The following is a 72,089-nucleotide window of genomic DNA, read 5'->3' on the forward strand; positions in this document are numbered from 1 at the left end:
ATGATGTGAACTAATGTTACCTCTATGAAACATTTGTTAAAAATTAAGTGATGTGGGGCCTCCCCGGTGGCGCAGCGGTTGAGCGCTGGGTTGCGAAGCTGCCTGCAGCCTCTGCAGTGCCAGTTAGATCCCCAGCGGCTGGGTGAGGGTCCCACTTGGTGCGCAGACCTCTCCTGCCACGCCTGCTGCTCGCCTCAGCAGGGTACTTTGTTACTCTGCCTGTTCTACTCTCCGCTTTGGCTCTGGTGAATTCTCTCACCCTCCCGCGCCTCTGACTATACCCAGTGCTTGTATAAATAAATAGATAGATAGACAGATAGATAGATAGATAGATAGATAGATAGATAGATAGATAGATAGATAGATAAATAAATCTTTAAAAAAAAACGTAAAAATTAAGTGATGTGATTTTTTTTGTTTCATAATAAAAATATTTGCAAAGAAGAAATAAAATATAATGTATGTCAATGCAATTTATTTAATGTATTTCAATTAGACTATACAGTTGCTGCAACTGATTCCTCTACAATACAATTTTGAAACAACACGTATATTCAAAGAAATAAAGTGTGGATAGAAGAATCGTTTTTAAAAACTATTTTTTGACTATGAGGATAATACTTCTGACTTGACCTGGTTTCCTAGTGTGCCATAGGAAAGTGTGCATGAACCAAAAGTATCAGACAACTTCCTTTCTGTCTCGGTCTGCCCAAGTAAGCTCCCAGGCTTCAGGATTCCCATTTGTTAAGATAATCAAAATATCATTAGGTGCTGTCAATGGTACCTCCACATCTCAAATTAAACTTTGTGGGAGGGATCAGACCAAGGGATGGAAGAGCACAGGGGGCTGTGGTGATGGTGCATGGGTGCATTGGTGAAGGAAATTCTGTGGGGACTATACCTGGGGGTGGGGGGAGCAAACGTTGTTTAAAAATGAACAATCAGGCCTCCCTGGTGGCGCAGGTTGTTGAGCGCCATGCTGTGAATCTGTCCGCAGCCTTTGCAGCTCCGGTTCGATCCTGGCCAGGTGGGTGAGGGTCCCACATAGCGCAGCAGACCTCTCCTGTCGCTCCTGCTGCTCCCCTCAGCAGTGTATTTCATCATCTGCCTGTTCTGTTCCCAGCTCTGCCTCTGGTGAATCCTTTCACCCTCTCGCACATCTAGTCTGTACCCCAGTTCTTGTATAAATAAATAAATCTTTTTTTAAAAAAAAGAACAATGATGTAAAAAAATATAAATAAAAAGAAAATTTAAAATAAATAAAATTTGTGTATTTTCTGTGGGTGATTTTTTTTGAGAAGGGTGGCTAGCTGTGGATGTTTATTTCCAGATAAAAAGTCAGATGATAGAAAGCTAGAACCAGAGTAGTCCTGAAAGGAATAATAAAAATAAAATGCCACCCAAGGCCCATAGGGCCAATGTCTGCAGCCTAGCTTTGTAATTTTTGAATTTCAGAAACTAAATATATTAAAGGAAACAAAAAAACCCACTTAATCACTGTTGTATATGAGAGACGTCTTCTCCCAGGCTGCATGAACTCTGCCTGTCCTGCCCCTACTGAGGGATTCACATGCTTGGAATGATCTTTAGGGTGAATGTGTCTTGACACGTTTTCTGACACAGAATGGAATCCAAAAGAAGGGAAGCAGATCTAAGAGAAAAAAAGACAATATTAAAGGACATTGTCTAGTTACTTTATAGATGAAAGGGAAGAAGAAAACATTTATCACAATAAAATGAGCACAATTCAACTGTTTTCCTCTCAGAGTTGTTGCATGGATAAATAAGATGTTTGAAAGACACTTAGAAGCAACTTGGCATATTCTGAGTGCCCCCCTATTGCCCATTCTTCTGGCCCTTCTCCTCCCATCCTTGTCTAGGGCTAATCCTCAAAGTTAATTCATTCATTACTTCCAAATCCTTCAATGCCCTCCCTCTCAATAGGACCCCAGACCTTGTCTGATGCAAATAAATTAAATATGCAATATTAAGATGAGAAACCACAATTTATGCTAATTCATACTCTGAAAATTTGGACCAATTTTAAAAAGAAAAGAATCTTTTTAAGTGTTGTATTGTCCAATAAATAAAATACTTTCATTTTCTCATATTACCTGTGTCTTTGATATTCTTTTTTTCAAAATTAGTCTCAATAAGATGCAGTGGACTAATCAAACTCCATTTCCATTACATTTCAAAGTACATTTTGAATATTTTTGAATAAATAAGGGCTAGCATGTGAAATAAACTCTAAGTATAGTACTACTATTTCACTTAATACACGCTCAATAAAAACAAGCCAATGCATGGATTTCAAGGCAATAGTGATGAACATGACCAGAGATGGTCCACCACGTTCATCCTGCCTTTAATAGAGTCCAGTGGCATGTGCTCCCCCAGGCATGCTAGGGATGAATATATCCTTAAAATTACAAAATTTTCATTTGTTTGCTTTATCGATTAATTCATATCACAAGTATTTCTTAAGTACTTACATGTCTCAGACATTGTTCTTGGCATGGGAAACTAAGGTGTACGAAAAAATGAAGGACACATGCTTAAGGGAAATGTCTAAAGAAATATAAAACAGGGCCTCCCTGGTGGCGCAAGCATTTAAGCACCGCACTATGAAGCAATCCACAGCCTCTGCAGCACAAGTTTGATCCCCGGCCAGCCAGGGAGAATCCCACATGGCACAGCAGACCTCTCCTGTCTCGCCAGCTGCTCCCCTCAGCAGTGTATTTCAGTCAGTCTGCCAGTTTTGCTTCCTACTCTGTCTCTGATGAATCTTCTCACCCCCTGCATCTCTGGCCTGTGCCCCAGCTCTTGTATACATAAATAAATAAATCTTAAAGAAAATATATAAAACAACTGGGAAGAACAATAAACACTCTCCACTTGAGACTTAACATCATGCCAACTCTTTTGCCTTTATCTTTTTTTTTAAGTTTTTTTTTTCATTTATTTATTTATTTATACAATCACTGGGTACAGTCAGAAGTGCGGGAGGGTGAGAGAGTTCACCAGAGCCAGACAGGGGAACAGAACAGGTAGAGTGATGAAATACACTGCTGAGGGGAGCAGTGGGCGCGGCAGGAGAGGTCTGTGCGCCATGTGGGACCCTTATCTGGCAGCCCGGGATCGAACCGGTGCTGCAGGGGCTGCGGGCAGCTTCGCACCCCGGCGCTCAACCGCTGCGCCACCGGGGAGGCCCTCTTTTGCCTTTATCTTAATGGAAGTACATGAAATATAAACACCATTCTATATGGATGAAAATTACGATATAAAAGTTATTTGTTAAAAATGTTTGTGGGTATGATATTGTAAGATATTGAAGAATTAGGCATAGCAAGACAGCAGTCATTTTAAGAAAAACAGACATTTTAATGGGCACAGCTATGCCCTAGTCTCGTTTCAAGGCAAAAACCACCAGACTGGGATAAAAACCACAAGACAAGGGTAAACGAAACTTAACTAGTGCCAGGAGAGATACCCAATCAGGCCGAACTTGGTCCCTGGTGTGAAAAGTCCCCACATCCTGTCAGCAAAGTACAAAAACAGTTGGTTGCTCTGGGAGGGGGTTCCTCTCTTAACCTGATGAGACTGCTGTGTCAGTACTCCAGGCAGAGTTGGGCTCTAGCTTAAGCTAGCAATAAAGCCTTTTTGCTTTTGCATCTCTGGCTCCGTGTAGTCTTTGGGAACCCTGGACGGAGTTGAGGCACCAACTCCTAACAATATTACTCTCTTCTTAAATGGACCTAGAGATAATAAATGCAAGGTTTTGTGAGAAAACCCAGTCTAAGGCACACCTGCTCTTGGCTTTTTGACAACCACGGCTGCCACTTTCTATGTCCTTGCCAGCTGTGCGTGCATTCTCACTGGCTGGCTTCTCCTTGCCAGCTGTGCGTGCATTCTCACTGGCTGGCTTCTCCTGCTCACAAACACAGATGTGCTTTGCAGACCTTTGCACTGGGAAGGCTCCTCCTCCCACAGTGCTTTGTACATGTTTTCTCTGCTGCCTGGAACTGTTTGCAGTCCTTCTGGCCTGATTAACTTCCTCTGTTCCTATAAATGTCAGCTTTCATTTTCTTTCCTACCAAGTCAAATCCTTTCTGGTCAGGTCAGATCTTCCTCATTAAACTCTTGCCTGTTAGAAACCTTGTCACGGCAACAGTGCTAAATTTGTTGAGAAATCATTTGATTAGTATTAGTTTCTTACCAAAGACTACATTTTCATGACTGCTGTCACCTGTCTCTTTTGACTCACCCTCTCATCTGCCACACTGTCCACTGCAATTTCTGGCATGTAGCAGATACCTAATATACATTAGTAGCATGAATGAGCAAGTGAATAAAAGAATTATTAACTTCTGAGCATGTTTTGGTGAGGAATTTCTTTGCTTTTCTGTTTTCAGTATTTATTAACCTATTAAAGTAATGTCTTCAGTTAAATTTGGCAGAGTGGGAGTTCCTAATCTTATCTCAAACATGGTTAGTGTATTTGTTAATATGTGAGTTGAGAAGTATTGTGTGTGTGGTGTGGGGGGTGGGGTGCATAAGAACACACAAACAAGATAGTGGGTTATAAATCAGAACTCAGAGAGAGACCAGTGCATAAAAAGAAACTTAATAGCTGATAAAAATGGTGACAACACACACTACTAAGAAAAGGGGAAATAATTTAGTGGTGGCCTTAGGAAAGCAAGCTCATTATTAGAGAACAAAACTGACCCCTACTTAATACCATATAAAAAGTGGTTTCCAGATGGGTTAAACTTTCACATGGTGATAAAGTTATAAAGTTAATGGAAGATAATATAGAAAAAATATCTATATGAACCAGTGGTAAAGAAAGATTTTTTAAATAACACTCAAAAACCATATGCCATGCATGAATAAAGAAAAGATGTATTTGATAACATTAAAATTTAGAACTCTGTATTATACAAAGTGTTTTATGAATAAAGTTAATAAACACATTATAGTTTAGGAGAAGACACTATTTATGACAAAAACAGAAAAGGGAATAATATCTAGAACATCCCAGACATCAATAAGAATACAACAGGAACCTGAATAAATAAAAAATATGGGCTATGGGCTACAGTATAATTAGGATTTTACAATAGCGGTATCTCAAAGTCTACAAAGTATGTGTGTATATATATATATATATATATATATATTTAAGATTTACTTATTTATAGAACAACTGGGGTAAAGGCCAGAGGTGCGAGAGGATGAGATTATTCACCAGAGACAGAGTGGGGAACAGAACAGGCAGAAGGACTGAAGTACACTGTTGAGGGGAGCAGCAAGCGAGGCAGGAGAGGTCTGCTGCTCCATGTGGGTTTCTCCCTGAGTGGCCGGGAATGGAACCCGCAATGCAGAGTCTGCAGACAGCTTCACAGCACGGCACTCAACACACTGTGCCACTGGGGAGGCCCTACAAAATATACTTTAAGAAACCATAGAAGTTTATATTAAAACCAGAAAATATCTTTTTACATTTGTGGGACTTATAAAAAATAGGAACCTGATTATCTCTTGTCAAAGTTATTTCATGACTAAATCTAATTCTTCACCTTCCCAGACGCTACACACTTAAAGTTGAATATGGCTAGAGATAAGTTGTTCCAAGTTCAGGAGTTTCACTTGAAGGTCATGATCAGTATCTCAAGTAGACTTTAATAATGCCTAGCAGTCTTACCCTATTGTCTAGTCCTTTCATGTCCCCATTTTCCTAGGCAGTATTTTCATAGCTTGTTATTTCTACCCAAATCTCCTAGATGTTCTCCTCTAGCCTCACTTTCCATTATAATTTAACTTTCTATTTCACAGAGAATATAGAAATGACCAAGGAAAACTTCTAGAAGCTTCTCCACACCTTCCTGCCTGCATGTAGCTTTACCACATAAATGGCCTTTTCTCCTATGCTATGAAAGTAGTGTCTCTCTTCATGGCTAAAGTCAACCTCTTTACTTAGGCATTCATTCCCATTGCCTCAAGGAAATTGTTCTAGAATTTTTGCATCTACATCATCAATTTAATGCATATATGAGTCTATATACTAAGCTAAATTAGATTCACCAGAAATCACTGCTTCTCTATATCCTATTTCACCCTCTAGCTATCACATTCTAGTTCTCTTTTCACCTTTACAGGAAAAAAAAATATATGTATATATATATATATGGGAATAGCTTATCTATATTTACTGTTTTCAACTTCATTATTCATTATTTCTCAAACCTGTTCTGATCAGGTCTCCCTCTTACCACCTCTCCACAAAGTGTTCTTACAAAGGTTATAGAGAGGTTCATATTGTTAAGTCTAACGGCCGTTTTTCATTTCCATCCTGTGTTAATTACAGAGTCGGCATACCTAGCCTTGAAACACCACCTTTTCTTGCTCCCTGTTTTTCAGTCTCAACTTCATTGTTTGCTTCCTCTTCTACTCCACCACCTCTTACTCCTGGGGTGCCCCCGGACTCGGGTGCTGGACATTTATTCTGGCTCCTTTTACCCTCATTCCTGTCTATATATCACTGAAGCCTCTGACTTTGTATTCTCTTCCTCCAGATCACAGCCTTCTTCAGGTTTTGATAATATGTCTCTTCAGTAAGGTTTTCCTAGAGCAGGTTGGGAAAAGGTTAAAATTTCAACCCTCTGACCACTTTCTCAGGATTTTAACTAAAAGCCTTATGCATTTTCTCTAACTCCCCTTATGAGTCTTTGTTTCCTGCACCATGGAACTGTGGAAGCCCCTTCTTTTTGCTAGAGGGTTGTGCATAGTTTACTAGTCTAAGGATTCAACAAATGTCTTGAAGGGAAAATGTGAAATTCCTCCAGTCTCTACTTTTGTAGAGACTTTAGCCCTTCACAACCTCTAAAAGCGTGGCTAATTTCTTTCTCCCCAAGCAGTGGCTACTTGCTTTGGCTAAACCTAGCTGGTGTCCTGGATCTTCAAATGTTTCCTGGGGAAAATGCAAAGCTATCTTACAGAAGATGAACTCAACTTTCTCTGGTGTTTCCTCATTTGAATATTAGCCTCTCTAGTTCTTGTTGATTCTGAAAGTTTCTGATCTCGATAAACAGATCGATTTCATTCAGATATTCTGGTTGGTGTTAGTGGGATTTAATGGACAAAATCAACATACCTAGAGATTAACCCAATCTGATTGTTCCATTAATCATGAGAAAGAAGAATATCCTGTCATTTACAACAGCATGGGTGAAACTAGAGGACACTGTGCTAAATGCAATTAACCAAATAGGGAAAAACAAATACTATATGATTTCACTTACACGTGAAATCTTAAAAAAAAATAAAAGTAAGTTAATTTCATAAAAACTTACTAACATAGTAGAACAGCAGTTACCAGGAGCTGAGATTGGGGGTAATATGTGAGTGCTATTATACTTTGAACCAATTCTGAGGGCTGAATGTAGAGCACGGTAGCTATATTTAATAATAATGTGTTATGTACTTGAAATTTGCTAAGAGAGTACACCTTAGACATTCGTACCACATGTACATACAAAAGGTAACTAGGTGAGTTGATAGATAGGTTAATTAACTGGATTGTGGTAATTGTTAAAAAATTACACAAATACCAAATCATGTTGTACACTTTGTGTGTGTGTGTGTGTGTGTGTATTTTGTGTTAGTTATAATTCAATAAAACTGAAAAAGAAATCCAATTAGTTCTCAGATATTTACTAGGCCAGAGACTGGCTTATTGTTCCTTGTACATGCCCATCCCAGGGTCAGTCTAATCAGAGTTGAAATAGTCAGTAAAACAAAAACCTGTTCAAATATTTCAAGTCTTTTCTAACCTCTTTGGGATATATTCTTAATACACAGCAACCATCTTTAAAATCTTTTCTTCCCATGTCTAACCATCTCAATATTACCTACATTATTTGCTGCTGCTTCCTGAAAATTTAAATGTACCTTGGTTCAGGTGGAACATAATGGAAGATTATTGGGTCATTGTTGGTGAGCATGGTGTAAAGCATACCTTTGTGGAGGTTTAAACCTGTAATCCTGAAAGCAGATACAACAATGTAAACCAACTTTACCTCAATAAACAAAACTTTTAAAGAAATGATTATACCTCTTTGCTACTTCTCAGTTTATTTCTCAACAATAATCACATAAAATAAAACAAACCACTTCTTCTGAGGTATGGAGAAGAAAGGAAAGAGTTGTAAAAGATGCTTTGAATAATCATACAGGAAAAAAAAAGAAGTATTCATATCACCAGACAAACTAAACACAAAGTGTTCCTTGCCCTAAATGAACCTCAGTATGTGGGGATGATTACATGGAAGTTAAGTGATAAAGAGTATGCCCTTTCTTTCCAACCGTGAGACAAGAAGTGTCACCTGGAACTCCCACAAATACTTCAACTTCAAAATGTCCCAAACTGAAGCCATTAACTTTCCATGACAAAACTGCTTTGCATTTCTTCTCATTGTAATTAATGATTTCATGATCCTCCCACTTAATCAAGAAAGAAGCCAGGGAGTCATCCTAGACACCCTCTCTTTGCATTACTCTTGTATCCCATCTGTCTTGGGGTTCACTGCTATTCTGATCCCTCTTGTCTCATCTGAGCCACCTGCTTTTGTCCTACAGCTGTGTGTCTCCAACCCATCCTCCACAATGGTGGTTTTCAAACTGTTTTTTGAACTCTAGTATTTCTTGTTTTCTGGATTTTTTGGTTTGTTTGATTTGTTGGCTATTTTGCTTTTTGGCTTGGGAGTCCTAACTTCTACATCATCTAGAATGCCTCCTTCCATCTGGTTCAGGGAGCCTTCTCTAACTGCCCCAGGTACAGGACGGCTCTTCAAGTCTCCTGTGTACATGCGGTATCTATATTTGCTTCTGTTATTACAAGTGACAGTGTTGTATGTAGCTATTTACTTTATAAGTCTGTCTCCTCTGGAGTCGATTAATATTCTATTTTTTAGTATGTTCAGATAATTGTAGAATTTCATATTTGATATATGCTTGATCTAGGAGTGGATTATGTTGCTAATAACATAGATAGGGACAACAGGAAAGTGGTAATTTTTGAAGGTGTTAAATAATTTGCTTTCGAAGATACTGCCTTTGAGCTTTTTGTGAGTTGTAAGGCTAGAAATAATTAGTAACCAATATGGATGTGGAATTCAAAAGAGACTCCAATTATAAGATACAATCTTGATATTACATATTATATTACATATTACAATCTTGATATTACATATTATCTGTATAGAGATAGTTAGGATAATTCAAAGAGATTGGATAACTAGGATAACTCCAACCTATTTAACCCATTGATTCTGGTGTGGACAGGATTGTTCTGGTATGAGGAAGACCAAGTTGTGTCTCTCTTCTTTTTTTTTTAAAGATTTATTTATTATGCACACAAGAACTGGGGTACAGGGCAGAGGTGCAGGGGGTTGAGAGGATTTAGCAGAGACAGAGTGGGAAACAGAACAGGCAGATTAACTGAAACACACTGCTGAGGGGAGCATCAGGCAAGTCAGGATAGGTCTGCTGTGCCATGTGGCAGCTCCCTTGGCTGGGGATTGAACTCATGCTGCAGTGACTGCAGATAGCATCATAGGTTGTCTCCAACCCTTTGTGCCACCAGGGAGGCCCGAGTCTCTCTTCTTCCAACAGAAATTTATATTATAGAAGGATGTGAGTATGCAAAATACTTAACAGAGTTCGATAGAAGGCATGTTTTTCTTTTACAATTAAGAAGCTAGGAGCATTTCTTCAAATTCCATTTTATTACAAATAAGAGGCCATTCAGGGATATTGCTTAAGAGCAATCATTGATCAGAACCCAGACTCTGGGAAAACCTACCAGTCTGGTCTTGAGTTAACTGACCTTTCTCAGCCTCCATTTTCTTATTAGCAAATGGGAATGGTAATAATAACACCTAATGGTGGAAATATTTTATTAATATTTTATTTTTAAAGATTTATTTTATTTTATTTTTATTTTATTATACAAGCACTGTGTATAGTCAGAAACGCGGGAGGGTGAGAGAATTCACCAGAACCAGAGCGGGGAGCAGAGCAGGCAGAAGGACCTAAGCACACTGCTGAGGGGAGCAGCAGGCGGCAGGAGAGGTCTGCACGCCATGTGGGACCCTCCTCCGGTGGCCGGGGAGCAGCCAGGGATCGAACCGGCACTGCAGAGGCTGCGGGCAGCTTCGCAACCCAGTGCTCAACCGCTGCGCCACCGGGGAGGCCCCTTTTTTAATATTTTAAATAAGATTTTTGCGAAAGCATCTATAATTCTTGCACATAGTAAGTGCTTAACAAATTTCCCCATATTCCAGGCACTATTCTAAGCACAAAGATCCTTGCCTTCATAGAGTTTACAATGTTATTTGGGGAGGGAAGAGAAAGCAATAAACAATGAACATTATAAAAAAGTCAAATGGCAACATAATTTTTCTTATATTGAAAATTCACATAGTGCATATAGTCACAGAATTCAGTTCCCACAGGAGCCAGAATAATAATTGAGGTAAAAAAAAAAAAAAAAAAAGTCAGGTTGGAAGAAAAGAGCAGACTTTTTTTTTTTATTCTTTTCCCTTGAATCTACCTTTGGAGCCCAATACTACAGTGTTATGATAAATGACAATTGACAAACTTCTTATCTGAGACAAGAATGGCAAGCTGCAGAGAGCCTGGTTCTGGCAGAGGGCATTAGGAAAACCACTTTCATTTCCAGCCAATTGGTAGCCTTTGAGACTATGACCTTAGTGTAACCCAGAGTCATCACTTTTTCAAGAGAAGTTACAAATTTATATTTTGGGCAAAATGCCCTTATTTTTATGTAGCAATTTATTAAAATATTGTTTTCATCTTAAAAGTTCTCTCCACCAAAAAGTTGCAGTCACATTGACCTGAGAGAATAGCCAAGTTTTAATTTATGAAACAAACTGAGGTTTCATTTATGTGACTTTTAAAATACTTTCTTACTCTGTAATATTTCATAAAACTTGGCAAGTGAAGTTATATCTATATAGTTCCTTTACGATTATATAAGGAATAAATATTTTGCTAATTGATCAGGGCAAGGTGACATTGGTTAAGAATAAGAGAGTATTCCCCCTGCATATTTGCTCCCAGAATACCTCACATAATTATTAAACATCTTCCCTTAGTTATAGGCCCTGATTTTACAGAGCTTATGTGCTCAGCTGGAAAATCTTATTTCTCACTCTTTCTTGCAGATAGGGATGGAATCCACCAATCCACCATCAGTCAATCCACCAATTCTCCAAGGTTACGTAGGCAAAATTTGCCAGAAACATTACTGGAAATGATCCCTAAAAAAGAAAGCCTTCCCTTTGCCTCTTTTTTCTATTATAGAGGCAGCTGTGATGGTTGCATTAGCAATCCTGTGATGGTTGAGCAAAAAAGAAAAAAGAAAAATCTCCTGGAACACTGATGACATCAAGAAGCCTGCACTCAAGTCTAAGATTCTGAAATTTACAAGTTCTTATTTGTTTATGTCACTTTTTTTTTTTTCCATTACCAGGAAGCCTAGTGCAAGTTCTAGCCAATTGCTTAGATCATTTTAAAAATATCTTTTTATATAGCCTCTGATGTAGATCAGCAGAATTCAAACTTAGGTGGTTAACATATGGAATTTCCATTTGTCATACAGTGAAAAGTTGTCTTCTTTGTTGCATGCTGAAAGCTCTGCCACTTTCTTCTTGTTAACCTCACCTTTATTCATTTTGAAGTTTATTCAGGTAGGCATAAAAAAGTTTTCTATTGTGGTGGCGGTCACTGGATTAATTAAAACAAAAAATACATTTTATTTACTTTTACTTACCTTTACATTAAGTTAAAAATAAGAACTCCCTCACACTAATCAAATGCAACGAAATAGCAATTTTCTTCAACATAAAGAAATACATCAAATTGATTACACAATTCATAGAAAGAGACAATGAAATGGTGGAAATAATATGCTAAATCTTAAAATGTGTCTCTTTTAGTCAAGATATATGCCGGGGCCTCCCTGGTGGCAGAAGGGGTTAAGGTGCAACTATGAAGCTGTCCGCAGCCATTGCAGCATGAGTTTGATCCCCAGTCAGCCAGGGAGCTACCCACATGGCACAGCAGACCTCTCCTGTCTTGCCCGATACTGCCCTCAGCAGTGTATTTCAGTCAATCCAACTGCTCTGTTTCCCACTCTGTCTTTGATGAATCCTCTCACCCCCACCCGGCACCTCTGGCCTGCACCCCAGTTCTTGTATACATAAATAAATAAATAAATCTTTAAAAAAATTTTGAAAAGATATATGCATTAATTTTTATTTAATGCATCAATTATATATTAAATGCCATGAATATATACTAAAAAAATTGCCCACAACAGACAAATATTATAAGCACAGGTGTAAGAGAAAATACAATGATGAGTAAAACATCATCTGAAGAATATCATAGTTTGATAAAACCAATGAATAATATCCTATTTACAGCTGAAAGGATTGAAATAAATGACTTCATAAATATCAACAGCAGATTCATGGGAGAATTCATGTTACCTTACTCCTAGATCCATGGCTTTCTGTAAAGCCAGAAGGTTTTAGAGGATGGAAAAGTGACTAAGAAAGGTACATCTATTTTGATTTCCAGGAACTAATTAATTCTTCACTTTGCTTTCAGGTCATTTAAGAAAACATTGAAATAGCCTCATGACTAACCATTTTTGAAATCTTAGACAACAGAAAATGATTTTCCAAGTAAGATTAAGCTTATTGAGTCATGATTTAGGTAAGTCAATTATTTCCTTCCAATCCCTGTTCTCTCGCTACATCAGATTAGACTCAGATTCAGGTACATTTAAGGGGGAAAAAAATCCCTTAAATATCACTGCTGAACCATAAAAAAGTTTATTGAATAAGTGTAGAGTCAGGCAATGCAGGGCGGGTTTGGAGACTCCACAAAGTCATGAGACATTCAGTCTCCTAAGTCTTTTTCACCATGTTGAGTGGATCGGATGGGCGGGGGGAGGGGCAGCAAATTAACATTTCTAACAAGTTTCTGGGTGATGAGGATGCTGCTGTTCCAGGCATCACACTTCATGAGCCACTGAATTTGAATTTCAAGAGGAATCAAAGAGGTGAGATATATCTGAGTGTAAAGCACAATATCCCACCTGTTGAGTAAATAGTCTGTAGCACAAAATGTCTGTGAAATTGAATTTTATATAAATGAACTGTTTAAATGTTATCCACCCCCTGGGCCTCCCCGGTGGCGCAGTGGTTGAGCGCTGGGTTGCGAAGCTGCCCGCGGCCTCTGCAGCGCGGGTTCGATCCCCGGCTGCTCCCCGGCCACCAGAGGAGGGTCCCACATGGCGCGCAGACCTCTCCTGCCGCTCACTGCTCCCCTCAGCAGTGTACTTCGGTCCTTCTGCCTGCTCTGCTCCCCGCTCTGGTTCTGGTGAATTCTCTCACCCTCCCGCGCTTCTGACTGTACCCAGTGCATGTATAAACAAAACAAACAAACAAATAAATAAATAAATAAAACATGCCTCTATAAATAAATAAATAAATAAATAAATGTTATCCACCCCTGATTTCTACATCTACATTTTCAATATATTTTAGGAGCAACAAGGCCAAAACAAATAAAGTCTTCACTTTGAATTAGAGGATTCCTTTTAGTTTGTTTTTTTTTTAATTATACCTGAAAGAAAAGAATTCTACATGAATTTTTGACATGATGTCTAGGTTAATTTTAAATTTCAGGTATATCAAAGACAGTCTTTAAGTCTCTTTTTAATATTAATAATGTTATATTATATCTTTTAATGTTCTCCATATACAGGTAAATAAGAGCACTCCAAAGTCACAGGTATTGTTGCTTACTGGCAACTAAATCTTAACAATTTTGAAATCCTGTCTAGTCTTGGACCAAATACAGAGAAATTCCACTCTTAATTATTTTTTTCTAGCTCTAAATTGATTTTGTCAAAGGACATTTTATATCTACCAATCAAAAATTTACTGTAAGTGTAGATATTTTTAATTAATTGAGTCATCTTCATAAAATATATATTATAAATATACTTCAAATATTGTTTTTATAATGTTTATGGTACATTAGTCTATTTATGTACTTGAAAGTAGTTCAACAGAGATAAAAATTTGAGGCCAAGTGTGGTTTTATTTTTTTTTTGCAACATTGTTTTTTCAAATAGATTTATAAATTTTTGCCTGCTTAATTTTATCGGGCTTACAAAATATATAGGGTTTATACATTCTTAATAATATTTTCTTTTATTATATCTCTATTTTCTTCTCCCTACCTAAGTAGAAAGACAAACACAGTGCCTGGCTAAATGCAATGTTCTTTCACATACGGCAAAAAAAAAAAAATAAATAAAAGATAAGTATATATACTGCAATATACATTGTTTATTTGTCTCATTATTCTAACTTAATCCAGGATTTTCAACAAGCATAGGATTTTTATAACTAAGACACCACATAGTTTTTTTGTATGACAATAAAAATTGTCATCTCCAAAAATTCCATTGAGAATATTTTCCAAATATCATAGCATACTCCATTTTCTAAAAGTAAATGTATGCATACATAACACATTTTCTAAAATATTTTTAGTGAATTCAGAAGGAATTAAAAGCTCAGTAAAGGAAGTGCTAACAAAGCTTGAAAATAATATCAATTTTTATCTGTTTTGGTAATTCCATGTAATTTTTCATGAAATAGTTAAAGATCTGAATCAAGATAGATAAAATTTAATTATATGTTTCCCTCACTATAGATTTAATTATAGGAAAGCAATTCATATTATTAATTTATACACAATTAATAAATTTATAATTAACATAAAATAATCCATAATATGCAATATTTTGTAAACAAACTAAATTTGTAAACAGTCCAGTGGAATTTCATAAATAGCACCCATCCTACAACTAACACATTTTTCTAAAATTTAATTTTAAGTATAAACAGCAACTAACTGAATTTCCTAAATAAATCAAAAGATGGTCACAGTTCCACTGTGAGATAAATCTTAATGATATTTGGAAAACATTTTAAATACCCAAAGTTTTTTAACATAATCATTTCCCACACATTCAAATAATTCTGGAATATCTTTGGAGTAATCTTCTTTTTCTGACAGATAAATCTATGGGCTTTAATTTTACTCTATGTTGTAATATAAATTTTCCATTCATACAAATATAAGAAATATGAAGACATAAAAAAACACAAATAAGTTAATGTTTGCCTAAAGATTTTTAATTGCTCAGGAAACATTTCTGTATCTACATTCAAGAATACAACAGTATATTATGATATTTTCCCAAATATATGATGTTATATTTTAAAATTTCAAAACTGGCATTTTTGTCAGAGTAATGTATACATCAGACAACAGAAATTGATTGCATTATCCTCCCAAATTATTTTACTCACAATAGTTATAAAATGTATATGTTGTGAACAATTTATAAAATAAAATCTTACTTTTTAAAACAACTTTTTCATCTGCTCTAATATACAATTTCAGTTAAGAAACAACTATAATTAGAAAACATAACTGATATAAGATTAATTACAAAATTTAAAAACATCAACCATTCATTTTTTTAATACTCAACTACCTTATAGATCTTAAAAAATAAGTTTTTGATTTTTGTAGATACTCCACCCTCATGTAGAACATAACTCCCACTCTTCAAGTGTAGCTGCACTTAGTGACTTTCTTCTAAGGAATATAGTATGGCCAGGAGGAGACAGTGACTTTACAGAGCAGGCAACTGCCAAACACAGCCAGCCAGGTGATCAAGGTCCACATCAACAGTGATAAGTTATGTTGATATTATGGGCCCTTGATTTGATGTAATAAAAATGGAACTTTGCCTCTGTGGACTTCCTCCTGAAAACAGTCTAATTATGAGGAGTATGCTAGACAAATCACAATTGGGAGACATTCTACAACATACCTAAGCAAAACTGTCCAGGTCATGGAAAACAGGAAAAATTTGAGAAGCTATTACAGTCAAGAGAAACGCAAGATGACATGACTAAATGTAATGTAAACTGAGTGAGATTCTGGAACAGAAAAAGGACATTAGGGAAAAAATGGAGGAAATCTGAATAAAGTTTGCACTTTAATATATCAATATTGGCTTATTTGTTGTGACCAAATGTATCACAGTTGTGTAAGTTGTTAATAGGGGAAACTGTAAGTGGGATATATGGGAACTCTTTATTATCTTTGCAGTAATTCTATAAATCTAAAACTTCTAGAATAAAAAGTTTTATAAAAAGTAAAAAAAAATAGTTTTAGTCTGAACGAAAAATTGCCATGTGATGTACACTGTTATAGTTTATGATTTATAGTTTGGCACACAAAACTATTAAAATATTAATTAAATATATGGCTTCTAACTTAATAAAATATAATATCTTATTGAAATATTATACATTCAAAATAATTTATTAACCGATGTCATCATTTATCCATCATTTAATAAATATTTGCTGTGTTTTTTAACAGATTTCCTTATTTTAACACATGCCATATCATCTTCATTTCTGATTTTCCATTTTATAAAAGTAACCACAGTGTAAACTGAGTATTAGTCCCCATATGATTGATCGTACAATTTTTGCATATTTAAAGAGCTAACTGCTATGTATCAGGTTTGCAAGCATAATATCTGCAGGATTGGTTCTATCAATACTTATAGATGGTGGGCCTGAGTCAAACTAGGAGTGAAGGTTCTTGCCAGTTATATTTTATAAAGATAATAGTACATCGTGGTGGGCAAACAAAACTTATTTATGAGTCTCAGTTGACCTGGGGTCATCAAGATGGAAATTCTTCATAGAAATCCTCTCATGTGAACCATATGAAAAAATCTCTGTGGTTCAAATAGCTTTGAGCTTTTATGTTCTGTGTCTTTCCAACAATCATAGAAGCTATGGGAACCAAATAACACATTCACATAAGCAGATCCAAGAACAAGCTTTGAAGCATCCTTAAAGAAACAGTCCTGGTATCACCTCCAACAGGGGAAAAATGTAGTGAGAAATGTGCTCTTATTTACCAAATTAAAGACCTCACCAAAAAACATTTAAGAATCCTTCAATCCTTCAATATATAGCCACTTGGGTAAAGGAAACAATTTCCTGCACCAAAAAATAAAAATTCTAAAAGCATAATTTTCCCAAGCTTTTTGAAGAAAATATTTAATTTTCATCTACAGTAAAAATTCATTTTTCATCTGCCTCTACAATAGCCAGTTCTTCCACATGTTCTTCCATGGCATGGAAAATAACATAAATTTGTATCTAGAAGGTGCAAGAGAGCACATAGTACAGTCTGGAAATGGTCAATCTATACATGCATATAAAAAGAAAATTAACAAATAAAATATTTATTTCTAGAGAATATGGAAACTGTATCAGACAAGGAGAATTCAGGGGCGCTCCATATATATATAGTACCCTTATCCATAAGTGACTCAAAGTTCACTTCCCATGAATAAACACATGAGCAGATGCTGCTACCATTTTGCATTCAATAAACTCCTACATGTGCATTTGTAGATGTTACTGTATTAAAAGATACATTTGTTACTTGACACAAGTCTTTGCTAGTGTCCTAAATTTGGGTTCCAGATGGTCTAGAAACTCAAGCCCCTCTTCTTCCTGCCGATCACTACAGCAGCCGACCGAGCCAGCCACAGACCCTTTTCCTTCATAGTTATATGAACGAACGTAGTCTTCAGAATGTTTATGCTCCTCATCTTGACCACAAAGATACACCTTCTGTATTGAAAAAGAGCACATTTTATTATTTTTTTTAAAAAACACCTAAACATATTAGCATTAAAAATAATGTCTTTGATTTACCTTTTACTGTTTAATTTTTAATCAGAGTGTGTCCTCTAATGGGTTCCTACATATAAAAAATGCACATGATTGGTCTGTATTATATTCATTCTTAAAATTATAGCAAATATATAAATGCTTCCAGTGAACACGTTCATGAAAATTAAAGCTATAAACATATTACACAACTAATTTCCCATTCAAACATAAGATCTATGTAGTTGAAATGTATCTTTGTAGCTTTTTCACATATGTGAGGGACACCAAGATAGGCAATGATTCTTTTGTTTAGACATTATGAGAAATGATACTCATGTATTAGACTAAGCTGCTAATATTAACCTATGTTGCTTAATCTGAAGATAAAACAAAACAAGAAACTAAAACCCTAAATAAAAGCTTAATAGTCTGTCAGTTGATGTTGTTAGTTAGGACTTCAAAACCACATGGAAAATTCAATACACTGAAAAATGTTTATAATTTATGATCAGTGCATTACACTATATCAATTATTTCACTCCACATGATTTTTCTGTTAATTTTTAGGGAAGAAGATATCAATCTTCTTATCCTCTCTAAACCTATCTGCATATGTCACAACTTGATAAAGTTTAGAAAAACTTATTTTAATAATTGAACTTTTAAAAAACAATTGAACATTTTCCTGTCTGTACTTAAACCCCAAACCAACAACTAGGATAATTCAACATTAAAAAGACAATGTGTTCCATCTGTATGAGGAAGAAAACTTTCGGGAAATCCTGATTTATAAATCGTGTTTAACTTTCATGCAAAAGAAACTTGAAGACATTGACACTTACTTCTCCAAGTCGAGGTTGGGTGAAGCTGTGCCAGTCGGTGTATGCATATCTGCCAGTATCTGTTACTCCCTGTCCCATTCCCTTGACAGACTCCAAGGTGTGCTGTCCACCTCCTTTGTTGGACTCCAGAGTATAACAGCCCTTGACCATCTCAAAGTTTTGTTGTGTCTTGATTCCCTGGCCACCAAGAGTGCCAACAGACATGCTTGTATCACAAATGTTGGATGTCTGTGTGGGGAGTCTAATATTTGCTTCCTATAAATAAAGGTAGAGTTATAAAATGAATGAATCAAATTGAAACTAACATTTGCCTTCATTTATTCCCACCATAGGTGAATTGTTTACCTGCTTTCCCTCTCAATTCCCCATATTTAGAGCAGGATAATAACTGGACCCACACCATAGATATTATGGGTTGAACTGTGTCCCCCTCTACACCAAAGTTCATTTGTTGAAATCCTAACCCTCTGTGCTTCAGAATATGACCTTATTTGAAGACAAGGTGATTGCAAATATAACTAAATTAAGGTGAGGTCATTCTCTATTGGGGTGGGTCCTAGGCCAATATTATCAAAGTCCTTATAATAAGGGGAAACTTATACACACACAGAAAGAGACAGAATGCAATACGAAGATTTGATTTATCTTGACATAAGCCAAAGAACTAACAGAAGCTAGGAGAGGGGCCAAGAACAGATCCTTTCCTTGCACCTTCAGGGAGGATCATGTCCTTGCCAACAACTTAATTTCTAGCTTTTAGAAGCCTTTAGATAAGAGAATCAATTTCTATTGTTTCGTGGCACTTTCTGATGTCAGCCCCAGGAAATTAATGTAGTAGAACTGTGGGGTACAAATGAATTAACATAAACTGGGCACTTGGAATTCTACTTGACATAGTAAGTACTCAATAAATACTAGCTGTTATTATTACTATTATTGTGTAACTATCAGCCATCATCATTGGATTACCATACAAATCAAAGGAAAGAGGAAAGTGATTTACCATTACTTCTTCTCCAGGTCCCTCAGTATTTGATACAATTAAATTTTGTTGGGCTACATCTTCTGGAAAACATTTCTTTACTGTCTTCTTAGCAGTAACACAGAAACATGTAAACAGAATACCTAAAAAATAAAAAATATTTAAATAAAATAGTATTCATGGTGATATACATTAAGATACTTGAATGTAATCAGTGTAATGTTTCTCTGATTTCCGCCGCATTGCAATAGTTGTTTTACCTTATTAAAATGGAAATTAATATTATTGATATTTAAAATCCATTCAGAACATATCCAAAGCTCTTAGAAACACAAAATAAAGAGCATAAAACAAATAAAAAACATAATTACATAAATTTATTGCCCAGTTTTGAAAATGTACATCAACTAATACTATACTAAATTAAATAGCCAGTTTAACCTACAAGTCAAATCAATGAATTATGACACAGTAAAGTCTCTGGGGAACGTTTACAAATTCAAAATTTGTATGTTCTTAAAAAGATAATTTTAAAAAGGGGAGAGAGAGAGAAAGAGAGAGGAATACAGAGGGAGGAAAGGAGAGAGAGAAATGTAGGCAATTATTTCCATCACTTTTGCACCTCCAAAAAATATTTGCAACAAGCAAAGACTTAACATTCTTTGCAAGCATTACTTTTCCTCAGTGACTCACCACACAACCACTTCCTACTCATTGGAGTCTTCTTAAGATGCATGCTAAAGCATTTCTTTTTTTTTTTTTTTAAGATTTATTTATTTATTTATACAAGCAGTGGGTACAGTCAGAAGCGCGGGAGGGTGAGAGAATTCACCAGAGCCAGAGCGGAGAACAGAACAGGCAGACCGACTAAGTACACTGCTGAGGGGAGCAGCGGGCGGCAGGAGAGGTCTGCGTGCCATGTGGGACCCTCGCCCAGCAGCCGGGGATCGAGCAGGCGCTGCAGAGGCTGCGGGCAGCTTCGCAGCCCAGTGCTCAACCGCTGCGCCACCAGGGAGTCCCGCTAAAGCATTTCATTAATAACATTGACTATAAACATTTAAGTAAATATTGGAACTACTCTGTTTTCACTAATTCTTTTTTGTGTATTTACTACATAAGCTTGGCTAGTTGAGAGACAGGAATATTTTGTGTGGAGGAGCACATTAACATTCTTTTTAGCCAACATTTTCACATTCCATGCGGAATAAGGAACCATTTATTGAAGAGGAAATTACTTATCCAGAATCTCAGTTAATTATTTGAAGAACTAAGGCTATCTAATCCTCTGAAAATTTGATTAAATTTAACCTGTTCTTACTGAACTGTTTCTTCTTGTATCACTTTGAATCCTAAGTCAGATAGTATGTGCAATATTTTTAAAGGACACAAGGTGATGGTGCACAGGTGCATTGATGAAGGAAACTCTATGGGGACTACACCTGCCGGGGTGAGGGAAAGTAAATATTGTTTAAATATGAATAATGTTGTAAAAAAATAAAAAAAATTAATATTAAAAAGGACACAATTATCAAAGGTTATAAATGCAACTGACATAAAGAACTGCCATATACTTTTAAACTTCAACTCACACATTCTGGATAATTATACTCACACAGCAACAACGCAGAACCCAACACCATGGCAAGAATAGCCCATTTTCCAAGTATTACATTTGATAACTTGACATCTCTCACATCTTTAATATTCATGTTACAGTCAGATGGAGTTGTACAATCACATACTCTCACTGATAACATGTGTTTTGCAGCAAACCCATGTCTATCTTTTATTTGGATAGGCACATCATAATAGTTATAGTCAAGATTTTGCCGTTGACGAAGAATGGCAGTTTTACCTACAGGAAAAAAAGATAGAGAATATGTATTAACATGATCTTTCAAGAGCGACATCATTCAAACTTGATATTTTTGATGGGGATGATAGAAGAACCATTAAATTAGGAAAAAAATAATGGTTCATTTTTCTTTCTTTAAAATGCTTGGATTTCTTGAAAAACCATGATTTTTAATTGATCTTGCACTCTGATTGTATTAGACTATATTGTATTTAATGTCTTTCAAATATTATCTTTAAATGGATTTGTAAGTTTTCTTTAAAAATATCAGGAACAGGAACAAGAGTTTAAATTTAGCATAAATATATTATTCATTACTTTAAAAAGCAAGATTTTATCTTTAATGTGTTCAATAAAATATTTTCCCAATATGAATATTTATTTATTATCATGAGCTGAAGTGAAAATGAGAACCAGATTGAGTTCCTACTGATTAGAAGAATTATTATAATTACCATCCTTTGATTCTATAGTCCAAAGTTTGCTGGCAGAATTATCCAGAAAGAACTGAAAAGGTGGACCATTATCAGGTCCATCTGGATCTACAGGTTCAAGAACAGCAAAATCTTTAGAATGCTGACAAATTGTCACTTCTTTTTCAAGTTGTGGTGCATGATCATTATAATCTTCCAAACGAACTACTAATGTTCCAGTGCAAGATCTGCCATCTAAGAAAAGTAAAAAAAAAAAAAAGGTTATTTCTTCACTTAAAAATGCATTTGCAAAAATCTGTATGATACGAATGGATAAGCTGCTTTCTACTAGCTTTCAGAACTTGAATTATCACACATAATTCCCAGACCAAATGCTATCACTACAAGTACAAAATAGTCACATCATTTGTCCTTGAAGATCGGTGACTGCACCAGATATCTTGAGGTGCTTTTCAAAAGTGTGTGACATTATAAGGTGTATCACCGTAGAAAAGCCAGTTGAAAGTAAATTTCTCATCCTTCCTTACGAAGAGCATACATTCATGCTAAAAATATAAGTGAATGGCCAAATGTCATCAACTACCTCTTCAGCTTCTTCTCCTGGCCCTTTTCTTCATACCCTGCTCAAATCTTGTAAAATTTCTCATCAAGCCCCCTAGTTTCCTATCTTCATGGTGCATTCTGTTGCCACTGCCAGAAATCTCTTTTTTCCTTTTTTGCCTGGCAAAACCCTATTATTCCTCAAGAATACATTCATATATCACCTCTTCATGAAATTTGGCATGATGTTTATGGACAATAGCAGCCACATTCTCCATTGATTTCTCAGAATACTTGAATCATTGTCAAGTATCAATAAATATTTTTAATTAAAACAGTATCCATTATTTGTGTTTAGGTGACAATGAAGTTCAGAAAACATGTTCAAATTTTACTATTTGTGATAATATTATAAAACACAAGTGGTATGATTTCAAAAAATGAAATAAACATAAACATAATTGATGAAATTTCTCCTTTGCTAGTACTTGTCCAAAATTTGAAGCATGTATCTTGAATTTATCTCAAAAAATACTGTAACTCATACACAACTATGATCCTTTTTTTTTTCAGTTTTAATAATACTTAAGCCTTTTTATGTAGTGTATTTCAGTTAGGAAGTCAAAGTCAGAAAAGAAAAGTCTTAGAAGCCTGTTGAAACTACAAAAGACTAAGGGTAAGTTCATTTTACTTCTGGGAAATAAAGCCAAAAATAAGTAATACTGACAACAAATGAAGATTGTGAAAAGCTCATTAAAAGGGTATATTTTTGGCCAGGACTGGTGCCATGAGCGGGGCTCCTCATGCCCCTGGCCCCGGGGCCTCTTCCCTCCGCCTACAAGTTTTCCATGTTGGGGTTTTTTTATTGTTATTAAACTGATGGGACTTTCTGTGTTTTTATATTGACTCTGTGATGTGGGCCCTTTAATAAAGCTAGGATATGCCTCTGGTGCAGCTAAAAAAAAAAAAAAAAGAGTATGTTTTTTCACCTCTAGACCTTACTTTAAGCACATAAGCAAATGTCAAATATCAGGGAATATGGACTATCAAAATCTCAGACTGGAAAGTGTCTATTTAGATTAACTAAAATCTAAATTCACAAGAGGTCAACAATTGAAAAGCAATAGTTTCCCAAAGCTACTTAAACATGTTCAGAAACTGGAAGCTCTGCATTATGACTCAGTCCAGTTACTGAAGACTTATGTTCTTTCTTATCAAGCTATAATGTGACTCCAAGATACTTCCAACAATTTGTTTATGTTCCTTTTGGACTATACACACAAAATATTTACCTCTTTCACATCACACCCTTAAATATTTGTTCTTTTTAAAGTCAAAGATGGCAAACATTTTGTATGCTTCTAGACACAATTTTCTATATTAAAATGAATTGTTCCAAGTGTCATTATGCACATGAAATTGCAAAGTTCTTAGTAGTAAGTATCATAACCTGGATCTAAATATTATTGCTCTCAAGTAACAGAGGAATGGGAAACATGAATACCTACATTAAGCAAACATTGCCAAACTTTCTGTCAGATGTTTGATAAAGAGATGGTTTAGCAAAGGGGTCCTTATTTAAAACTGAGCTCCTAATCAATCAAGTTAGGGGAGCAAAGTACACATGAGAAGAGAAGAAACATCACCTATTAGAATCAGCACATGACTTCCAGGAAAGGAAGGCTTAAAAGGTATTAAAACTGAAAAAAAAAAAAAAAAAAAAGAGTGGGTCCAATCACAGAAGTTGCCATATCCATTCATTTGAAAAAACTAAGGGGTATGAATTTCAGACTGGAATAGCAGTGCTATTCTAGGTGGGTGGTGTATAAAACAATGCTTTCTAGGGCCTCCCCGGTGGCGCAGCGGTTGAGCGCTGGGTTGCGAAGCTGCCCGCAGCCTCTGCAGCGCCGGTTCGATCCCCGGCTGCTCCCCGGCCACCAGAGGAGGGTCCCACATGGCGCGCAGACCTCTCCTGCCGCCCGCTGCTCCCCTCAGCAGTGTCCTTCGGTCCTTCTGCCTGCTCTGCTCCCTGCTCTGGCTCTGGTGAATTCTCTCACCCTCCTGCGCTTCTGACTGTACCCAGTGCATGTATAAACAAAACAAACAAACAAACAAACAAATAAATAAATAAAACATGCCTCTATAAAAAAAAATTAAAAAAAAATAAAACAATGCTTTCTAGAATAATGGTAGAGAAACCAGTCTCACTGACAAAGAAGAGTGGCACATAAATGCAAGGAAATAAACAATTCTAAGAAAGCTAGAGGAATACTTAGATTATCATCCTGAAATATTTTCAAACATCAAAACTAAATGGCAGTATGGAAACAGAATTACTTTCCGTTTGGCATTTTGAAGTATATATTAATGGAAACTAGATCCTCCAAGGATCTAGGAAACTATATCCTTCATTTCATTCTATGATCTTCCATTAAAATTTATAGCATTCTTATCTTTTCTTCTTCTTGAGCACACCCAAGTAATACATGAGCTAGGACATAGATTTATACAGTTCAGATTTGGCATTTTATTTCCTTGTACTATGATCTCTGTGCTTACATGTTGTTTTTTACACCAAAGACAAAGCTGATTTCTTATATTTCTGCTCTCCACATTTTCCTTCTCTTCAAATAGTATTTCATTTTCCTCACACCAAGTTTCTGAATTGCCATGAAATCTCCTGTTTTATACTTTAACTTAGGCAACTCTTTACTGATTTCACTTCTTACAATATCCATACATTCTTTTATGGGAAAAGTTTTTATACCATAGAATATCTTATGAGATCATATCCTTAACTGGTATCATGTGAAAAATTGACTTTGTATGATGCCTACCTTCTAGGGTAACTTGCTTACTAATTGGGATTTAATAGACGATCATTTATGGAATAAATAAGTAAATATAATCCTTGTTTGGCATCATAATTGTGTTCTTAAACTACTCAGATTTTACTTTTATCTAAGAATAGCAAATCACCTGGGATTATAGAGCAGCTAACTAAACTTCTCAGCTAAGATTTTTCCCATTCTTTAGTTTTATCCTAACCTATATTGAAAAAACTGCATTAGAAGTATGTGTGAGAAGTATCAAGAGGAAAAGAAAATCATATGCACATATTTAAGTAATTATATTCATATTTAAGTTGTCTTTCAGATTTTGAAACCTAAGTATTTTGATTCATGGGAATAGTTATCTAAAAAGATTTAGTCACTGGTTATGATGTAAATCACACTATTTCCTTTCCAAGACAATAGGACTAGAACAAGGCTGAGTGAGAATAGTCAGGAAAAAAAACCTAAATAGGGCAGATGTGCATGGAAAAGCTTGCCAGAAAATCAAGATATGACTTTTGTTGTAATGCTATAGGGAAAAAAAATAGGGGTATAAGATATGAGACAGCATTTGTCTTTATTTTCTTATCAAAACAATAAGGTACAAAATGAATAAACAAACCATTTAAGTGGCTTACTTTCAACATTTTTTAATTTCCATTTGATATCATACACTCACCAATTTTTACTAAAAAACCTAATGATTTTACAGAATATGACCACTACATTCCTCTATCAATTTGTCTGTTTTGAACATTTAACATAAATACAGTAACCATAAAAAGTACAGACACAATCTGGGATTAGGCCAACAGTCAAAATAATTGTCTCTGTCATAAAAGCCCAAGTTCATTTGTTTTTATCAATTATGACAATTTACTCAAAATTGGTATATATTGGTATGATGGAATGATACATTGTAATTTCTATTTCTTTTTATTATCTTCTTTTAATATATATTTTATATATGTTTATGATCTTACATTAACATTGTAGTAAGTATATATTCAAAAATAGTATATTTATAGTAATATGTGCTCAAAAAGTTTTCAGAGCATCACTTTATGACAGTTGAGGAATGTTTCTTTACATAGTAGGAATGTGTTTCTTTACAAATTAGTCTTGAAAAAGAATTGAAAATCACAGCAGAAATGGAAATATGTAACTTCTAAGACTGAGTCAGGAAGAAATAGAAAACTTGAATAGACCACATACAAGCAATGAAATTGAAACTATATTCAAAATTCTCCCAAAAGACAAAAACTCAGGAGCATATAGATTCACTAGTAAGTTCTGCCAAACCTACAGAGGAACAAATAATTATCCTTCTCAAACTCTTTTAAAACATTAAAAAGTAATTCTTCCAAATATATGAGGGTTGGAGGTGAACATTGCCCTGAAATTCATATCTGACAACAGCATCACAAAAAACAAAACCACAGACCAATTTCCCAAATGAACATGCATGCAGAGTTTCCCAACAAAATCTTAGCAAGCTTCATTCAACAATGCACTATAAGGATCACACGGCATGACCAAGTAAGATTTATTACAAGGAACCAAGGATGACTCAGCATCTGAGAACTGATCAATATTGAGGCAACAAAAGGAAAGATTAAGTACTGTAACATCAATAGATGTGGAGAAAGTATATGATAAGATTCAACATCCATCAATGATAAAGTCCCTCAAAACACTGGGCATACATAAAACATAGCTCAACAAAATAAAGGCCATATATGACAAATCCAAAACTAATGTTATTCTCAAGGGTGTTAAAAGATAGAAGACACAAAAAATTGGAAAGATTCATTGCTTATAGATTGGAAAAATTAACATTGTTAAAATGGCCAGCTCACCCAAAACAATATATAGATTCAGTGTGATTCCTATCAAATTTTCAGTGGCATTCTTAAAAAAAATCAATATGTACCACAAAAAAAATAATAAAGCAATTCTGGCAAAACAAAAACATTGTTATTACATTCGCAGGTTTCAATATATACTACAAATCTAGAGTAGTAAAAACAGTATGGTAGTGAATGAAAATAGACACACAGATCAATGACAAAGAACTGAAAAGCCATAAATAAATAAATCATATAAACAGTTAATCTATAACAAATGAGCCAAAAGTTTATGCTGGAAAAAGGACAGTCTCTTCAATAAATGGTATTGGAAAAACTGGCAGCCACATGAAAAAGAATAAAACTAGACTACCATTTCACGTCAGGTACAAATATTAAGTCAAGATGGAATAAATACTTGGATATAAGATGTCAAACCATAAAATACATAGAAAACAAGAGCTAAAAAGACAATTCTCCGAAGAAGATGACCAACAGGCACATGAAAAAAATGTTCATTGTCACACAGGAAAATGAAAACCAAAACCACAATGAGATACCACTTCACACCTGTATATATGAACAGAAACCTGTATATATATGGCAAGGATGTGGGGGAAGAGGAAACCTCACTGTTAGTGGGAATTTAGACAGTATAGAAGCTCCTCAAAACAGTAAAATTAGATTTACCATATGATCCAGCAATTCCACTCCTAGCTATCTAGCAAAAGAATGAAAAAATATCAATTCAAAAAGATATACACACTATTTACAACGACCAAGTTATGGAAACAATCTAAGTGCCCCAAAACAAATGAGTAGAGTAAGATGCAGTATATATAAACAATGGAACACTACTCAGCTATAACAAAAAATAAACTCTTGTCATTTGTGACAGCATGGATGGACATGGAGGGGGAAATGCTAAGTAAAATAAGTCAGAAGCTAAAAGACAAATACTGGATGGTTTCACCAACATGTGGAATACAAATGAACAAAACCAGGGTCATACAAAGCCAAATCAACAATAAACCCTAAGGGGGACTCCCTGGTGGTGAAAGGGGTTGCGCACAGTGCTGTGAAGCTGCACGCTGCCACTGCAGCACGAGTTCGATCCCCGGCTGGCTGGCCAGGGAGGTGACCCACACATGGTACAGCAGACCTCTCCTGTCGTGCCTGCTGCTCCCCTCAGCAGTGTACTTCGTTCTCTCTGCCCGTTCTGTTCCCCACTCTGTCTCTGGTGAATCCTCTCACCTCCCACACCTCTGGCCTGTACCCCAGTTCTTGTATTCATAAATAAATAAATCTTAAAAAAAATAAACTCTAGAAATATGACTGTAGTGTTGAGGTTGAGGGAGAGAGTAAGAGAGTAGAGAGCAAATTGTGGAGGGTATTCATTGGACGATGGTGGAGAACTATGAGTGCCTTGGTGATCAGTGTGGTGTGGTGATATATATCTAAAGAAGAGTGATCCTATATCCCTGAATCATATACAGTAGTGTAAAACACTATCACCTCAATAAAATAAATTGATAAAACACAACAAAAAACTCATTTAAGAGTCAACATTTCATTATTTCTTTAGAAAATAGAATAAATGTTTAGTCACCTATTAAGAATGCCCTTATGTCCACAGCAGAGATCATGCAATATGGATCTTAAAATTTGGACTTTGGCCAGTCACCATTGATGACTTTGCATTATTGATGAACCAAAATTTAAATTGAGTGGTTTCTCCTAAATTGAGCAATTTCAATGCAAACATTCTTTGTATTAAATTAAATCTGGAATTAAACAGATTTCATTCCAAGATTTCCTTTAAAAATGTCTTATATTTATATTGAATTTCTAGAAAATTGCACTCACCTGCATCTGTTGCAACCACAGAAATATTATATTGATCATTTTTTACAAATTTTGATTCTCTGTCTAGCACTTTCACAGTTCTCAAGTTACCGGAGAGTTCATCAATTTCAAACCAGTTATCTTCATCTCTTATCTTCTTATACCTAATTTTTAGAAATCATATGTAAATGCTCAAACCAAAGATTGGGAATCATTTTAAAATCTGTCATTTTGAAAAATACATAGATGCTTCCTAAATTTGAAATCAATTTACATATTTAAAATAGGAAATTTTTGCAAAAGACATTATTACCTTAAGCCTTCACTGCTGCGTGTTTCCGGATCCACTGCTTTGTATCCAAGGAGTTCTTGGCCAGCTGGGAAGCCATCTTCACTCTGAATAACTTTTACTGGTGGTTGGCACTCAGGGCCCTCATCACTGTCTTTAACTTTTACAGTGACAGTAGTAGTGCACATAGTGGGAGTTTGTGAGTTTGCTGCTTTAGAGAATTGTGCTTCGTTAAGCACACCAATTTGCAAAACAACTTGGCGACTGACTTCATAGTTCAATGCCTGTTCAGTAGACATATTTTAATCAGTTGCTACCCAACATTATATAAAGAGGACTTACAATTATAATTCTGTTTTGGTACAACAGAATATCATATTTGTACATAAAATGTTACCAAAAGTTGGTGGTAATGGAAAAACAACTAACTTCCTATAATTACAAACACTGTCCAATGCAAAACTGTTCATTTTAAGATTCATCATTTTTTCCTCACACTTTTCTTCAGGAAGGTCCTACATGCACTTTTTCATTACAAGTTTAAATATCAATAGAAATAAAGAATAGCTATTTGAATAAGTTCAAATAGACTACTATTTTTCATTGTGTCATTCTCTATCAACTGGGATAACAATAATAATGGGAAAAGCAGTTCTTCCAAAATAAGTATAGAAAATAACTAGAGACACCAGTCGAACACAAGATTGACTGTAACAAAGCAGTTATTCTGAGAATATGAGTCAAAAGATTTAATTCTATCTAGAGAAACTTTTCAAAGCACATTACAGTTGGATTTGTTTAGCTCCAAATTAGAATGTTCAGTCCTGAAATGAATAATTAGAGAGACTCCTAAAACAATAACTGAATGATTAGAAACAAAAATCTATCAAGAAAATAAAAGAAGGAATGCAAAACAAAGAAATGTAGAAGCCAAAAGAGAAAGAACGTCAAAAGTAAGAACAGACTACATAATTAAAGACTATAAAAATATTATAAGGAAAGTACAACTTGTGCATACATCTTCTAAGAAAACACAAAAGGTGCTTATGTCTCTAAGACATTAATGATGGCACAAAAGAGATTAGTGAAGATTATTGGTAGAAGGACTCAGAAAGGAGTCAGGTTCAATTAAAACATTCAATCGATGTAGGTGCCAGTAATTATAATGGAATTTTTAAATTCCAAAGCACTGGCTACTTCAAATATACGGGGATTAATATAATAACTGCTGAATATTTAGTAAATGGTCTTATAAAACAACACTATTAAATTATATACACTATAAATAAGTTATAGAAAACTGAAAGTATAATATGAATATGAAGGGAATTAAAAGGTAAAGTGGTTAGATTTAAAATATTCTTCTATTTGTCTCTGTTTTGTGTTTTTTTTTTAATGTCAGGTATTTGGACAAATAGGTGTCTAAGACCCCATCAAAGATTAACATGACTGCTAGTTCAATTCTGCTGCCCTCCTTTTCCTCATGCATAGAACAATGAGTTTTGTATTTGCCTCCCCTTTAAGAGAGAAAATGTGGGTAAAATAATCATAATAAAAACATTTATGTAAACCAATGTAAATCCTTTCAGTATTGCATTGCACTTCCCTAGCCATACTCACAGGAATAGCAGAATAGATATTTATGCCCAACGGTAAGTCTGAAAATTTTAAAGCATTGTTTGATTACTACTTTTCATTTACCTTGACAACACACAAGACTGCCTCATTTGTATTGGGGTCTGTGGCAATTTTGAACTGTCCATTTTCATTCCCCTGTAGGATTGTATATACAGCCCTTGAGTGAGGAGTGTTTGGTAAATCCTGGTCATGTACCTTCATTCTTAAAATCTCAACATCAATTCTGTTTTCTTCTACCTCTGCAAAATACTGAAACAATTGCCTCTTGTTATTATAAATTCATTGCATTAACAACATGAGTTTTTTACTTTAAAATTTTATTTACTCATTTAAAGAAAAAGAACACAGTGACATGGAAATGTGCAATCACATATTGAGAAAAATTATAGGATTCATACATAATTTACTTCTTTACTTGCTAACCCATATTTTTTTTCCAAATCTCATCCATTCTTCAAAACCTAATGTTTATCTTATATTGTGTACTTCCTAAGGGAAAGTTTGTTCACCCAAGATACAGGAAAAGCCTGTATGTAGAGGGTGGTGAGCCAGCCAATGCTACTAATTTCCCAGCAAGGGAGCTGAGCAAAGGATATAAAATGGTCTCTTTTTCATCTTCAAAATTTGAAATACAGGGCCTCCCTGGTGGCGCAAGGGGTTAAGCACTGCACTATGAAGAATCTGCAGCCTCTGCAGCACTATTTCAATCCCCCGGCTGGCCAGGTAGCAACCCATATGGCACAGCAGACCACTTCTGTCTCACCTGCTGCTCCCCTCAGCAGCGTTTTCAGTAATTCTGCCTGTTCTGCTGCCCATTCTGTCTCTGGTGAATCTTCTCACCCTCCGCACATCTGGCCTGTACCCCAGTTCTTGTATGCATAAATAAATAAATCTTTAAAAAAATTTGAAGTGTAAAGGACACCAAAAAGAGGGTATCTTCTCTTTCTCCCTATAAGACAAATTTAACTCCAATGATCTGATACCTGAGTTTGGAATACAAGAAAACATATATGAAATGCTTCGAGGATTAAGAAGTTCTTAGACAGTGAAGAGAGTAGTTACAGCCCTAGAAATAACTGGAACTTCAATTATCTTTACAGAAATCATATTTTTCTGAGTATGTTACTTGTAAGTGGTAACTATTAAAATTAAAATGTATAATTCACAGAGCTACCAAATTACAGGCTTCATTTTGGAAAGAGTAAATGAATCTAGACAATTATCCTACAGATCTACTTACAGAAGTTTCTGTAAAATATGGTGAATTGTCATTTTCATCCTCTAGTGAAATAGTAATTGTTCCTGTATTAAATAAACCAAAAGGTTGGCCACCCATGTCTCGCACTTCCATTATTAACTGGTAAGTATCACATTTCTGAAAAAAAAAAAAGTATATTAATGAACACTTCTACTTACTGTAACATGCAGTTCTGACAGTCATTGTTCAGGCTCTGATTATTTCACATTCTTTTTTGATTAATTTTTCAACAAATGCCACCATAAACACCAATATAGAACAAGATATTAGCCAGTACAATGGTAAGTTTGATAAGTGTAATATAGCATTTCAAAATATTTAAAGCTATTTTAGCATTCACACATCAAATTAGGTCTGTGATCTCAAATAAGACCTAATCTAATGCCTGTACTTTCCTAAAATCTCTGTGGGGACTAAGGAAGTCTGTAGGCGGGCCTTAACCACAGGTTATAGGAAAGCAAGTCTGGAGTGGTGGCCATAGGGGGTCTTCTGATAGCTTCTCTGAATGGTCATTATTGATTGAAATACAGGTGAGGGAGTGGAAATTAATTAATCAATTCATTACTTCTCTATCCAGCAAAGGTGTTGCTGTGGTGATGACACCTGTATCAGGATGTATGGAGAAATGCTTTGGTTGATCTGGGATTTGCTGTAAGATTTTGAATTTCAGACGAGTATGTAGAGTGTCAGGTTCATCAAGGTCTATGGCAGTCACTTGTCCCACAGAAGTTCCTATTTAGAAAAATCCAATATTGTCAGCAATTTAAAATAACAATTGAATTACACACAAAAATAAAACCAGGACATTGAGCTAGCATATTCTACTAAATGCTGTCCAAACTCCAAGCTCAACTTATTTAGAAACTTCAGGTTACTGTGAAAAACATGATTTTTATTCTCCATCTATGAGGATATGCAATCCACCTTTTATAACAGTGATTCTCAAATTCTTCCCTGAAACTCAGTACTCCAGTTCATGAGCCATTTTTGGACAGAGCTTTGTATATTTTGTGTCTTTATACTCCAACTTAAAAATGTTTATTAGAGGAGTGACACAGCTTTTCATCCAATAATAAAGATTTTATGCTTTTTAAATTTTAATAAATGTGTTAAATTGTTAATATATGAAAGTAATTATTATACACATAAGCCACAAACATTAGGCACCTGTCTGAGTATCATTTGGACAAGCTTTACGAACCAGAAATATTGCTAAATGGCCTAGGAAATGCTCCTTTTTCAAACCACTTATTGTGGGAGAACATAGAGACATAGATGCACAAAGACAAGAGAAAGAAGGAGGCATAATAACTAATATATCTTGCATGTTTTCTTAATAAACTGGATAGTCTGATTATGGTCCTTGGTATACCTAAGTCATATTCTTGGTTGCCCATAAAATAAAACCAATTTAATGTCCTCAATTCAGAAAATATTCCAAGTAAAGCAATGTATATGTTCTCAAAAGACAGATCAGCATTTCCATGCCATGATTTCTGGGGTTTTGAAATATACTGAAAGTTTATAAGAATTCAAATTACTTCTTGAATTTTAAATACATCTGTGGCACACATGCCCATGGTCAAAATAATAAATACAAATAGCATTTGTTTGCCACAAATTCATATTCACTGTGTAGTAATCTCACAATGTTATTAAATTACATATATATCATTACATATTTCTATATGTGCATAGCAAAATGAACATAAATATCTTTACCTCTGTAGGTAAAGATGTATGTATGTTCTTCTTACAAAGTTTTGTCAAGCATTTTGAACTGTTTCACATAACTGTGTTTAAAGCATGGATGGTAGCAAAAATGGTAGAAAAATCTAGTGTGTTCCTAAAATGTGAACTTACCAGATCGGCAATTTTCAGGCACACTAAAGACAGTCAATTTGCTTTCAAAATATGGGGCGTTGTCATTATCATCTTCAACTTTGAATAATAAAGGAAGTGGGTATTCTGGAGCATAGCCATCTGCAGTTGTTGCGTAAGCGTATAGCTGAAAGGTAGACAAACACCATCAACTGGTTCTCCAATGAAAAGTTATACATATAATTAAATCTAGCATTTGGGGAAAGAAATAATGTTAAAAAATCATCCACCAAAGTACATATGACTAAGAACTAATACATTAGTTAGATGCAGTAACACAGTCTATGCCTCCCGTATGTCTTTGGTGCATTTTCTGTATTCTCATTCATTCACTTAATACCAAACGCTCCAGTGCATGAGGCGACTCCATCCCTGAGTTAACTGCATAATGTTCTACTTGTTGGAATGCACCTAGACTTCCTCAGGCTAATAATAAGTAATTTTGGGGTTTATAAAAATATTATTTGGGGCCTCCCTGGTGGTGCAAGGGGTTAAGATGCAACCTATGGAGCAATTCACAGCCTCTGCAGCATGAGTTCAATCCCCAGCCAGGGAGCTACCCACATGGCACAGCAGACCTCTCCTGATTTGCCTGCTGCTCTCCTCAGCAGTGTATCTCAGTCAATCTGCCTGTTGTGTTCCCCATTCTGTCTCTGGTGAATCCTCTCACTCCCCACATGTCTGCCCTGTACTCCACTTCATGTATGCATAAATAAATAAATCTTAAAAATATATATATTATTTATTTGAAGCTTTGTATATAAATATACATAAATCTCACCTATCACCGGGTGATTCAACTATGGGTATTTTGTATTTTCTGTATTTATCTGCACTTGACCATATTTTTCTAACATAAACATATATTTCTTGTATAATAAAAATGCTAACAAAATCATATTCACATTCCAAATTCCATCTCAAAATGATATATTGACCCCGACATCAGGATTTAATGTATTTTCCCACTAAACACATCAAATTATTTCTGCACTCTTCTCAGTGTGGTTCATGCATAGTGAATGTTCAATAAATAGTTGTTGGGTTAACCAGATTTGCTTCACTGTCAGGATCAACAAAATCTGCCCAAAGCAAATTCTGTATTGACTTAGTAGTTTTTCACAGTGAATTCTTCGTGATTTCCCTACTGTACCATCTTCCAAAACAAACCAGGCTAAAAATCCCAGATCTCTACCTCCTTACTCTTCTTCTTTAGTCTTAATGAATGCCAAATTCTAGAAATAATGCCATTTCTATGTCTTTACCATCCATCTTCTCTTTTCTATTCCCAATGCCACCATCTTCATGTGACTCCAAATAAATCTTACATACTAGGATTTTCAGGCAACTTTCATGCAATTTCCCTGACCTTTTCTAATCTATGTAGTATTCAGAAGTCAGATTCATTTTCATAAAGCACATTTTTAAATATAATATTCTCTAATCAGATCTACCTATCCATTCCCGAAGCAACCACAAATCCTCACTGCTGTGTTAAATAGCAACATTTCATCTTCATGGTTCATGCTAACCTGGAGGGGAAGGAGTTTTCACTCCAGTCTCTGGAATGGGAGGTACTAAAAAACATGTTGTTCTCTCTGTCCCCTTACTCTCATTCTCCCCACCCCAAACAAGCCCCAGGTGGGTTTTTTCAACAATAAAACTTATACTTTGATCTCCATCAGTCTGATCCCTGTATTTTATTTCTCAATAAATTCTGAACTCAGGAGTAGAATACAAAAGTAAATCATCATTATGCAATTTGCAAGGTATATCATCACCAAAATTGGTTTGATAGAAAAGCAAAGAAAATGTGTTTACTTTTAACCTTTGCTTTGACAGAGGAGGCTTTTATTCCATATTGCCTTAAGGGATTTTATAACTTGCATCTGGTTTACATCTCATGGTTACATTTCCCTCAATGAATTTTGCTGATTTGCAAGGGTGTTTCTTAACATCAATTCAAGCTTGTTAATGTGAACAAGAGAAGCAAGGGTAACTCAAAAGGGAAAATTATTCAAAAATACAATTCTGAGCAGGAAGTCCAAACTATTTTATTTCTTTGTCATTTAAAAGACATCAAAAATAGTGAAGTAACTTATTCCCTCTGGCAATAATCCCAACAAAAAGTCAAGAGAGACAGCAGGTTGACCAGTGAAAAACAGCTGAAGGCCTCAAAAATCCATAAATAGGCTGTTATCAGAAGAAAAAGAAATGAAGTGTACATCACAACATACAGAGTAGGCAGTTTTTTATTTCCACATGAGACTGACTGTTAATATTAGACCTGTTCTTCTTGTGAAGGATTCATAAAAGCAGCAGAGAATTTACATATTTATGTACACATGTGTTTGTGCATTGAGAAGCAAAACATCACCTGTGCACCATTTATGTAGGTTGGATGTCTGCCAAGCTGTGTTAATTCATCTATTTGGCTTCTTGAAAGAAAGATCAAAATGTTTGCAAAAGTGCTGACCATACCTCTCCTATAAGGACCTATGTAAGGTATTTTCTAAAGTAACAATTTGATATCTTTATGAATAGAGAATATAAATTCTAGAGATTCTGGATGGGAACATCAAATCATAAAGAAAATGCATGACTCTAATTCAATCATTTTCTTTAATGATGAAATCCCTAATATGGTATCTTTATTTTATTTCAAAATTTCTATCTATGGAACATGGTGGAGGATTGTTGGGGCACTGGTAGGGGAAAGGTATGAATGTATATATTCATTGAGGTTTGAACTTTTATGTAACCCCTGGCCAGATACAAAGATATAAACCTACTTTATCTGAATCAACATAATCTGGAGAAACAATTTCTACCTTGTATAATCGTGGCATCCTTAGGATAGGGCCTCAGCATCATACACCAAGTTTTTCACATCCTGGTCTTTACTTACCACTCTAGTATCATATGTCATACTCTTCCGCAGTTTCAAACAACACTCCGGCCAGGGTTTGTTCTTATTGTTTCTTGTTTTAACCAATGAGTCTGTCTACAAGATTTAGCTATCCACTCCTCCTCTCTCCTCCACAATTGTTTACTTCTTTCACAATTGCCTTTATATAGCCACCAATCCCTACTCATCTTTGTATATCTGCTAACATATCCAAATCACTCACTGTGATTTCTCTTTTATGTAAAATTAGACATCAGTATACTAAGAAAACATGTAAACTTTGAAACAACGAAAAAAAAAAGAATTTCATTTTCAGAAGTTAGAATTTTTCTTTGGGTTAGATTAGATAGAGTAAGATGAATTGGTTACCATCCAGATTATTAAAGAAATAAAATAACACTCAAGATATTGTCACTGAAAGACAATAAATGTGAAAGAAAGAAAAGAAGTACAGTTCCAAACAAGAGATGAAAGCATGTACCTCCAACCCAGGACACAATTAAAATCACCTCAGGTAAATTCAAATTTTCAGTTGCCCAGAACCCATCCTAGGACAATTAGGTCAGGATTTCTGGAAGTGGGTTTGAGTATCATTATTTAATTTTAAAAATTCTCATGTGATTTATAATAAGCAGGGTTGAAGATAATCAGGTTGAGTTATGTAATTCAGGTTCCTACCTTCAAACTCAACAAAATTCATTTTGTAGTCCCAGAATTCTACAGGTCCAAACCTGCTCTTTCCATGCTACCACATAACCACAGCATAATCATCAAAATCAGAAAATTAACATCTATACGTTATTACCATCTATCCTCAGATACCATTCAGGTTTTGCCAGTTGTATGAATAATGTCTTTGTAGGCTCCAGTGCTGAACTACCTCTTCCATTCAGTTGTCATAACTCCTGAGATTCATCAAGTCACAAACCTCCAGCTTTTCCTGGACTTTCAAAACTTTGATACATATGAAGAATACAGGTCACTTATTTTTTAGGTATCTCCATGTTTTTATTTGTTTCCCCCTGATTAGATTTAAGATATGTAACTCTGGCAGAAAGATAGTAGAAGTGCTATATTCTTTTCATTAAATGTTATCAGGAACCCCAAATTTTCATTTGTCTCATTATTGCTGAGGTCAACTTACTGCTTGATTTAAAAAAAACGATGTCTGTGAGGTCTTTCCATAATAAATTTATATATTTTTTTCCTTTTCAAAATTAAGAAGAGCTTTGTGGAGAGTTACTTCAAAACTATGAATATCTTATTCCTCATGAAAGTTTCAATTTATTCATTTAAATGACCCAAATTTGTTCTTTAAGTTTCTATCATTAGATAGATAATGATCACCCCTGTTTTCTTCCCTTATGCTGATTACTCGATCTTCATCAGTGGCACCAATCGGAATTTGAAGCTTGTATTTCACATAAACCGTATTTAAAATATTAAATCAAATCATTGATTCTTCTACTATGTAAAAAAAGTAGCATGGAAATATTAAACCAGTAGTGAAAAATATATAATTCTAAGTAAATAATCTAGTAATCTTACCGGAAATTCTGCATATTGCTCACGGTCTATGCTTCTTGTACAAAAGATATCCCCTGTGTCTTTATCTATGTAGAACAAATTGAAGGGTTCTTTGTCTACTCCTGGCCCACTTATGGAGTAAAAGATGGTGTAGTTTTGTGCAGAATCAGATTGGACCTGTAAAAATAAGAAGAATTTTAGGAAAATAAATATCTATAATCAACTCTTTCCGAAGTTCAGTTTTTTTTTTAAGTCATTTGCTCTTTTTCCTACTCATCTTGTCTACTTTCCTACTCACCAGCTCCCATATTTTACAAATTCCTATTTACATACTTCTGTGTGCAAAACACAAACTCTGTTACCTATTTGATCCCAAATTATTTTGAACTAGCTACATATTTATTGAAAATTCATGGAACTAGATGTATCTTTCCAATTCCTGTTCACTTATCTTGTTCCTATATAAAGTATAGTAACAGGAGGATTTTTAATTATTTGTAGTAGAAGATTCTATGTCTTAAAATTGTAATATAATGCAACCTTCTTTCCACAAGTAATTCATCAAGAATTGTATGATTTCAAAGTTGACTTATGTCTACACTCCAGCTGTATGGCAATGAAACCACCTTTTTGGTAAACAGAAACACTGGCTTATTTTGTGAAGATAAGTGCTAATTAAAGGGAGAGCTGAATTATGCAAAATCCATAGCATGTCCTCTGTGTATGAATGCCTAAGCATGTTAGTATATTCAGGAAAATCTGGATGTGACCTGAAAACTCAGAAACTCAAAATATGAAATTTTTTTCTAAATGCTAAATATGATTTCTAGTAGAAATTGATAGAATATAGATTCCCTTCTCCTTGATCTTAGTTCTGATGAATAGGCGATTCTAAACAGGTTTAAAGCCCTGATTCAATATACTGTGCAATCAAAAAGGAAAGTTTTAAAAACCAACCAAGCAAGTCAGAGTAGAATGTACCTGCTGAACATGTTGTGGAAATGGACCCAAGGAGTTCTCCATTAGTGAACATGGAATAGGGGCCCACCGTCTCTTGCTGCGCCTCAGGCTTTTCTGCTGTTGTTTGGTTTGCCTTTTCACAAGAAGCTGCGTTTGATGAGAGATTAAGAAATAACATTGCTTATTACTCGAGAAACTGAATTTTCATATATATATCAACATAAAGAAAGTGAGTTAGGGGTATATAGAACAAAGTTGTACATAACCTCCAAACCATTTCAGCTTTTTTTACTAATAAAACACACATACATGGGCAGGTACACACACAGGATTAAGAATCAACTTCCTAATTTAACCTGTTAAACAACCAGAACTTTGGGACCTCCTTGGTGGCTCAGGGCTTAAGTCTCAGCACTATCACACTATTGCCACTGAAGCCTGAGTTCAATCCCCGGCCAGGGAGCTGACCCATATGGCAAAGCATACCTCTTCTGTCCATCTCGCTGATCCCCTCAGCAGTGTATTTCAGTAGATCCCACTCTGTTTCTGGGGAATCCTCTCAACCCCCACTTTTAGCCTACATCCCATTTCTTGTGTGCATAAATAAATCCAAATAAACCTTTACAAAAAATAGAACTTTTATAGGACATTTCTGAAAGATGCCAGCTTGAGAAGTACAGACCCCTAAAAATAGATGATCAATTAATTATTGTTTACTAGGGGTACTATAGCTAAAATTTGTTAAAACATTTGCTGCAGTTCTAATCCCTTACATATTTATATAAAGACACAGGTCAGCATTTGTTTAGATATGTTTTATTTTACAAATGTGAGCATTTTTTCGATTTGAGTATAAAATATTTTGTAAGTCTTAAGCATATCCAAAATTTGATGAGTTCTTGTAATCAAAAGGAATTTAGGTGGGAAAGTCTTTTCTAAATTAAATTCCTTATTAATAAATTATTTTACAAAACCAAACTCATTGTGCAAAGTTTGCTTAAAGTAAGATATATGTGAATTCTAGTTACCTTTTCCCTTTCCACTTCCTGAACACCACCACTCACTACAGGTTTCTCCATTCTCTGAAGAGAGGGACCCCATAGAGTTTTGATTAAGAGTAAACCTTAGACAATTTCTTCTCTTCAAAGAGACTCAAAATCATAATAGCTTGGGAGGAAGCCATTCAGGGTGGAGGCTATACCTCCCAGCCTGCGTCAGTTTTCACTGAGACTTAGCCCCACCCTGGCCTTGTTCTTCGGGTTGGTTCTTATTGCCACACCTCAAAACACTGTATGAAACCTTTGATATTTTGACTTTGCTCCCTGGCTGTAGAGTTGATCATTTTGATGCCATTTGTGAATAGCTCTACCACTCCTTAACATGGTCCAGTTTTTCCCATACGTAACATATTTTTACATATGTTAATTCACAGTGGAATAGACAAACAATGGTTTTAACATGAAAGTGTATGAAATGAAGGACAGTCATAAGCAGATGAGGGTCTTTGTCTAATATACCTTTCTCCTCACCACCAGTTCCACTTCTATCCCTTTGTTTTTCTGAGTCTGACTGTCTGAAATAAAAATGGAAAAACTCTTCCTTTCGGAAGACAAAATGAGGTCACGTGTTGCAAAAATCGAGCCATCTTCCTGAATTCTGAAGTCTGGATCACTTGACTGGATTAGGCTGGCTACTGACTGGAGGCACTCCTTCAGATTCACTACAGGGAGAAAATTTCACAGTCATTTGTAAGTTGAAACAAGAACAGAACAAGTTTTACAGGAATTGCTACTGCGAGTTAGTGGCAAGAGAAACAGAAAGGAGGGGTTACATTTGAAATGTGTTGAGTACCTGATCTTCTACAATTTAGGGGCCAGAAAATTAAATAATTAAATTAATGGAGTCAGTTTGCATTACTTGCATCATAAATTAATGTCTAAATACATATAAATATTTTCACATTGTCTCTGGGCTGACTTTTCCATTTTAATTTTTATGGGTTTGTATACATAGATACATATTTGTAATTTTATATAGGCTGCATAAAATATACCATCAGATTTTTAATTTTTTTGCAATGATCTTTGATAGTTAAAACTAACTTGCAAAAAAAAATAAAAAGTTGTCTATTCTTTATTCTTAAGTAATAAATAATCATTCTATAATAACTTGAATAGACCCAAAGCTTCATGTATATTGTGATTGTTATCAACATATTTCCTTTACAAAACCGTGTTTAATACATGCACCATATTTACCATGTGTCTATAATGTATAGAACTACTTATCTTTAAATTTTTTTGAGCAAAAAAAATGACTAATTTAAAACCTCAAAGCTCTGGGTAAAGCATTGTCTATCTTTGAAAGGATATCACTTTTATATTCAAGGGGTATTTTTCTAAATGCAAGGCCAGTGAAAAACTGTGATCGAAGGAATATTACTTTTGGATTCAGAACAACCAAACCTATGATGGGTTGTCAGTAATACTAAGACTTGTAATAATTGTATTTGATTTTCACAAGTTGTCCTGAAATCACAAAATCTTGGCAAGTTCATTGCAATAACCTCACATTTTATCTTGGGATATTTAATTTTGACACATCTGTTTTATAGCTAAACAATTATATAACCTTGACTAGAATTTTGGCAGCAGTGTAGTAAATATGACTTAAAATGGGCTTCTGGTTTTGGTGACTCGCTTTGCTTAAACTAAGCTATATTAGCCCTCTGACACTTGCTAATTTTTCTAGCAAGAAAATATACAACTAACCTGGTACTATAATTGTTTCTAACCACAACCCAAAACAAGTAGTTCACCTTTCATTTTATATTGAATTTAATTTTAGTGCCAGTAGTTACTATATGGCTTTATTATAAATTTTACAACAGCAGCCTAAAGCTAAATGTAGCAGTAAAAGCAATGAAATTCTTAATACTACTTCTCACCTTTTCCTACAAGTGTGTCAGCTTGAAGATGAGAAGGAACTTGAAGAGAAATTTTCTGACAAGCATCACAAAATAATATTAAAACCTCAAAAGAAAGAAAAAATAGGAATTACACTTGATCACAAACTCATATTATTTTCAGCATTGTCTTATTGATAAAATACTGTCAATTTTAGAATAAGTAATCTTCTGTTCCTTCTATATCTTGTTTATATTCATTTTAAAAAGAAAAAAGAAAAAAATGAAAATTTTAAGTAAACAGTAGTTCTTAGAACTTGAATCATATTGTATCAAGTCAAGAAAATGTCATTTCTCGAAATAAAGTAAAACCTAAAATCAAATCTCACCACTGATCTCATAAAAATGATACCTTCTAAAGACCATTCTAAATGCCATTCTGAAGAAAGTACTTAACTCTGGATAATAATAGGCATACATTTGTACAGAAATCATTTTCACAGTCACAAATAATTTGAGGGTATAGATGACTAAGTCTAGAAAATATTTGAGAATTTTTTTAACATCATAAGGGAAAGCACTCAGAAATATTCACTGTTCTCAAATTACTCCTTGGATTAGCTTGGCATAAACTTCAAAGTCAAACTGGTTTCAAATCACAAAACCAGTATAAAAAGAAGTACATTTTTAAAAATACAGAGAATAGGCTTCAATGAACTAAAGATTTTTAATTAAATTCAAGGCAAAGTTACTATTTTAGGAAGTTCAAAGAAAGAAAACAGAGACTGCAAAAAATTAAAGAAATGCTACTAGTTTATACCAGTTTAGCTGTGTCTATAAGTTCAAAATACATTTTGCTTCTTTTACTTGATATTTGCTAATTTTATGCTTCCTCTTCTACTTATCAAGCACTCTCTTCCTTTTGATTAATCTAATATAAAAGAAAGTAGAGCTAGATTTCCAGAAATGAATAGGTCAATTTTCTGTTTAATTTTTTTCTGCAGGCATATTTCTGGTTAGGGGGCCCATTATTTGAGGGGGTGGGAGGAAGGAAGAGGAATCTTCACCTATACTATGGGTGTGCACTTCTTTCCCAACTCAAGTCTATTGGCTGTATTACATCAGTATGCTTAAACAGTCTATATTTTTACAAAAACTCTGTTAGGCAGATAATACCAAAAACTGTAACTTATAAAGTGACATTTGTATCCATTTTTAATTTAGATAACACTTCTTAAAACATGAGACATTATAATTTATCTAACTTTTTATGTTTATTCCTATTGCCAAGGAATGAAACAAACTACATCTAAAGAACTTTCTGAGCACAAAAAATTCTATTAATAATGGTCTAGATAAATAATGTAGAAAGAATATTTTATAATTAGAATGTATATACATATACAATAATACATATATACAGATACTTATACATATGCATATATATGCATATAAATATTATTAATAACACAAGTTATTCTCCTAGAATATATATCCACATTCCTAGTTCCACCCCCTTTTTCTCTCCTTTCTGTGCCAGACCTCCTACTTCATTGGTTCTGTCTCTGTAAGCAGAGACAATGAAGGTCTCCAGCAGTACTATTTCAGTCCTAGGCTAAATTATTGGCCTAGTGATTTGGAGTGAGCTGGGGTGTAGCACCCTTTCCATCAGGGATGGATAGGAAATGAATGAAAGCATATTGTATACAGCAGAGAGGAGACCAAAAGTTAAAGAAATCTACATGAATTTCTTGGGAAGCTTTCATCACATTTTCCTAGCTAATTCTAACTCAAGATGGTGCCTGAGTTTCCCCCCTCAGTTATAAGATGAAGATTATAAGATGATGTAGTTATAAGATGAAAACATGACCAGCAACACCATCACCTCCCATAGTATGTTGTTCATAAGACGGAAATGTTTATCCCCGTATCATAAAATCGATGAATTCTGAAAATATAATGCAAAACTAAAATATTTTCCTAAAATGGAGAACAAAGGAAATCCACTGCTCTGTATTTTCCCCTCTCCCCACCAAAGAAAATAATAGCACCTGAGTACACAGTCACAAAGCTTTTAAAAACTGAAGTGGAAACCAAGCTAATTCAGCCTTTTAACAACCATGAAACTTTTGTTTTTCTCAGGTTAAACCCTTTGCTTGAACTTAAGAGCTCTGCTTTTTCTGAGCTCTGCCTTTTCTTAGCCCTTTCTGGGTAAACTTTAGAAAATCCTGGATAATTCGCAACTCCACCCAGAATCCTTTTCTCTTCTAGCAGCTCAGTCAAACTGAGCATGTTAAATAACTATAGTTTATTTAATGACTAGTAGCAAATGCAAACCTCAGAAATGTGAGCCAAGTGCCTGAAAAATGAAACCATTCCCCTACTCCTTAGAAAAACACCACAGCAAGATTGAACAAGGGATTCCCTTGAAAATTTTTTATGGCCTGGCAGTGGGCAAATGAAGAGTGAGCAAAACATCTGCTGTCCCAAGTCACAAATCTCTCATGCCTTCCTTGATTTTTTTCTTACTTCTTTTTTTGTTTTCCCAGTCCATCTTCTCTGTCTTCCACTCCCCACCCCTACCCTGTTTCATGCCTGAACTGGAGGGTGCAAGCGCGTAGTAACCTGCATGAATTCCCTAATCCTTCGGCTGTTACTCACCAGGAGAGAGAAAAAGAGCTGCTTGCAGAAGATGCTCCCTGGGGCAGCGCAGGCCACAGCCATCAGAAGTGGTCCCAATGGTCAGGGATGGTACCTGGACAATAGGGCAGCTTGGGATGCACAAGGTGGCTAAATCAATTCCCACCAGCTGGCACTTGGGCAGGATATTCTGCTGCCACCTTAGTGCAGGTGAGCTTGGTTTGGAGGAGAAGAAGGAGGCAAATGATAAAGGACAGGAGGAGGAGCAGCAGGAGAATTGCTTTCCTCCTTTTCCCAGATCAGTCTTCCTCCTTCCAATTCAATTACCTCTGAATGTAAAGAGGTTTTCCTACAAGTGGGGAGGGTGGGGTACCATACACCCCAAAACCCAGTCACTAGCTCCTCCTCACAGCTTTCAAAATTTCTCCTACCACTTGGCACATAGGCAGAGGCAAGAGGGAACACCCTCCATCCTGGGCCCTCCTCCCTTTCCCCCCAGGTTGATGCTCTGAAGGCCTTCCCAGTTATTACCCACTCCCACGTCCTCCCCTCCTTCTCGGCCTTATTAACCTATCTTGCCCCTGGGTACAAACATAACTTGTGCACAGACTCCCTGCAAAGAATGATGCTTCCTCAGCTGCAATTGGCAGATCAGGGTACATGTGCGTGTGTAATCACTTCCATCGACGTTATCTCCCTATCTAAGCACTTAGGTGTAGTCTGTCACATTCAGTGTTGCCATTCTGCCAGAGGGACCAGGTACTCCAGTCCACAGCAGCAGCTTCATGCATGCATTGTATTCTATCCCTATCCCTGGCTTGATCTTCTAGAAGTCACTGGAATTTACCAGAATATATAGACCTAAAAGCCAGAGAATAAAGAAATAATTTGGATATAATTTTCTTGCCGCATTCTTTTTGGTCCTCATCAATATTATTTTCCCTTGAGTGTCTTTATTCAAGAATGACTGAGATTGTGAAATCAGCTTTCTTTAATTCATTCCAATCATTTCTATAATCTATGCAGAATATCCTAGCCTATAAATACAAGAATTCTATCACATTAGTTTTTAAAATACTATTGACCCTTACAATGTGGATTTAACATCATTTTTTTTTTCTGTTAAAACTTAGTGAATTCACTATCAACTGCACACTGTAGCTATGGTGGAAGTCAGGGAAGCAGTGTAAATATTTTTAAAAAGTAATAACTTAATTTGGAGTAGAGAGAGGGAACTAAAATTCACATATACTGAGACATTGCTAAGAATCAGGAATCAGGACAAGTATTTCAGTGAATCCTCCCAACAATTCACTGAGGGCTCCTTTCAGGGCTCCTTTCTGTAGATCCACAGACAATGGAGAAGTGAACATTTAAACATCTGTCTGCCACCAAAGTACCACTCTTTCACATGACTGATGACATATATGATGAATATATACCAAAATAATAAAAAAAGGAGCATAAAATGATGAGCAGGTATGTCAGAACTCTGGTTTGCTGAACAATAATCTTGTTTGAGACTAGTAAAATATATTCAAAAGAAATTGGAAACTGCAACTCTCAATAACAGTTAATCATTCTAAAGACTGCAGCCATCTGGCCACTTTTGTGAGAGTCATTCTGTGGTCAAATAAAATGACCATTAAACTATTTACTTTATAATTTTTATGTGTGAAATTACTCTTCCTGTTACTGCTAATTGCATTTCTATGTTAAGTTTAATTAAAAGTAAAGGTGGGCCCTCCCTTGTGGCACGGGTGTTTGAGCGCAGCACTGTGAAGCTGTCTGTAGCCTCTGCCATGCTGGTTCGATCCCCGTCGGCCTTGGAGCAACCCACATGACGAGCAGACCTCTCCTGTCTTGCCCGCTGCTCCCCTCAGCGGCATATTTTGTCAGTCTGCCTGTTCTGTTCCCTGCTCTGTCTCTGGTGAATCCTCTCACCCTCCCGCGCATCTGGCCTGTACCCCTGTTCTTGTATAAATAAAATAAATCTTTAAAAAATAAAAATAAAATAAATAAAAGTAAAGGTCCAGTTCAATATCCAAGCTATTAAAAAAGGAAGGATGATTTTCTTGTGCTTATTTGAGAATGGAAACAATTGCTTTTTGTGTGTAGAAGTGGAAAGAATATTATAGCTGCTTCTTTGCATTTAGAGGTCAGGATGATTTGGGAAATAAAAGCTCCAGGAACAAGAACAAAAAAATATCTTGAAGAAATTTACTGCCAATAAATATATTTTGTGTCTTCATCAGAATTTCATTTCTCAATATGAAAACAAAATTACTTAATTGAATATTTTTATATTTGATATTTTGGTTAATATGAAAATAATGGGAATATAGATATATGAATAATTAAGTGTATTCATGTAGATCCAAATCTAATTCCTGTGTTTCAGCATAATTACATAGATATACGTATATACGTATATAAGTATGATGTACATATGTGTATACTTGTAGCTTGAAGAATTCAAAAGCTCAAATTTTCCAGTTTTCCAATCTTTGAAAATGGTTATGTATCTTCTAGCTAATAAAGTCATTATTATGTTTTCTTATATTATCAACTTGTCCAATGAAATGGAAAAGAATTCTAGCTAAAAATAAAATTGAAGATACTGACAAAATTAGCATGAATTGTTCTTTTGAGGAAATGCAAGGTACTGCCAAGTTCAAGTATATCCAGAATATTCTCCATGGTTATGGAAAACTGATTTTCTTGATAGTACTTCTTTTAGTTTAGTTGCTACATGTTTTCTTCACCCATTATCTTTCTTTCTCAAACACTAAAAAAAAAAACCTTGTATGAAAGCTAATCCAAATCATAGCTTCCATACTGGTCAATTAGACACAAAGATTTCTTAATAATCTAAGTATCTTTTAGGAAACTTTATTATTATAAGAAAATTACAACTTAAAATCAAGTTAACTGGAAACAAAATTTATCCCTTCCACTTTTCTGCAATCAGATTATTCAATTGGAGTTCTCTTTTATTTTTATTTTGATGTGCATGATTTTGTTTGCTTTATGTCTAAATTAACAGTAGAACTGAATGGTTGATGTCATAGCATGGTAAAGTGTTATACTCTGGAGTTAGATTGCTGGGTTCAAATCTTGACTTAAGTATTTATTAGCAGTGTAACTATAGACTAGTCACTTAACCCTTTTGTGCCTCAATGTCTGCACTATAAAATAGGAATAATAAGTTCTCCCCAGAGGCACAGTGGGTTGAGCACAGCACTATGAAGCTGCCCATAGCCTCTGCAGCATGAGTTCAATCCTTGGCCAGCCAGGGAGATACCCACATGGGGTGGCAAACCCCTCCTCTCTCATCCACTGCTCCCCTCAGCAGTGCTTTCGGTCCATCTGCCTGTTTTGCTCCCCACTCTGTCTCTGGTGAATCCCCGCACCCTCCCATGCCTCTGGCCTTACTCCAGCTCTTGTATAAATAAGTAAATCTTTAAAATAAAATAAAATAGGAATAATAATAGATATTAATTCATAGGTTATTATGAGGATAAATGTGAAATTATGTAGAAAGTACTTTGAATAGCACCTGTATATAACCATTCATGTTATATATCATATACTTTCCTCAGTACATAATAAAAAGTTAAAGGGATTGAACTTCAAATAAACTAAGTACAGAGTTATTGCAAATCTAAGGTCTTCTGTAAAAGCTTTCTCAAATACACAGCCAAATTTATTCATTGAACAAGTACTTCAGGGTCCATATAGTAGGCACTGATACCACATACAGAATATTTTCAGCACAGACAGAAATCTTTTCTTTTTTAAAAAGGGCATACTGTGTTCTATTTCCAGTTAAAATTATAGGGTTAAAGGAGATCCCATGCCAAATATTAAATGACAGCAATTCAGAGAGAAATTAAGAATAGACAACATTGAATTCTTCATGCAGAGATTCCTATAGAAGAGAGGAATTAATTTAAAAAATCTGATTTATAGTCATCCAGATTTAAGCCCAAAGATCTACATGACCCTTGTGGCTCTTTAGTTTTTAGCACAAGACATGTCAAGACAATATGACTTCCATGAATCTGAATCTCAGAGAATGTCTCGTGGAAATATAGTAACAAATTTTATAAGGGACATTTGTGCACAACAAGTTTGCCAAAAATGCCAGTTCTAATTAAATTCAATACCTCAAAATAGTCACTTAATGACAAAATTATTATCTGCCAGGTGACCCAACATATTCTAAAAGACTCTGGACGGAGAGGAATGCTGTGTACATTGATGAAGCAGTAACAAGGCACTCCATGTTAAATACACATGACAGAGGATAAAAGCTACTAGAGGGGTTTTAAAAAAAATATGTGCATTTGTGATCTGGTAACCTTAATGAGAAAGAGTGGATGTGTATGAAAAAAATCTTGGCTATAAAAGGCATCTTGGGTCACATGAGTTCATTGTATGTTGGTGGAAAACCTCTTTAATTCCACAGGACTCAGATTTCAATTTGGGTAATAGATTATTAAAAAAATAAAGTAATTCATAGGTGCTGATAATTATGATTTCTTAAGGCTGCATACTTGGAATACTGATTAATTTCTATAAAATGATTACTCTCATTAACAAATCTGTTGGCAGATTTATGAAAAGAAATGTCCGCATACATCTCCGTATAATTTACAACTCTCTCTTCAGCTCACAAATCTACTTCAAACAAAATAAAATTGTTGAGGATAAAACAATTTGTTAGGTCATGTAATTGGAAAGTCCAGGGATTACCTACATTCAGGCACTCTGAACCAGCTGATCAAATGATGTCTCCAATGTATCGGTTCCCTTCCTCTCTTAGCTTTGCCTTTCTTCATATTAGTTTCATTATCATCTACTTTGTCAGTAAATTAATACTATAAATTTGGTTTGTCAGTCAATTCAAAAGATGTCCACAAATCTAAACTTTCCTTATTGTCATTTCAAAATTATGGGTTAGTTTTCCATCAATAACTCATCAACATTTTCTATGTTCTTAGCACTATGCAGAGTGTTGATGCAAAGCTGAAGAAAGCATGATCTCTGCCTTCATGAACATTACAATCTCCTGTATGTTTTCAGAATTAGTTAAAGTACTTCATATTATTCTTAGGATTAAAATCCTGGTGAAATCAATGTGATGAATACTTTAGACTTTTATTCACTTCCAGATATCTGCTTTGGTTATTATTTTCTTTGGTTTCAAAATTAAATGTATGAAAAGTGGTTTCTTTCAATGATATGGATAGATGGAGTCCATTACTCATCTTATATATTAAAAATCACATTATTAAATGTTGATTTTTATTTTTATTTTTTTAAGATTTATTTATTTATGCGTACAAGAGCTGAGGTACAGGTGTGGGGGTGGTGGTGAGAGGATTCTCCAGAGAGAGAGTGGGGAACAGAACAGGCGGATTGACAGAAATACACTGGTGAGGGGAGCAGCGGGTGAGTCAGGAGAGGTCTGCTGTGCCATGTGTGTTGCTCCCTGGCGAGCCAAGGTTTAAACTCGTGCTGCAGAGGCTGTGGTCAGCTTCACAGGTTGTGTCTTAACCCCTTGTGCCACCAGGGAGGCTCCCTAAATGTTTATGTTTAAACCTAAGAATATATACTCACTACCTAAACTTTGTTCAGATAGAAAATTGAGAGGGAAAACTTCACCCATGATCTAGAGGTAATCTTCCAGAATATTGCTACCAGTCTAGGTTTCTGCATAAACTTTTTACTCTGTATAATTATATGACAAATATAGCATGTGAATTTTCCACTTAATAATATAAAGCAGGGGCCTGCCTCATGGTGCAAGAGGTTAAGACACAGATCTATGAAGCAATCTGTAGCCACTGCAGCACGAGTTCATTCCCTGGCCAGGGAGGTGACCCACATTGCACAGCAGACCTCTCCTGTCTTGCCCACTGCTCCCCTCAGCAGTGCATTTCAGTCAATCTGCCTGTTCTGTTCCTCACTCTGTCTCGGTGAGTCCTCTAACCCCCTACACCTCTGGCCTGTACCCCAGTTCTAGTATGCATAAATAAATCTTTTTAAAAATAATATAATGCAGACATTTGTCCTATATCATGACAAGTCCTGTAACAAGTTCCATCAAACAAATTCATCACAATTGATTTAACCATCCCTAATATTGGGTATTTAAGTTGACTCAATTTTTCATTATTATAAAGACAATCTTTGTAATTAAATCTTTTTTTCTGGATTTAGGATTAATTCTTGAGATAGAGTTCCACAAATAGCAGTTCTAGGATAAAGATTATGTGATTTAATGACTCAGTATATAAAGCCAACTTGCATCACAAAAGCAGCACATTGTACATTCTTAGTAACAATGAATATAAGAGTAAATATCCTAGACAGAATGGAATATTGTCATTTCATTTAAAAATCTTGCTATTTTATTAAATTTTATTTTTTATAATTTCTGTTCAAGTCATATAGCTTTGTAACAGTATACAAGTTTGCTATTTTAACAAGAAAAAAAGATTTTTATTTTAATTATTTGCCTAGTTATGGTGTTGAGCATTTTCCATAACTGCCATGCCGCTACATTATTCCTTACCATGTATATGCTGTTTTAAATATATTGACACCTGCTTGGAACTATGAAGAAGTGAGCACATTTGAAGTTAACTAAATAAGTTAATTTTGGATGAGAAGATTATTATACTTTTAAATTCTAGCTTTTTATTTAGTTTTATGATTGAATCTGCTGACAGTGCAAAAGTGTTTTTTCCTTACAAGTTCATAGAAGCAATAATCTTCTGAAAAAAACTATTAGCATTTTCTGAAGCAAGGACCACAAAACACACCCAGAGTTTTATAAATTGATTTGCTGGCTAGATTGAAATCTAATTTGTTGTCATTCCCATGGCAAATGTGATACACACCCAAAGGAACCATTTCTAATTTTCTACTATTTGTCTAAAAATAAAACTCTTTCCCTAAAGTTCCTGGAGCTTGTTTTAGATGTAACAAAAAATACATATTTATTGATCAGATTCGAATAGTGTTTCATGAAATACCTCTAGGAATTTGTATGTATCTAAGGTTGATTGAACAACAGGTTGCTATCTCAGTAGTGCTGCTGCTGTTTTGTGGCTTAAGGGTGAAGATGAGGGGTTAGGGAGTTGAAACTACCACTATTTCTTATTGGAAGAAATTTTAAAAAATGACATAGAAAACAGACACTGCTCTTCATGATGAAACAAAACACTGTATCTCATGTGGATAAAACACTGTAAACTGTGTTTTTTGGTAAGCATTTCCCTATTGCAATTTAACTAAAATGTTTCTGAGAATTTCTGCCAGTACCTGAGAGATGTGTCTGGGTATCTGCATGTTTTTTTCTCCTAAGACAGATCAGAGGTCTCAGATACAGGAGCAAAACTCAGATTTACCTCAATTTACTTGGACTGTTATGCTGACTCTTCTGCTATTTTACTTTTCTGAAAGAACATTATGGTATGTTCTTTGTTAAAACATAGCCTTTGGTAAATGAAATAATTTGAATTCCAGGGAAGGATTGTTGTGCTATGACATCCTGTGGACTGTTTTAGTTTCAGGGAGGAAGGTGAATGTTGATTCTACTGAAGAGGAATGCTGCACAGATTCCCATCATGAACAATGGAACACAGCCACTGGGTCAGTCTAGAAAGTAGAATCCATGAATAACTTCTGGTAAATTTTTTCTTCCTTTTTCCTTCTATTTGAGCTTGAGAGGAATCTTTATATTACAAATTGTTTTAATTTTTTGTCATGTTAAACTATATATATATGTATGTATGTGTATGTGTGTCCTATATGTAGCATATGTCATCAATATAAGTGATATATATACAAATATTATGTGTTAATATATGTGTAGGTTATATGTTACTATGTGTTATAGGTTATATATGGAGTAAGAGAACCAAGGCTAGGAAGAGAATCACAATGTCACAGAGAAGAAGCAGACTGCTACTTAGGCTGGCTTATGGGCAGCCTGACAAATACTTTGTTATCCTAATATACTAGGAAATGAATATAATTTGAGGGAATAGTTGAGTTGTACTAATTAAACTAAATTAACAATGGAATGTAGAGCATTCTAGAATATTTTAAAAACAAAATAATTTTAAACTGAAATAAATACATCTCAATGTATCAAAACAAGACCACAATGCTGAGTGTTTTAAAATGTCGTGGCATAAAATTAGACAACAGCAATAGTAAGATTAAGAAGATTAATGGAAAATGCGCAAGTTTATCAATTTTAAAATAAAATATTTACTTATGAAACCTGGAGGAAAAGAGAAGTCATGAGAAAGGATAGAAGATAGAAGAATGATTGGGTCAACTAGTTTTATTGATTATCTACTATGTACTATGCAGGATCAGACTGTGATCATATAAAAGTGGAAAGTGACATGACTAAGCTCACTGTCTAATGGGGCACAAAGGAGGAACCATTAGCCAACTCTGAACACATAAGTTAGGGAGATATCTCTAGAAAAATAACATTTTAAATGAGCCTAAGGAAGTGTGAGGACTTGTAAGAAAGACAGAAAGACAATCTACATCAATAGAGCAATAAACAATTGTGCAAAGGAGACAGAGAACATGAGAGTAATTAAAACTACATGTCTAGAACAAGGGAAATAATAAACTGAGAGTCTGATTTTGTAGTAATTTAGGAAAAAAATAACACAAATCAGTTTGGCATAATTCCTTTGAGTTCTGCATCTTATATGTGTGTTGATCGTACTGGGAAAGATTGAAAGAATCTAAAATTGCTTTTCTTAAAAGGAATGAAAACATTATTAAATTATTTTTCTAGATTCCTGATTCCAAAGACCCTAAACAATAATGCTCCTATTGTTATCAATTACTCAGGTTTATTTCTTTTTCTTCAAATTTTATAATTTAGAATAAGGTCCTTTTAAAAAATATTAAAATGCCATGTTAGAGTCTATTGAACCTTTTCATAGACATTCTCACATGTACTCCTCCATTTCCAAATGAGAAAGTTCTAAGAAAAAAAGGCTTTATCCAAAGTTACATCATTAATCTTAGAATTGAAATTAATTACCCTGTTTGTAAGTCCATAGATCTGGCTTACTGATTTGAGTAGATAAATTAGTGAAAAATTTAAAAATCAGAGCTGCAATGTAAGGTTTTCCATAAATATAATTTCTAGAATTGGATGTTAGCTGGTATGATATGATCTCAGCATAATATGCAGATTTCTAAATTCTGCAAATCTCTTATTAGTAAATGTCATTTACAAGAAATGTAAAAAATTGGGAAAACCTAAGTCATCAGAATGGAAAGAAATTCTTTCCTAGACATCTATATTTCTATTTTCAATAATGAAGTATATTGGAATTTTAGCTTTAGATATGATGTATAATATACAAAATAGTTATGGGGTTAGAGTAAACTACATTAAAAGTACACTTCACATTTGTTTTAACTATGGTTTCCCTTATAAATGGATTAAAAGTGATTAACATAAAACAAAAAAACCACACCCTTTAAAACTACTCCCTTTATGAAATAACCTCAATTAATCACTCATCTCAAGTTATTATTGCAATCTAGGTGCTTCTGCAATCAATTGCTAACAGACTGTTCCCCTGCAATGGGATAGTTTAGGGAATCTGAATCTAGAAAGTGCTGAGTTTTGGGAATCCAAGACTCCATCTGCAGAGTTTAGGTTCTGATTAGAATGGGCCCAATATTTTGTCAGATCCTCATATTGTGTGAGTTAAGAATAAATCCATTATTGATTAATACATATCCATTATGTATCTAGTACACTGCTTGAGAATGTAAGAAAAACAAAATGAACAGGGAAAAATAATTGTCCCCCCAAAAATGCTTGCAATGTTGACAAGCAAACAAAATTCTTTTATGTCAGAGAGAACAGAGCAAGAACTATATCACATGCTAAATATTACTCAAGAATTTGTTTCTTGCATTCAAAGGAAGGATAATCAATGTAAGGTAAGATACTCAGAAAACAGAATGATGAGCATTTGTTAGTGACCAAACATGTGCTAGGTGACCTGTGAGAAATACAAGTACAGGATAAGACAAGGGTGCTCAGCTCAGACCAATTTGAACACATTAAAACAAGGAAAGACAGATCAATTGTGTAACTAGCTGTAAGTGAAAGTAAGGTTTGTAAAGAAATTAGTATAATCTGTAAATGGAGTCTTATGTAGATAAGAATTAGATATACACAAATGGAGAACACTTGAAATAAGAGGGGCACAGGAATATATATGAACAGAGTTCATCAAAAATGTACTGGAGGAAAAAGCTAGTGCAGGTGGAACCAACTAGATTCAGCCTGTCCCTTCTCTCTATGTGTCTGGTGCTTAGCTAGTTATTAATAATACAAACATGGCCTCAATTCACAGTGCAATAAAAGAAATAGATGAGGAAATAATTGTCGGACACATGATGAAATAACAGCTAAGTACAAATGTCAGGAGAGTACAAAGAGAGAAAGTCATTAGGTATGGCACAAAAGGAAAGCAATGTTTCTAGATTTAGTTCCTCTAGATTTAGTGGCTCTTAAAAGATAATAGAATTAATCAGATAACGGGGTCCAAAGGAAGGACAATCTTCAGAGAAGTGTAAAATCAAATCCCCCAAAGCATGAAAGAGCAATGATAAGAGACTCTGGGGATGCAAACCTATGCAAAAAGTGGTTAAGGAAACTGGGAATTTTCATCCTACACAAGAGGAGATACTCTGGTGATATTATATAATACTTGTTTTCAAATGTTTATCACATAGAGGAGAGTTTGCAGCTGCTTTTCTTTTTTTGTTATTGCTTTTGGTTTTATGTTTTAGTATAGTTTCAGATTTAGAGAAAAATCGCAAAGATAGTACATTGTTCCCATGCACTTCCCACTCACTTTTCCCTATTATTAAAAGATTGCATTAGTGTGGTACATTTGTATTTGTGAACAAAGATTGACACATTTTTATCAACCAACATTCATATTGACTCAGATTTCCTTTGTTTTTTATGGTCCAGCAGTCCTGCAAGGCTATCACAGTATATTTAGTAGTTATTTCTTCTTAGGTTCCTCTTGATTGTTAATAGCGTCTCAGACTGTCCTTGTGTTTGATGGCCTTGACAGTTTTCAGGAGTCCTGGTCCAATATTGTGTGTCCCATTGGAAATTGAAAAAAATCATGTTCTTTCTCATGATTTGATTGGAGTAAAGTGCCATTTTCATCACATCCTATCAAGTGTAGATACTATCAACCAGATTTGTCTGACACTTGTTTTGAAAAATGCTGAATAGAAAAACATTCAAAGGGAGGTAATTAAAGGGAAGTGTTTGAATACATTGTTTAGGACTCAGAATCAGAGAGAAAGAACTTACTTGCTTGAGTTCATTTGGCTATTAAAGTAGATTGGCCAAGACTCAAATTTGATTGTCCTGATTTTCAATTTTGTGTTTCTTTTTCTGCTTCATAGGATTAAAGGGCTTTTAAATGAGCAAATATCCACAATGTTCTTGCCAGATTATGCTGAAGTCGCACGTGTCCTGACTCTCTAGAGTCTACTGAGCGCATCTTTCCAAAATATGCACTCAGAGACATTACACTGGTAGCTTGAAATCAGTTATGTTGGGATTACTTACAACAAGGCAATCAACACAAGTTCTAAATCAGCGAGGGCAGTTTATTTGTTTGTTTGTTTGTTTTTGGTTAAATTTCTTTCCAGAGGATTGGTTGTTAACCAACAAATAGAACATTATAGCCAACAAGTAGAGCATTGTCTGCTCTACTTGTTTTGTTTTTAGACCTGGATAATCTTATTCTAGATCAAACTAAAAGTAAAGGAAAAGATATTCATATATGTCACCTTCTTTTAGAAGAATTAAAACAAAGTTAGCACGTAGAGTCTAAGTAAAAAATCTCACTGCACAAGGCTTAAAGATCCAATTGAAAAAATAGTAAAAAGGGAAGAGTATAGTGAAGGAGAAAAATGAAGAAAATCTCATGGGTTATTGTCCCCAGCTATGTTATTTTCTCATTATTTTGACTGATGGTATTGTTTTATTCACTTCCACTTGTTTGATAAATGTGAAAATCCTAGTATCTATGGAGCAACAACTTGTTATTTCTTTCCTGAATATATATTGCAAAGATATTTCTAGAACCTTATGCTGATTTAAGGACAAATATGCATAACAGACTCTGAACATTAAAATGCAGTGTATAATATTTAAACTTTGAAAATATAAGAGTGCCTTTATCTCTGCCAACCCACTTGGGCTTGGCAGCAGTAAAAATGTGATCCCTGGATGGAAGACACCTGTCTAAAAAGAAGCTACTGTGTCTAAAGTCAAACTGGGCAGTGCCACTTGAAAGGGCTGGTCAGCAGAATGGAGCTCCCTTCCCACTCCAGGTGAGTGGCATTATGTCCCAATGGGGCGCTCTCTCAGGGAAAACTCCAAGGAAATTTAAGGCAATGTGATTGGTTATATGAATATTTTAGGGGCCTCTCTGATGGCCTAGGGGTCAGGTCTCAGTGCTGTCACCTCAAAGGCCTAATACAGAGGCCCAACACGAAGGCCTGAGGTGGATCCCCAGCCAGGGAGCTACCCACATGGCACAGCAGACCTCTCCTGTCCTGCCCTCTGCTCCCCTCAACAGTGTATTTCAGTAGATCCACCTGTTCTGCTCCCCACTCTGTCTCTGATGAATTTTCTCACCCCTGCCCCCGCACCTCTGGCCTACACCCCAGCTCTTCTACACAAACATAAATAAAATATTTAAAAATAAATTAATTAAATAAAAAGTGGTTCAAACATTATTCTAAAGATAATTAATATTGCAAACTAGTTTTTGAAAGCTCTAAAAGGGATTGATGGATCAGTAAACCAATACATATACACAAACACACGCACACACAGAAAAAAATAGGACATTTTAAATGGGAAAAAAAATCAACCAGAGGCATGAGTTTGAGGAAATTTTGTCATCTAGCAAAATGCAGACCTGTCTAGCTTATTCTATAATTTTATTTGATGTCCATATTGTTTCTCAAACTTGGCTAATTATCAGAAACACCCAGGGTGCTTGTTAAAAGTACTGGTTCTATTTTTGCACCCAACACTAATGATAAAGGACTGATCACAAAAATCTGCAAAGAGCTGATGAGACTCAACAACAACAAAGAAAATAATCCAGTCAAAAAATGGGCAGAAGAGCTTAAAAGAAACTTCTCTGAAGAGGAAATGCAAATGGCCAACAGGCATATGAAAAAATGTTCAACATCACTTGTCATCAGGGAAATGCAAATCAAAACTACCATGAGATACCATCTTACACCAGTGAGAATGGCACATATTAAAAAAACTAGCAACAACAAATGTTGGCGAGGGTGTGGAGAAAAAGGAACTCTTCTGCACTGTTGGTGGGAGTGCAAACTGGTCCAACCACTGTGGAAAGCTGTGTGGAGATTTCTGGACCTACTAAACATAGAGCTTCCATATGATCCAGCAATTCCACTCCTAGGTATTTACCCAAAGGACACAGAAACATCAATTCCAAAGAACACCTGCACCCCTATGTTTATAGCAGCACTGTTTACAATAGCTAAGCTTTGGAAACAACCCAAATGCCCAAAAATAGATGACTGGATCAAGAAGATGTGGTACATATATACCATGGAATATTACTCAGCATTCAAAAAAGATAAACACATGCAATTTGCAGCAACATGGATGGCGCTGGAAGGGATCATGCTCAGCGAAATAAGCCAAAAAGAAAAAGAAAAATACCGGATGGTCTCACTCATAGCAGGAATCTAGAAAACTTAAATAAGGGACCAGGAAAATGAATAACTATAAGATAGTGAAAATCAAAATCAACAAAAAACTATGAACCAGAGACACTTTTAGGGGGGCGGGAGGGGAGGGATTGGGGTCAGAATGGGGGCGCTGCAATTGTATGGGGAATATAACAATAAAATTTATTTAAAAAAAAAAATTAAAAAAAATAAAAAAAAAAAAAAAAAAAAAAAAAAGCAAATGGAAATAAAATTAATTATTGTAAAAAAAAAAAAAAAAAAAAAAAAAAAAAAAAATAAAAGTACTGGTTCTCTTGGTCCTCCTCAGACTTAAGAATCAGCTCTTGAGGGAGTGGTCTAGGAATCTATAGCTTTAACAAGTGCCCCAAACGATTTTGCTGAGTGTCCATGGATGAAAAACAGTGCCCAGATTAAGGGTTCTCAGTCTAGCTACACACTTCAATCAGTGCTGGAGTTCTAAAAGAAAATACTGATCTCTGGGCCTCACCCTGAACCAATTATATCAGAATCTCTGGGATTGGCACTTAGGCATATGTATTTTTGTAAAAGTACTTTCAGGTGACTTTAATGTGCTGTCAAGAGGGAGAGACACTGGTTCACCTAAATAAGAAGCTACCAGAATATTAAGCTAAAATAGGAACCAATGAAATCTTAAGGAGAAAATGCCTCTTGTCCAATCTGTGAATATCTTCAGAAATTTAAGAGAAAAAGTAGCAATTTGGAAACATTTCTGGATATTTTGATGATGACGAAGAGGTGAATCTGTTCCTTTCTCTTGTCATTTCATGTAGATTCACTTTGTCTACTCCTCTAAACTGACTTGCAAGTTTTCCTTCCTGAACGATAAACTCTTTGTGTTCAGGGCTGTGTATTTTCTGTGGCTGGAAATAGCCACATGCCTCCCACATGGAGGGAACCAAATAAATATTTGCTGAAAGAAAAATAATAGGATTAACTAATGAGATATTTACTTGTCTACACAGGACCACACACTTCAGTAGTAATTCTTGTCTTGACTTTGCCAATTCCTGTCTCTTTGTCTGGAATAATGCCTCACCAACTGATACATGGTTAACATATTCTCATCTACCACAAATCAGCTTAAATCATGGTAGTGCCAGGAAGGCACAGAGCAGGATCTCTATGATTGGAGCAGCTGGGTAACAGGAAAAGGAGGAGCCCTGGAGTCCTCGGTGGTTTTCTCAGGGTTTTGTTGAGATTCTAGCAGGTACACAGGAGGCAGGGGCACCTGGAGGCTGGCAGGCCTCCCAGCCCCCGGAGAGTCCTCACTCTTTCTGGGCTCTCTGGCGTTCCGTCATGCCTCTTTCACTCTCTTCTGCTACTTCTCTTCTTCTCTTGGCGTCCCTGTGATGTTGTCTTTGAAAGCCCAGTCTCTCAGGCCAGGTGTTCCTACCTATGCATGCCTACACCCCACTCAGATGTCCGCAATCAGGCATGCCTTCAAGACCACAGGGATCCATCATCAACACTGATGGAGGGAGGGCAGAAAAGCCTGATACTTTACTTACCCTACAATCATCTTCACAGAGAGTTTCTCTTGGCCACCCATTTTAAAATAGATCCCACAGTCCCCATTATGTTCTCTGCCAGCCCCTTCTTTGCTTCTTTTTCCTACCAACTACAACCAAATGCTGTATTTTACCATTTTTGCACTTTTGTCTCTTTGTCTATCTTCCCCACTAGAATGTGTCCACCATTAGGGCAGGACCTTAGCAATCTTGCGCACCACTGTATCACCAGAATCCAAGACAATGATATAGGAGTTGTCCCTTTCCCTGGTTCTGTGATTTTATTGAGAAAAAAATATATATACTAAATAGATTATTTCTTTCTTCCTCCTTTCAGGAACAATTAGCAGATTTTTGTATTATAAGTTTGGAACTTGTAAGGTCAGGAAAGGACCACAGTGCAGGTTTTCTAATCCCATGCAGACCGGGTAAAGGAGGAGTCAGAGTCCTCAGTGGTTTTTTGCAGGTCTTTTATTGGGGTTCAGCTGGTACGTGGCAGGCAGGGGTGCTGGGGGGCTGGGAGGCTGGCAGTCCTCCCAGCCCCCAGCAAATCTTCACTATCTGGGCTCTCTGGCGTTCTCTGCTTCTGCTTCAGGCTTCTTCTCTTTCGGCTTCTACTGGCATCCCCGTGACACCACCCTTAAAAAGCACAGTCTTAGCTCAGCTGAATCTCATCTACCTATGCCCACACCCTACTTCAGGTGCCTGCCATCAGGCATGCATTCAGGACAAGGATCCATCATCTATCCTGATGGCGGAAGGGCAGAAAAGCCTGACATTTTCTTTACCCTACAGAACTCCTTGTCAAAAGATTTGTTAGAGAGCTTTTCTTCAAGCAGAAATAAGAAATAAAAGAAGGAGGAGGACCAAGGAATTTGCTAATCTGGAATAATGCTCCCAGCTAGTTTAATGGATAAAGTCTAATAGAAAAAGTTTAAATGCAGTCTGCCTCTTATGCTTTGAATAAACTTAAACACTTCTCTGCATATCAGCTACATAATTTGAATCTTGATGTCAACCAAATCAAATGTGAAAACACTTTTTCAGAGCAGATGTTTTGTGAAGTTGAAAATACTTGAAATTGAACTTCCATTGACTTAACACAAGGTAGTTAATTTGTTAGGGCATAATCATCTTCATTCACAGCTTTTTTATTTTTTTCTCAAACTTATTTTGTTTTATTTTCTGTTAATTGTTATATTTCTGCCTGTACTCTTTTAGGAAGGAAGGAGGGAAGGGAAGGGAAGGGAAGGGAAGGGAAGGGAAGGGAAGGGAAGGGAAGGGAAGGGAAGGGAAGGGAAGGGAAGGGAAGGGAAGGGAAGGGAAGGGAAGGGAAGGGAAGGGAAGGGAAGGGAAGGGAAGGGAAGGGAAGGGAAGGGAAGGGAAGGGAAGGGAAGGGAAGGGAAGGGAAGGGAAGGGAAGAAAACACGCCTTCCAGCAGGGTACAATTTAATAAAGTTAAAAACTGGGCCTCCCCGATGGCGCAGCGGTTGAGCGCTGGGTTGCAAAGCTGCCGCAGCCTCCGCAGCTCGGGTTCGATGGCCACCGGCGAGAGTCCCACATGGCGCACAGACCTCTCCTGCCGCCCACTGCTCCCCTCAGCAGTGTACTTGGGTCCTTCTGCCTGTTCTGCTCCCCGCTCTAGCTTTGGTGAGTTCTCTCACCCTCCCATACTTCTGACTGTACCCACTGCTCCTATAAATAAATAAATCATTAAAAAATAATTAAAATAAAATAAAGTTAAAAACTAAGCGCCCCCTCCTTGCCCAGCAAGCAAGTTTGGCAGGCTTGAATAGATAAGAGATAAAGGCCATAAGGCCAACCACAATAACCAGATAAACCAGCCCAGATCCAGGAATGCAGAAGCAGGGCCAGGACATGGTTTGGTGTCCAAGGTCAGTGCCCTAGACCAGACATCCCAGCAGATAACTAATGCAAACTGGAGTCCCAAGTTAAAAAGCCCACAAAAACAGATTATAAAATAAAGCCTCAAATCCTCCTTCCCTCTCAAGGCCTCCCCCATCTTGCCTCCTGCTCCATAAATCCGTCTTTTCTGTCTTCTTCTCTGTCTCTGGTGAATTCTTTCACCTCCATGCTTCCAGTCTCACCCCAATATCTCTCCCCACTACACCCAATGTTATAAGCTAGAAGTCTATTAAAAATATAAACAGTATATGATATAAATTCTCAATTTTTCTCCTTATACATGAATATCATGGGACTGTTCTTATGTAAGTTTTCCTTATAATTATTGCTGGAGTGTTTTAAATCTTATAAATTTAAAATGACATTTTCTGAGCAATAATGTAGTTCAGAACTCAATGTCACCTCTCCCTATGATGACTAGAATATGAAAGGGGAAGTGACAAGAGACTTGGTATGAACAGGGTGCAAAATGTGCATTTTGTGTGTGTGCTAAGTGATCAAGAATCTTGCAAATCTGAGAGAGGCAAGACAAAGGTGAGGCTGAGAGATCCAAAGTGGAACATAAAATGTGTCTGGTACATTGTTTCTCTCTTCCAGAAGAGTTTGAGCTCTCTAAGATTAAGGAATCATTTGTATATATCCTTGCATTTCTAGTATTCATACTTCATTGTAAAGTCTCCAAAATGGCCTTTGATTTGGCTATTTTGAATTCTAATAATTGTCTAGAATACCTTTTGTGACATGAAGGAAACAGAACCATCTGAAATTGTTGGTCAGGGAACCAATATCATACCTGTATTTTAAAAAAACACAAAGTTAGGAAGTACTTGCAGTTGTTTAGCCTAAAAAAGAAGGAGCATAAAGAAATAAATCAGTTTGGGGGCCTCCCTGGTGGCTCAAGGGGTTAGGACGCAACCTATGAAGTTATCTGCAGCCACTGCAGCACGAGTTCAATCCCGGGCCAGGGAGCAACCCACATGGCACCAGCAGACCTCTCTTGACTTGCCTGCTGCTCCCCTCAGCAGTGTACTTTGGTCAATCTGCCTGTTCTGTTCCCCACTCTGTCTCTGGTGAATCCTCTCACCCCCCCCATACCTCTGGCCTATACCCCAGTTCTTATATGCATAAATAAATAAATCTTAAAAAAAGAATACCTTGTAGAATTTTGGTTTATATATTACTAAGATTATCCAAGGTCATGAGCTGATTCAGAGTGGAAAATGATATACTCAGGTTATCCAGGACATATAATAAGTAGGAGGTCCAAAATTGCATTTAAAATTTAGGGCTGAGGGCTTAAGTGGAAAGATAGATGTAGGAAACATTTACATTAAAATTAAAGGATTATTAGACATCAACATGAATCATCTCAATCAGAGAGTAAAGAGCAACTAGGGTAAAAGAACATGGGGAGAATAGAAGGTTGAAGAGTTTGGGAATGAATTCAGAGAAATAGGAATGAAACAAAGATGTCCCTCAAGGGACGAGAGATTCAGGGAAGAGAAGTGCTCACTAGAGCTGTGCGGTTTCCTGACCCCAAACAAGAGAATTAGAGACCAGCCAAGACAACAGAAAAGAAATATAATGAAGCAATAATAGGTCCTTCATAGAAGCAATAGCAAAGCTCAAGAACCAAAAAACTAGGAAGAGCCAGGGAGTCCACCATAAGAAAAGACAGTGAAATTTTGTCCTAGGACACTTTTATCTAGGATGACACCATTGACAACACCACAGGCAACTCCAAAATGCCACCCCTGAAATCCCTTGATACAGCCTTAAATGTCTTCTCACCTGTGCCTTAGCTTTTGGAGTGAATCAGATGTGAATCAGATGCCAAAAGCAGGCAAAGCGGACTTTTTCCTTTTGCCTTGCCTCCTACTAAGCATCTTAATAACTGTATCTCTATATCAAGAAGAATAACATTTTATCTAACCTTATTATTTTATAGACCCTACTCTAAGCACTTCACAGACATTAAGTTATCCTCACAACCTCTTTATGACAAGAATTATAATTTTCTGTTATAGGAGGGGCTCCCACTGAGAAATTTGGGGGCTAAAATTTTCTCAAATAGTTCACTGTTAGGAAATGGTAAAGCAAAAATTAAAAAGCCAGGCAGTCATGTTCCAGAGCCTCTACGGCAGGATTCCACACACTGAAAGCACATATAGGTTATAATAGGTCTATTGAACTGATGAGGCAAGAATACATGTTAAATAGGATGTTAGATCTAGACAACAGTATACATGATCTTCTGAGAAACAAGCAAAGGAGGGCAAGATGGATAGATATAGAGAGATAAGCATACAGTCATCCCTGTAATGGCTGTTTCCATGACTCCTGTGTAAACCAATATTCACAGATGCTTGGATTCCTTATAAAAGATGGTGTAGCATTTGCATCCAACCTACCTACATCCTTTCTGTGCGCTTTAAATCTTTTGCAGATTACTTATAATGCCCAACGCAATGTACATAATACACAAATAGGTGTTCTACTATATTGTCCAAGGAATAAGGACAAGGAAAAACAGTCTGCACATGTTCAGGTACGACACAACAATCGTCCGTAAGTATGATTTCGTTGATTGAATCCACACCTGTGGAACCTAAATGTAAGAGGGCTGCTGTATAAGCAAGAAGAGGAGAGTGGTTTTGAGGTAAACTATGTCTTGATTTCAATTTTCACTAACAAGAAATAATGACGTACTTAAAAAAATGTGAGGTGAGGATAGAAGTCAGAAGCAATTGGTAAACTTTTGCAATAACCACTGCGTGAAGAAATAACAGACTCACTCTTTCTAAAATGTGGGAATAAGCCCTAGTCTTCTCTTTTTGGAAGTTATGTCTAACTCTATACAACAGTCCACTTGCGGTAAAGACACTATAAATTAAGGTTTAAAGTTCATTGGTAAGGGGCCTCCCCGGTGGCGCGGTGGTTGAGCGCTGGGTTGCGAAGCTACCCGCGGCCTCCACGGCCTCCGCGGCGCCAGTTCGACCCCCGGCTGCTCCCGGCCACCAGAGGAGGGTCCCACATGGTGCACAGACCTCTCCTGCTGCCCGCTGCTCCCCTCAGCAGTGTACTTCATCAGTCTGCCTGCTCTGTTCCCCACTCTGGTTCTGGTGAATTCTCTCACCCTCCCGCACTTCTGACTGTACCCAGTGTTTGTATAAATAAATAAATAAATCAAAATAAATAAATAAATAAAGTTCATTGGTAAGGACCAGCAGAAATCCAAGGGTCAAAAGGTAAGAAAGTAGAGGAAGTGATGAACCCAAGCTGAACAAATACCATCATCATTATTATAATAACCATCATAATCATAATAACTTCTTTATTGCCTGGTTTCTATGTATCAACACTGTTAAATATTTTACAGAGATACTTCAAATCATGCACATAACAACTCTATAAAGTTAAAGTGTCATTATCCCACTTTATGGACAAGAAAACTGATGCCTAGAGAGTTGAAGTAACTTCCCAAAGGTCAGAGAGCTAGCAGGTAAGGGAGACAGAATTTGAACTTACTTCAATTTGAACAACTTACTTCATGGGGCATTATAAATGTATCAAAATGTAGGATCAAAGACTAGAAAACAGGTAAAGTAATAGCATTTTTTCTGAATCACAGGAAATTGGTTATGGTCAGAGAGTAAAATACTTGAATTTACTGTTTCACCCTACTTGAAGGGTGAGTGACATATTACCAGATTCATTGTGGAAGTGGTGAATACACATGGTGCCAACACAGAGCAGTCTTGGATGGTGGAAGGAGCAAACTGATGAATGGATGATCCTCCTTTCCAATCCCTGACCAGAGAGATCTGGAAGGCATTTCATAAGGCTTCACAGATACTGACACAGGATTGAACATCAGTCACCTGTCCTGATGACCAGGTAATGTACTGGTGTGGTATATTGGCTTTTCCTTTTCTCCTGTATCTCTCCTCTGCTTCCTGGGATTATTCACCAAATAAACAATCTGCACTCAAGGCTCTACATTGCATCTGGTTTTGCTTCTGGGAGATCCTGAGCCAAGGAATAGGAACTAACCCTAGACGACAAACCCTAAGGGTGAATGTTCCTTGCTGAAAGTGAGCAGCATCACTCAAGAGCTACCTCCGTCTCTTCTCAGTACCTTCAAGCCTATTATCAAGTTTTTGTCTTGTGTTAGACTTATCCAGAGATTCATCAGCACCAATAGAACCAATGTATAACCAATGTATGTGTGTATGTTTGTAGAGAGAGGGGGTAGGGGGAGAGAGAGAGAGCCAGAGACAGAGAGACAGAGACACCTAGTTATATTTATATGGATATTTATGTACTACTTTTCCATTCCATCCATTTTAACAACAATTTTAATTTTTTTTTTCACTAAAATCCAGCACACTTGTCCAGCATAGTTGGTCATAATAATGGTCCTCTGGGACAGAAATACTAGCTAATGCTATTTCATTTCTGGGCATCAATTTTGATTTGTGTAGACCTATATTTATAATTAACAATACCTTAAGGCTTAAACTCAAAACCTTATAAAGAAGGCAAAAGAATTTATAAGAATGACTAAATCTATATTCTATAATCAGAACTGTAGCCAACTCACTATAAACATTTCTATAAAGTAAGTTATAAAGATGTTATTCATAAAGGTTCCTGTGAATCACCAATAAACAACCCTCTACTAGTTGTTTACTGATTTCATGCCAGGTACCATGTTGATTAAAATGTAATACACAGGAAGCAACAATTTTCCACTGCTGTGGGGAGCAGCGGGGGAGACAGGAGAGGTCTGCCGCACCATGTGGGTATTTTCCTGGCTGGCCAGGAATTGAACCAGGGCTGCAGAGGCTGCAGATAGCATCACAGCGCTGCACCACCAGGGAGGCCCTTCAAACTTGAATTTAATTGATTTCATCTTGAAGTGTTTTCTATTCTAACTCTACGTGCTTTTAATAGAGGTAGTCTTCAAGCACTCTCTATAGTAACAGCTGCATTCCTGCTATGACCAAAAGTTCTGTCTACGGCACTCCTACAGGCTGTTGCCTTGACTGTTTATTATCACTACCTGCTAGCACCCAACTCAGGCCCTCCTTTCAACACCCATTATTTAGGTTCCCAACCTCAAGTAATCCCATTGAACTTTTGACTTTGCTGCTCTCAGTCATAACCAAGCTATCATCCTTCCATCTTCAAAGTCAATGGAGGCATTCTAGTTTCAGTGTCAAGGTGATGAGTGCTCTAGGTCTGGCAGTGCTCTAGGTCTGCCTCTGTTTTCTTGTCTATATAATAGACAAAAAGGTAGTTCCTCTAGGCCCTGCCTGATAAGTTCCTGTGAGGCTTAATCCACATCGCATATAGAGTACATAATTAGTGCAAGACATGAGGCATATGATATACACATATTTGCTAAATTAGAAATATAGTATATATTCGTGTGTTATATTATATATGCAATTATGTGTGTGCATGTGTGTGTGTGTATATATATATATTATATATATTTAAATTACTAAATTAAAAAAAGAGGGTGTGGTCTTGCCCATTCCCTAGCCTGAGCTACCTTGCAACTGTTTTTCCATATCACTCCCAGTTTGCCATAGCTTGTCATTCACGTTCCTGCAGTTCCCTAGGGAATTCCTTGAGGAATCGTTGTCCAACCAATCATATTTTCCTTTACAGTCCTTTACTGACACAGCATCACCCCCAAGAAACATGCAGGCATACCAGGCTCCACTGGAAGTTTACAGAGATAAATGAGTGGGAGGTAGAAACTAGGAAACAAAAACAAAACAAAGTGAAACAAATTGTTATGCTAATAAAACATTTATCTAAAATTCCCATACTTACCCAGCTACATGGCAGAAATTTCTTAGAAGCAATCTGTCAGGGCCTCCCCTGTTGGCGCAGGCGGTTGAGCGATGCCCTGTGAAGCTGTCTGCAGCAACTGCAGTGCCGGTTCGATCCCAGCCGGCCATGGAGCAACCCACAAGGCGCAGCAGACCTCTCCTGTCTCCCCTGCTGCTCCCCTCAGCAGTGTATTTCGGTCGATCAGCCTGTTCTGTTCCCCGATGAATCTGATGAATCTGTCTCTGATGAATCCTCTCACCCTCCCGCGCATCTGGCCTGTATCCTGGTTCTTGTATAAATAAATAAAAAAATCTTTAAAAAAAAGTTATCTGTCATTTTCAGGCTCTGGCCCATGGCATCCTACTCTTTCTCATTCTTTCCTCTTCTACTCTCTGCTTTGCAGTCTTCTCTATTCTCTAAATCTATGCTTATTTCTAATGGAGAATGATTTATACATATCTTTGTTTCCTTATTTCCTGCCAGCCTTTGCTTCAAGCCCTCACCTTATATCACCAACAACCCTTTCACGGTGTTTCCTTAAACAGTGCCATTTTTATCCTAAAGCAAAGTTCTTATACCAGATGCTAAAATCACCTCACTGTAGTTGTCAACCTTCTGTATGGACACTGACCAGGCAATGTAATAAGGATGAGTTTGCCTGTTAGGCTGGAAAAATTTTGTTTATGTTAACATAATGTATTTCTCTCCCTAGATTAAAAATAATAATAATTTGAAAGGAAACCTGAACTCCCTTGTTCACTGCAGCACTGTTTACAATAGCCAGGATACGGAAAAAACCTAAATGTCCAAAAAGAGATGAATGGATTATGAAGATGTGGAATAATACTCAGCAATCAAAATAGAGAAAACCCACGCCATTTGCAGCAATATGAATGGAGTTGGAAAAGATAATACTAAGTGAAAGGAGTCAGAGATAGAAAGGTAAATATTGGATGGTGTCACAAATCAGTGAAATATAGAAAAATTAAGAAGCAGAGAAAGTCAAACTTAAAAACTAACCCTTGAAAACTGACTCTACAACTGAATCCAAAGAGGGGAGGAATTGGGAAAGGGATAGGAGCAAAGAGTGAAGGAAGCACAATGGACTGTGGTAGTGGAATATTGTTGATTTGGTTGCAGGTAGCCGCAGTGGTGATATCTGATAGAGAATCCTAAAGTTACCACAATTAAAAGAATAATCCTTAAAAAATTTTAAAAGAAAGTATAGAAAAAAGTTTTTTAAAATGATGTAATTAGGAATTGCTGCCAAAGTGTGTCAAATGGTTTTTTGAGTATCTTTTTTTTTTTTAAAGATTTATTTATTTATTTATGCAAGAACCAGGGTACAGGCCAGATGCATGGGAGGGTGAGAGGATTCACCAGAGACAGAGTGGGGAACAGAACAGGCAGACTGACGAAATGCACTGCTGAGGGGAGCAGTGGGCAAGACAGGAGAGGTCTACCGTGCCATGTGGGACCCTTGCTGGCCAGCTGGGATCGAACCGGCGCTGCAGAGGCTGAGGACAGCTTCACAGCACGGCGCTCAACCGCCTGCGCCACCAGGGGAGGCCCTTTTTTGAGTGTCTTTTGAAACAAGTTTTACCCATTGATAAGTGAGATAAAACTTCATTCAGAAAATCCCACTTCTTGTTTTCACAATTCTCCCACATCTTCTTTAAGTAGATTACTATGTCTATTTATGTATTGACTTATGTTTGCACAGAAAAGTCAGTGGTTTCTGAAGATCTGTCAAAAGAATGTTGTTATTTTCCCTAAATCCAAGATGCAAAATCTTACGCTTTTTTTCTTACTAGTATAGGCCCAGATAACTGGTCCATGGGCTTATACACAACACATACTAAGGAACATTTTACTACTTTAATGTTTTCCTCATGTTGCACTGGGTATTTTATACTTGTTAGTTTATTTACTCTTCACAACACGGCTTATATTAACATCGAGGCTGTATTATCCCCTTTTTAAAGATAGCAAACAAAAGGCATAAAGTGACTGTCTCAGGGCACATAGCTAGAAGTAGAATCTGAATCAGGTAGCCTGCTTTAACCAGGACACTAAACTTTTTAAATCAGTAGAGGAGCAATTGATCAGGAAGATATTTGAAGATTCTTAGTATAGTTATAACACTCCCCCCCTTTTGAAAGGGACTTATTGTTAGTTGACAGCAGTTATCATTCTAGAAAGATGAATGAGAAATAGCATGTAAATGTAAAGAGCATGGAGGAGAAACTACTAAGAAAGTAAAGGGGTGGAAAAAAAATTATAATAATTTGGGTTTCATACAGCTATGTCTTTCTACCCTTCTGAATCTGGATATAAGAAACATCCTATTGTGACCTTTACCACATATGTCTTAAATTTCCAGCCATTTTCTAGTCCCTGATGATGAAGGAGTGTTCCCAGAGCAGCTTCTGAATCACAAGCATTGGGAAAAACCAGGTGCTCCTTAAACTGGAAAAACCTGATCTCACTCCAGACCGGATGACTATGTCTTGAGAGGGGGGGAGGGGAAGGATTAAGGAAGATGTTCATTTAGCAAGAAACACAGGTAGTATTTGTGCACACCAAAGTTTGCAAACTTGCTTCACAACTTTTTTGCACATGCATATTTTATGTTGGCCTGCAGTGCTGAAATACCTGCAAAGTGACTCTCTTTACGTAGAGTCTACAATCCTGTGTACCAGGGCACCAACATAAATAATGAGTTCGTTTATGAGTTTGTTTACCTTAGAGCTAATTTTTTTCTTCATGGACAAATAAACATTGATAATTGCAAAACTCCTTTTTACCGTGAAAGAGCCAAAGTTATACCTCAAAAAGATTGATATTGCTTGTATAGCTAATGCAACCCTAATAAATCTACAGGCAAAGAACTTTACAAACTTAGAAGTTCTTTGCCTATAGTATTTTCTGTGGTATTGCTAGATGTTCTGTAGTATTGCTAGATGTTCTAAAGAATCGTTTATCATTTATGCAAGAAATGCTTGTGTCAAAAGCATTGTGTCAAATGCTTGTGTCATATACACTGTATTTTGTAATCAAGTATTTTGTTTTTGAAGTAGGTTTTATGGCTTAAAATATATTTTCAAGGGCCTCCCCCGTGGCGCAGCGGTTGAGCGCTGGGTTGCGAAGCTGCCCGCAGCCTCTGCGACGCCGGTTCGATCCCCGGCTGCTCCCCGGCCACCGGAGGAGGGTCCCACATGGCGCGCAGACCTCTCTTGCCGCCCGCTGCTCCCCTCAGCAGTGTACTTCGGTCCTTCTGCCTGCTCTGCTCCCCGCTCTGGCTCTGGTGAATTCTCTCACCCTCCCGCGCTTCTGACTGTACCCAGTGCTTGTATAAATAAATAAAATAAAATTAAAAAATAAATAAATAAATAAATCTTTAAAAATATATATATATATTTTCAAATACCAAGTCATAAAAATATTCATAAGCATAAGTATCTACTGCCAAGAAATATATTATCATTCTACCACTTGTCATAGTAACAGGGCACTGCAGGTCACCCAAAATATGATTGAACAAAAAGAGTAATATCACAAATCTATAAATTGGTGGGGGTTAAGCAAAAAGAGATACAGTGTCTAATCAAATCATTTTCCACATTGAATTTTTGTAATTTAATTTTTTTTCTCTTTTACCTTTTTTTTTAAAAAAAAAAGATTTATTTATACAAGCACTGGTACAGTCAGAAGTGCAGGAGTGTGAGAAAATTTACCAGAGCCAGAGTGGGGTTAACAGAACAAGCAGACAACAGAACTACACTGCTGAGGGGAGCAGCAGGAGCGGCAGGAGAGGTCTGCGTGCCATGTGAGACCCTCACTAGTGGCGGGGGATCGAACCG

The 72,089-nt window shown here is 36.1% G+C and overlaps 1 protein-coding gene across 1 annotated transcript; it reads right to left on the reverse strand.

Annotated features, from left to right (window-relative positions):
* Positions 1 to 17,657: 17,657 nt before the first annotated feature.
* DSC1 (desmocollin 1) lies at positions 17,658 to 45,163 on the reverse strand (the record flags this gene model as incomplete). The annotated part of the gene is made up of 16 exons (XM_084252449.1): positions 17,658 to 17,852; positions 18,737 to 18,991; positions 19,740 to 19,861; positions 21,331 to 21,573; positions 22,029 to 22,241; positions 29,095 to 29,237; positions 29,387 to 29,646; positions 31,064 to 31,249; positions 32,241 to 32,375; positions 32,824 to 32,990; positions 34,122 to 34,266; positions 38,596 to 38,751; positions 39,556 to 39,681; positions 41,052 to 41,254; positions 42,482 to 42,566; positions 45,101 to 45,163. The coding sequence occupies 16 exons, from the start codon at positions 45,161 to 45,163 to the stop codon at positions 17,658 to 17,660; spliced, it is 2,697 nt and encodes an 898-aa protein (XP_084108575.1).
* Between the last annotated feature and the right edge of the window lie 26,926 nt (positions 45,164 to 72,089).

The sequence above is a fragment of the Talpa europaea genome, assembly GCF_964194135.1.
Source record: "Talpa europaea genome assembly, chromosome: 13".
NCBI classification, from domain to species: domain Eukaryota; kingdom Metazoa; phylum Chordata; class Mammalia; order Eulipotyphla; family Talpidae; genus Talpa; species Talpa europaea.